The sequence below is a fragment of the Mytilus galloprovincialis genome, chromosome 5 (genome assembly GCF_965363235.1).
Source record: "Mytilus galloprovincialis chromosome 5, xbMytGall1.hap1.1, whole genome shotgun sequence".
NCBI classification, from domain to species: Eukaryota; Metazoa; Mollusca; class Bivalvia; order Mytilida; family Mytilidae; genus Mytilus; species Mytilus galloprovincialis.
The window spans coordinates 81,234,129-81,295,076 of NC_134842.1; the positions used below are offsets into that span (position 1 = coordinate 81,234,129).

General features: G+C 32.9%; 1 protein-coding gene and 1 long non-coding RNA gene across 2 annotated transcripts; both read left to right on the forward strand.

The window, feature by feature from the left end:
- Window positions 1-21,989: 21,989 nt before the first annotated feature.
- On the forward strand, window positions 21,990-26,962 carry LOC143076492 (uncharacterized). Its single transcript, XR_012978670.1, has 2 exons — window positions 21,990-22,075; window positions 25,271-26,962. It is a non-coding gene; the product is annotated as an uncharacterized LOC143076492 (long non-coding RNA).
- Window positions 26,963-35,781: 8,819 nt separating this feature from the next.
- On the forward strand, window positions 35,782-47,612 carry LOC143076493 (uncharacterized). The gene is made up of 2 exons (XM_076252300.1): window positions 35,782-35,881; window positions 45,827-47,612. Exon 2 carries the CDS (start codon window positions 45,830-45,832, stop codon window positions 47,492-47,494), a length of 1,665 nt encoding a protein of 554 aa, XP_076108415.1. The 5' UTR covers window positions 35,782-35,881; window positions 45,827-45,829; the 3' UTR covers window positions 47,495-47,612.
- The last annotated feature ends 13,336 nt before the right edge of the window (window positions 47,613-60,948 follow it).

Genomic DNA, 60,948 nt, shown 5'->3' on the forward strand with positions numbered 1-60,948 from the left:
ATATATTTACAAGTATTAATAATAGAATATGAAAGCCCATGTTAAAAACTCCTCAAACAAACAGATTTAAAAAAAAATAGCATAAAAATATTGATAAACAATAAAATTTATATAAAATGGGCATGATAAAATTAAGCAGATATTGAATCCGTACAAATAAACGTCAGTTAAAACTTCAAAAATATTTGCTAAAAAAATCAAAATAACCAATAAAAGTAAGTTAAAAATTCAAAAAAAGTAATTGATTAAAAATTCCAAAAAATACAATGATTATAGAAATATTTTAAAGTCAAATTCATGTTCACCGATTTGACTCAAATTTTCATATTTTATTATTAACAATGTAAAACATTTTTTCCAAACCATCAAAAGTATCAAATAAACAATTTACAGGCCATGGTCTCAATAAGATGTAGCTTCGTTTCGTGTGAATTTTAGCCAAGACGCCATCTAATTAACTACCGAGTTGACCTTCTATGACCATATAAGCGATGTAAACATAAACATAGATATGAATATATTTAGCAACTCGTGCAATTGTATTTTTATATGTAAGTTAAATTTTGTATTGTAGATTAAAAATTTATGCTTATCGTCGTTTTTATCTTTATAAGAACGATTTTGTGTGGATCTAATCAGTTAATCAAATTATTCACCTAGTTTCAATTTCAATGTTTCAATCTATCCTAATATGGGATAGATTGCTTTAACTCTGTGAAGCTGCCGTTTCAGTTATTCGAGTTACCTTTCTTTATACAGTTTCTTTATAATGTAGGTTTGCAATTTTCTGAAAATCAAACTAAGTTTCTCGAAAAAGGGTCATGTGGCCTAGCGGACCAATATCGTCTGTGACGTCAATATATCGCCTGCATTGGCGTTCAGAGATTTAAGAAGAAAAGGCAGACATTTTTTGTCAGAGTTAATTCTGGGTTTTGTATTAATATATTTCTATGTAATGTAAGAAAAATGTAAGAAAAACGTATACATATTTCTACGTAATACAACATGTAATTATCTGAAAAGAAAAATGTTTTTTATGAGATTCAGTAAAGATAAATTTTTGGTAAGTTTTGCAGTGGGATTTAACGTTAGGCGTGGTTTTGTATAAAATCCTTTAAACGCATAACTTATTGATCTCTATAGCGAGGATCGATATACATAAGTTCTGAATTAAACCAACGTACACACTTGAATGAAATAAGTAAAAAAAGGATTTGTTGTTCACATTTCACATATTAGTTTTTCAGATTGTGTGAAAGTAATATGGGAAGAACGGCCCGGAAAACTAGGAGCCCGTATGCGGCGTCCAACAGGAAGTCCGCACACCATTCTTCAGATGGGGAAACAGTTATTTATCGGAGGACTGGAAGTGTGAATGCCACTACTCAGCGAGTTCCCCAGCAGCAACCGACCGCAAGCCTGAGTCCTGAGTTGGAGCAGGTGGCAGATACTGTCACCCAACGCATCGTGCCAGAATTAAAGGACCAAATTGGCTAAAGCAATTGAGGCTATCCAGAGGACACCCACACTCTGCTCAACCCCAGATACAGATTTGTCAGGTATAAATCTCACTAATAACAGCATACTTGTAAATGATAATGATAATATTGCCCCTGTTAAAAGTTTCAATGATGACCTTGGGGTGCACATTTCACAACAAGTGAGAGACAAAATTATTAATGGGTAATATGTAGAATTAGAAAACTTATTGCTTATTTCTCATTCCGAGCAAACAAGGGCAGTAGTTATGGATAATAATGGAAATCTTAATTTAAAACCAAAATCCGGAAAGAAAATATCCAACATTAATACATGGTTCGATGCTATCATAATTTATACTAGCATTTATACAGCAGCACATCCTAGTAGTACCCCGGGTTTACTGAAGTATATTTATAATGTAAAATTGGGTGCAGGCAGATGTGCTGATATGGGTTGGTTAACCTATGATCAACAATTTAGACTAAAACGTGCCAGAAACCCATCAATGAATTGGGGTTGTATAGACATGGAGTTATGGCTTCTGTATATTTCCCAGGGTGTAACTCCTACACAAGAACCTCAAATATCTCAAATGAATACAGGAAAATGTTTCTTGTAGAAAAATAAAGGTAGATGTGGCCGTTCAGCTTGTCGTTATCTTCATAGGTGCTTAAAATGCGGGGGTGCTCATGCAGCTTTGTTTTGCAATTTAAAAACTACACAAAACAGTCAGAATGAGAAAAGAAAGCCTTATGAATCATTTCGGAGTGACTTTCGGAGGGAAAAAAAACTATAAAAACAATGTCAATGGATTCAGATTTAAGTCCGCATCGTCAGTCCCAGGAAGTATATAGCCAGTATAGGCTAACGGAATAAGAAAGACACCGATTAAAGTGGAAAGATTAAGACATTTTTTAAAAAGTTTTCCAAATAAAATTGATGCACATATATTGTTAGATGGATTTACAAATGGATTTAAAGTAAATTACATGGGTCCGCGTCAAGCTGTAAATTGTTCGAATTTGATTTCGGCAAAGCAGCATGAGTCTGAATTAGAGGAAAAAATTACGAAAGAGATTCAGGCAGGGCGAATAGCGGGCCCCTTTAAAAACAAACCTTTTTCTAAACTCCGCTTATCACCAATAGGGCTTGTAGCTAAAAAGCCTCCTCCTGGCTCTAAAATTCACGGATGGCGTATGATACAACATTTGAGTTATCCACTGCGAAGTAGTATTAATAGTTTTATTGATCCCCAATGAGCAACTGTGCAATACACATCCTTTGACAAAGTTCTTGGCACTATTAGTAAACTAGGAAAGGAGGCAGAAATGGCACGAATGGATATAGTCTCGGCATTTAGATTATTAATATTGCACCCTGATGAATTTGTTTTATTTGGTTTTCGCTTTCAAGACAACTTTTATTTCCAGAAAGCGCTCCCAATGGGATGTTCGGCGGCGTGCGCGCTGTTCGAAAAGTTTTCATTTTTTTTAGAATGGTTGGTCCGTTTTCAATCGCACAAGGAATCAATAGAGCATTATTTAGACGATTTCCTGCTTGCCGGAGAAGCTCGGTCGGGGGAATGTTTACATCTCATGAACAATTTCAGGACTATTTGCAGCGATATTGGAGTTCCTCTAGCGGAGGAAAAAACTTTTGGTCCTGCGTGTATTATGACTTTTCTGGGATTAGAAATAGACACTTTGGAGATGGTTATTCGGATACCACAAGACAAACTAACAGAGGTTAAGGGAAAACTTGAATTAACTATAAAGAAAAGAAAAATCACTCTAAGGGATCTTCAATCTTTAGTGGGCTCCCTAAATTTTTGTGCCAAAGCAATTCCGTCAGTTCGGGCTTTTAACAGGAGGTTTTGTGATGCTATTTGCGGTATACAAAGGTCAAATCATTTTATCCGAGTAACACTAGGTATGAAGGAGGACATAAAAACTTGGCTTACATTTCTCGAGAATTTCAATGATAATTTGGCTTTTGGTGAGAGCAAATGGCTTTCAAATAGTAAAATTCATTTGTTTACAGATAGCGCTGGTAACCCAGATTTAGGTTGTGGGGTTTACTTTTCAGGCCGATGGGCTTATTTTTAATGGCCCCCTAGTTGGGAAAACACTGACGTTATGGCTGATATAACCTTTTTGGAGTTAGTGCCTATTGTGCTATCGATTTTGTTGTTCAAAGAGGATTTGTACAACAAGCAAATACTTTTTCATACAGATAATAAGGCACTTGTGAGTATTTTGAACAAGAAATCCTCAAAATCGAGACGGGTGATGGAGTTGGTTCGGCCTTTTGTATTACAAACAATGCTTTTTAATATGCAATTTAAAGCAGTACATATCAAAGGTCGTTCGAACTTTATCGCTGATGCTATTTCACGTAAACAGTGGCACAGATTCCGCATGGTAGCACCACAAGCAAAGACAGAGGCGACACCAATCCCAGAAACTTTTCTGCAGCTGATTTCCGGTCTGAAATTGATCGTCTAGTAGATGCCTCGCTAGCTTCGAACACGAAGGATACATATAGAACGGGATTGCGGAGTTTCGAGATATTTCGGAAAGACTTTAATATGGAGTGCGTGTGGCCGCCTCCCCCTCGCATATTGTGCTTTTTATTGCATATTTATCACTGAAAGGGAGAGCACATAAAACTGTCAGCTGTTACGTGACTGCTATCGGTTTTCGTTGCAAGGTTCTACAGTCTCAATTTATGGACTATTCACAAAATTTTATTATACGAAAAATGTTAGAGGGTTTGAAACGCAGTAAGTTCTCGAAGGATAAGAGGCTTCCAATTACATCAGAACTTTTGACTAGGATAATTAAAAAGTTGCCATCGGTTTGTTATTCAGCATACGAATCTTTGCTTTTTGCGGCAGCTTTTTCAGTCGCCTTTCATGGCTTTTTAAGAGTTGGAGAATTAGTTTACACAAAATTAGGCCAAACGCAAAATATAATATCAATACACGGTACACAAATTTTATGGGGAGCAAAAGGGGAGTTTATTAGGCTTCACTTAACGCACTCTAAGGGGGATCAAACTGGTAAGGGTATTTCTATTGATATACATGTAAGGAAGACGGATTCAACAGTTTGTCCAATACTGCTATTAAAAAGATACCTAAGAGTAAGACCAAATAAAAATGGTCCTTTACTCTGTCACCTTGGTGGACAATGTGTGTCTCGTTATCAGTTCTCTGGTATATTATCTAAAGCATTGAATGTAATAGGTATTGATTCAAGTGGCTACAAGTCACATTCATTCAGGATTGGGGCAGCTTCAGAAGCCTCAGCTAAAGGAATTTCTAATGAGGAAATTATGAAGCTAGGACGATGGAAATCTGGGGCATATAGGTCATATATCAGATTGTAAAAATTTTATTTTGATGTGGTCATTTATTGACATAAAGACAATTATTGTTTATATATAGCTGTACATAGGTGGTATATATATGTTATTAAACGTTTAATTGTGTTTTAATAGGGATACTTGAGAGATATGAGAAAAAGTCTGTTTGGATAATAGGCTCGTCCATTGTAAAACATGCATTTACCCATGCCCGCACCACTTATGACGGCATCCATTTGGGTTTGAAGCGGAAAAAATGTACCATTTGGTGGCAAGGTAAAGGGGGCATGAATTGGCAAGAATTAATACCAAGGATAAAATATTTATTAAGATTTGAACAGGAGCCAGATTTTTTAATTATACATTGTGGGGGCAACAACATAGGCTCCTGCAAGTTACATAATTTTAGACTGCAAATTAAGTCGTCTCTTTGTAAGGTTTCAGAATTGCTCCCTAAAGCTAAATTAATTTGGTCCCAGATACTACCAAGGCTAGTTTGGCGGAATGGCCAAAACATAAAGTCTCTGAACCGAGCTGCGGTCAGAATAAACAATTTTACTGGTTGGTTATGTCTTAAGTCCGGTGGAGGATACATAAAATATCCTGAAATAACATGGAATGAGAAGGGACTTTTCAACATGGACGGTGTTCATCTTTCAAACATGGGAAATTAACTATTTTTGTATAGAATTCAAAGTTTTCTTCAGGAAGTTGTGTAAGAGTTCCTAATGAAAGAAATTGTACAGATAATGATTTAGTGTACAAACTGTGTGGTTACTTCTAATAATATTTTGTTGATTTAAGTCGTGCACTTGCAATAGTGTGCTATGACGTTCGTTTATTTAAAGGCTTCGCCCTGCAAGAGAAAGGATAAATATAAATATGTAGCAACCAAGTCAATAAGGCCACGGCTTGTTGCGTCGTTTTCTTTTATTTCATGGCGGTGGTCGCATGTTTAACATGTTACAAGCGACCATTTGGCGGGAAAGCGACACAACGCCAATCATCTTGCTTCATGTTCACATAATGGACTCTAATATCCGTTACTGAGCTTCTGTTCCCAGGGCCAGTATTTTTAAAGTCAATGTCAGTATTGGACAGTAATGATAAAGTGCTCTTTTTGTACAGATGGTTCTAATTGATCATTCTTGATCCATGCTAATGTTATAATTGATCAATCGTGATCCATGCTAAAGTTTTTAATTGATCAATCGTGATCCATTCTTATGTTATAACTGATCAACAGTGATCCACGCTAATGTGTTAATTTTGATCATTTGTGACTCATGATCATGCTAATGTTTTATCTTTATTGATGATAAATTAATGTTTGATTATTTGTGAGCCGTGGCCTTTATGTTGCCAATAAAAATAATAATTCATTTATATCTTTTTGGTATTTATTCAAGCATGAATCTTAAGTTAATTCAATCTATCTAATATGGGATAGATTGCTTTAACTTTGTGAAGCTGCCGTTTCAGTTATTCGAGTTACCTTTCTTTATACAGTTTCTTTATAATGTAGGTTTGCAATTTTCTGAAAATCAAACTAAGTTTCTCGAAAAAGGGTCATGTGGCCTAGCGGACCAATATCGTCTGTGACGTCAATATATCGCCTGCATTGGCGTTCAGAGATTTAAGAAGAAAAGGCAGACATTTTTCGTCAGAGTAAATTCTGGGTTTTGTATTAATATATTTCTATGTAATGTAAGAAAAATCCACCCTCCCACCTCTTCATTTCAAAACGTGTATTTTGGCGATATACTGCTGCTGTTTTGATTTATTTTTCAGGTTTTATGGACATATTTTATTTCCTTGTACCCGATGTTGTATGATGATTCGTCATGGCTCTGCTCTTTTTGTACAGATGGTTCTAATTGATCATTCTTGATCCATGCTAATGTTATAATTGATCAATCGTGATCCATTCTTATGTTATAACTGATCAACAGTGATCCACGCTAATGTGTTAATTTTAATCATTTGTGACTCATGATCATGCTAATGTTTCATCTTTATTGATGATAAATTAATGTTTGATTAATTTGTGAGCCGTGGCCTTTATTTTGCCAATAAAAATAATAATTCATTTATATCTCTTTGGTATTTATTCAAGCATGAATCTTAAGTTAATGACATTTTTTTCCTTTAAATACCCGTACACGGACAATGCATGCGTTATTCTATCTCTTTCTACGGGGTTAAATTCGAGTCCACATGGATACGGATTTAATGAGGTCCAGTTATTCACTTGCAAGTGAATAAGTCATTATCAATATTTATTAGCTTAATTTGACAAATTGAACCATTTTAGCAAATTATTATTTCACTATTTCACTTTAATTAATGATTGAACAAAAGAAATCATACTTTTGATTTTTTATTTATCTCGTAGCTAGTGCCACTTTAAGAACAATGAAAAGCATGTCTGAACTAATGATTTTTCAGGTTTTTTTTAAAAAAACGTTCACACAATGGATGTTCCGAAGATGACTTGGTAAATCATTCCACAGAATGGCTGCTGCTTTGTCGAATCTTCTTTCCCCATATGTTTTAGTTCTTACACGTGTCGTTGTTAAATCATGGAATTTTCAGATCTAAGTGCTCGCATTGGTTTGTATATTTGAACGAGTTCTTGTAAGTAGACTGGTGCCTCCTCGTGCAATGCCTTGAACACACATACAAGGAGTTTATACTGACATCGATATGTTACGGGCAGTCATGGGGAGACTTGAGGATTTCTGTTTTGTGGTCGTACTTCCTCTTCCTTGTAATGACCCTGGCTGTTGTGTTTTTGACTTGTTGTAATCTTTGAATAGATGTTGCTGAGAGTCCATACAGTAATGCGTTCCCATAATCTAAACGAGAAGTTACAAGAGAGCATACTAACGTTTTGCATGCTTCTTCGGTAATAAATGGTCGAATTCTTCTAATGTTTTATCTGATTGAAACAGCACTAATTTGTTTGTCTATTAACTAAGTTTTCTCAAAATAAATGTCTAGGCTTTTTTAACGCACTCAGCATCACTTACAATGTTTCCACCAAAATTGAGATTCAAGTTTGAAAGGTCCTTCACTCGTTTTTTTGGAGCAAATACTTTCAGTTCCGTTTTATCCTCGGTTAATCTTAACATGTTCGAGAACATCCACTTGCTGATGTCAGCTACGCAAGCCTCAAGTCGCTTTGATATGTTCGTTCAGTTATCAAGTGGCTTGAACACTAGTAAACTTGTGTGTCGTCTGCATAAAAGTGATAAATCATGTTATTGTGTTTACATATCTCGCCAGTTTTATGTAGTGTATAGTTGTGTTGTGCTCTTACATCACTGTCCCAGTTTAGGGTCAATGTTTGCCGCTATATGAAATGCTTACCCAGCCACAGTCTCCAAATGCCTGTCCCATGTTTAGAGTGTTCAGTAGTAGTCGTTTGTTAAAGTCTGTTGTATTTATTTCCATTTGCTGTTGTTTGCATACACTACATTTGAACTTTGGTGGATAGTTGTCTCTCTGGCAATCAAACCATATGTACTTATTTGTATCGTCCTTATTAATAGTCTACTTGCAAGCGTTTATTGTAGGGGAAACCTCACAAGTTTTCTATTGAGTTATAGTTCGATTTGTTATTTGTTATTGATGTGAGGTAATTATGTTGACATTTAAATCTATTAATAGCTAAAAAGTCGATGCATCAAATTTCCTGTGAATGTATTTTCAATAAATCGTATTTTACGAAAATATATATTTTCTTTTTCATGTCAGTATAAAAGATGCGTGCATGTTTCCAAGCAATTATAACTCTATGTTTCGACATAGAAGCGAGATTAAAGGTAAGTTTTTAATATTAGACTAGTTACGATTACAAATGCGAGTCTCGTGCGAATACTAAAATTAAGTTATATTTGTACTATTTGTGTTACAGTTATTTCCCTTTAGCTGTACATTTTCATTTGTCACTAATAAAGATATATAGATATGTTCAATTGATACAAACTTTCAAATATTGACGAAAATCAAGCACAAAACAATGATATAATAACTATTGGGATATGAGAGGATTTTTCAATGGGGGTGAGTGTGTTATTCCATAAAAGTTGACATATCCTATGTAAATACATTTAGGACGATTTTATGATTTGGTCAAACTTACAAATGTTGTCTGGGGAAATTCTGTAGAGTATACATAATAGACATGGAGCATGTCGGAAGCAATTGTCACTTTTTATATGAAAAGAATAACCTAGAGCCAATAAATATATACTTTGATACCAACTTAACATTTTTGACAAGCTATTACAAAGAATCGTTGACCATGCAAAAAAATACCAAGCGATTAACAGTCTACTTGGAGGTATATAAGGGAACGTACCACATCAAAATATTTTATAAGAATGATGGCTAAGAACAGACAAAGTTAATAAAGCAAACGCCAAAAGTACAACACTTGGGAGTAGTAATGAACAACTTCTCCAAGAGGATACTAAACAATTTATCCTTCTTTTTGTTTGAGACACGGTGTTGATTGTAGTATCTCTATTTTCACAATTTTACCAATTATATCTGTTTTGTTAAAGCATCGTTGCAAATATAATGGAATTTGATGTGACTGTCATACAAGTAAGAGGTTTAGCTCTACAAAACCAGGTTCAATCCACCAATTCCAACATTTGAAAATTTCTGTACAAAGTCAGGAATATGATAGTTGTTGTCCATTTGTTATATGTGTTTTATCATTTGATTTAGCCATTTGATTAGAGACTTACCGTTTTCAATTATTCTCGGAGTTAAGTATTATTGTGATTTTACTTTTTTTTCCTATGGTAATAATTTAACAAAAACGTTAATAACTATATGACTCTAAATTGTTTACTATATTTAATCTGAAATGCAAAACAGTATCTTAATAAACTTTGACACCGGAGAAAAAAATACTGTTGTTTTATTTTTCTGCCCTTTGTATGTTTTTTTTTACCTCATTTTATATGCATTTGATGTGTTAATAACGCTTGCTTGATTAACCTATTAAGTATACTTATGTGTTAATATTACCACAATGGCTTTCGTGTAATTTATTTATTTCTTATGCTGACGCTCGGCTTTTGAAAAATCTAGTTGTGTAATTTTAGATAATTCTATTTGATATGAATATCGGTAATCAATTAAAATAATTATAGGACATACACGAACTCTTAGGACGTTGCATGGGTAGATAAAAAAAAAAGTATGACATTAATCGTTGTTGATTTTTTATTTAAACTAGTATAAATAACACACAAAACATAGGTTAAATTGACAATAGATATTTTCTGAAAATTGTATATGTATTTTTAAAAGGACACATCATTCTTACTTCGATAATAAATTAAGTTTACAGAAAGTGAGTTTTACATAATGCCTTAATTTTTAGTAAATACTATTATTCAACAACATCAGGTACACCGTTATGGAACAGTAAATAATTTGTAAACATTACTTTCATCAATAGAAAATCAATATACAACTTGTATAATGCAGTATTGAATTAAATAGGACGTAAAAATCATATTGTACAGAAACTGATTTTTTATTGATATTAATGCAAACATAAGCAACAAGCAAATAGATAACTGAAGTATTATTGACTTTTTGTTTTACTGTGGATTCATTGTTCACGTAGGTACCAATTTTCGTGGATTGATGAAAACTTGAATTTTTGGGGATATTTGATTTCATTCTTTTACCAAAGTTTTCATATGAACTTATAGAAACATTTTAATGTGTTAAACACTTAATTTCGTAGTTCATCTGTACCCACGAATTCCATAGGACTTGTGATCTAACAAATATTAAAGAATTCGCAGTAATTAATATGAATTAACCGATATAGGAAAAATATATGTTGATCATGCTCACATGACTCAAGACCTTACCACTGGGTGTATTATAAACAGATGTAGATGGCAACTAGATACGAATATTCAAATCTAAACTCGAAGGCAGTATTTAACATCAACAAGTAGTGTATGGTCACCTTTGTGTTTTGCTAATTTTCAAGCAAAAGAATTTGTATGCTTCATACGAGATATATATAATATTGTTACAGGCGGGCGAGTAGGGGTCGAGTGTACTTTTAATTCCGTATGATTGATTATTGATAGTGTTCCTTTACTTAGTCTTGTTTTGAGTATAGTTTGTTGACTCCAGCATAATCATATATAAAATGATGAATCCAGCGTAAAAGAATGACTTTTATTCTTTTCCAGTATGCATATAAATATATATATATATATATCAATAAATAACGCATGCAAATATCAGCAATAACATAGTATAATCATAAATTGGAACAGTAAGATGCTGGCCTTCCGAACCCCAGATGTAACTTATATATACAGATTTACAAGTCTTTATCCTATTAATCATACAATAATGAGAGAATGAAATATACTTATTTCATTAAATTACGATATTAGAAAGTCAACGTGGTGGAACATCGTATCTTTACATCTTTAATAATTGTATAATTTGCCAAAAACTGCTATTAGAAATTGTAAATATTGAACTGTTCCTCATCTTTTCAAATATGAAGCCACTTCCTGTTGAAGACCTGCTTAAGCGGGAATATTTATAAAAACGGTATTTGGTTCCTAGACGTCCTTATGTAAGCTTTTAGTTTAATATTCCAAAAGATGTAAAAAGATAAATATAGACTTGAAATGCTATCGCATAGCTTAAGGTAAAATAGCTTTATATCGAAATGCATCCTGTACCTAAATAGCTTGGTTGACTTTAAGGGTTGTTTTGGTTTATTGTACTGCTCTGCTTGATAGCCAGATACGATATGCCAAAGTGCTAGTGCGACGCCGTATTTATACTCGACGGTGAAATACATCCGCGACTCACAGAACTGAAAATCTACAATAACTTTGAAATACCAAGGAAAACTCTGGCTCATGTCCCAAAATGTCGTTATAAATCCATAAAATCGCGAAAGTTTGCCTTTAATTCCAATAAATAAGTGACATAATAAATATAAACCTTAAAATTCCATACTCTTAGCCTTATCACCTACGTTACTATATGACGTCATTGAAATCACAAAATAGTTCCTTAACGGCGCTTCACAAAAACGTACTTAACGTAATTATATCTTATTATTAAATATCCTACACAATAAAAGGAAGGCCAGCAAGTAATTTAATCATATCTTAATAATACTTTTATGTATTATTATAACTTTATAGAGAAATACCGTTACCCGGAAGTGACCATTCGTTGGAATGGCAACTTCCAATATATGTAAACAAGCACTCGCCACGATGGAATTTATGGGAAAACTACCCAAAAGATGTGTCAAATAACACTGAGACTGAATGAATAGGTAACGACAAACATGTTTTACAAACCCATTATCCCCTGAAAGTGTGAATTTAATGTAGACCCGTGAAAATCGTGATCGAAGTGCCTGTTCACTGACAGTTGAATTTTACCGCTATGTCAACCTGATAAGTTGATAGCCGTTATGTTAAATGTTATGTTATCTGATAAAATTGGTACTAATTATAAAAATATGCAATTTGATCTCCCCAAATTGAGTTTGCCAAAGTTGTCTAAGTGTATGAAAATCATCTAAGACCGTTATTTTTCAGGTTTTCAGATATTGATCCTAATAAAATTTAGAAATATAAAATGTGTTGTTTCTTTGAGATTATTATCAATACCCATTTATAACAATATTATATTGTATCACTGTACCGAGTGTGATACGATATCAATCCACTCGAGACAGTTAAATTTGCAAATTAAAAACGCGGGGCTCGCTGAGCATTTAAAATATTTAAATTTTCGGCAGTGGATAAATATCGTATTGCAGAAGATTTGGCGGTACGGAATGGGCGGGTGTACTGTCTCTTCTCCGATTTTGGATATTTCTACATCTGTTAACTACTGTCGCCCTCATCTAGATCAAAACGCTTGAGTCTTATAAACGACACTAATATATTGAATTTAGTTAAGGAAATGTAACGGATTTTCAATATAAACCAAGTATTAAACAGTTTTTAAGTTAACGTGTATTACTGTTTCAGGTTATTGACAATGGGCATTATATCGTCTTCAACAAGGAGTATTGACCAGGATCATGCTGATATCCAAAGAATGTTTGCGGCAGCAAAAGTGGGAAATTGGGGAGATGTTTGGCGAATTCTAGGGACCCCAGGCCGACCACTAAAACCATATCTTATAAATCTGGTCCCTGAGGACAGAAGATGGGGTTTACTACAACAGGCTGTTTGGTGGAACAATCTCTCTGCAATCAGAACTCTCCTTCAGTTTCAAGCATGTGACAAAGAACTAAAAGCAAAGGAAGGCATTTCCGAGAAAGGACCAACCAGTGCAAATACAGCACAGGAAATAGCTGATTTGTTTGGATATCTAGAGGCATCGAAGATCATTCAGAACCACATCACTCCTGAAAGTGAGGAAGCCATTGAAACATACTATGATGGGAACAGCGCTATCGACAATGAGGAATATGGTCTATTCAGACTTACATTGGCTGCTTACAAATGCGTTTTTCATCCTAATGTTGTCGACAAAACGAAATCTCTTTCATCATTATTGAATGATGTTTTCAAGCATGTGAATACAGGTAAAAACTGGGTTGCCGTTAGAGATAAAGTTGCACAGTCACTCTACCCAGCATGTAAGGAAGCAAGCGATGTTGTTAGTCAGTGTTCCAATAGATTTGACTTTTACAAAACGATCGTGAGAGTATATACCGACGAAGATACCCAATTATATACTTATCTAAACACAGCTTTGAGGCGACAGCGAGAAACGGGCTTTAAACCTACAGGAAATGATCTAGCACTCGGACCATATATGCTTATGTTCCATCTTCTTTTGTTTTGTTGGAGGGATTTGGTAAGAGAAAAAACGAAAACATATCGTAAAATGAAAATATCTGCCCGAGATCTCTCGAAATACCAACCAGGAAAGAAATTTACGTGGTTATCGTTTGTATCGTCCTCTGTCAAACAACAATGTGCTCAGATTTTTCCATCCTGTGCACCAAGTGGCAATATTGAAGTTCATTTTGTTATTGATAACTCCTCTGATTCGCAGTGGCAACCCCTCAACATCGAAAACTTTGCATGTTACACGGAGAAAGAACGGGTTTACCCAGCAGGAGCACAATACCTAATTAAAAGATATTCAGTTAAAAATGGTATACCGACAATTCTTCTGAAGCTTTTAGGCAGCGAATAGAGGCGATTATTGTCATAGAAACAGTGGATGTTAAGATATTTTATTCACCCTGATATTCTTGTCTGTCAGAGTTTAGTTCATAACTGTTGTATTATAATATTAGTATATATCTGTAGCGTTATTTGATACTAATACATTTTCAAATAAAATGGAGATTTTTATAGTCTTTTATTTATCTGTTTCAGCAATGAAAATGGTATGTTCATTTAAATCCCAGAATTTGTTGCATACCAAATAACTGCAAAATATGCACTACCCGAGATCAAGCGCTTTGCCTCAACATTTAATTCCAGAATTAAACTGACCTTTCTTCTTAAGTCAGTGGACGGCTATAGTCTTCTTTGATTTTGTCCAGTTTGTGTCGCACTGATAATTTTGTTTTTAATCACGAACCGGTGTAATTTGTTCTATTCGTTGAAGGCTATTTAGTTCTTCTCCATTAAATTTGGATTATGCTAACTTGAAAGTGAAACTTCTGCGTTTGGAAATAAATCTGTTATTCGGACTTTCTTGACCAATATGAACAGGAGAAACTTTCCAAAAAGACAATCGTTCTCATAAGTGATATCGATGGAACCTGTCTGTGCCGTTACTACACGCTATTTTGAAGTTCCTAAATTGGCACTGATATTTTCTCTTAATCTGTAGGATGACGATTTGTTGTTATTGAATACAGTTGACTCAAAACATTTAACTTTCTTATTCTTTAGAATTTTTTCAAATGGATGACACAGTACAAAAAAATATTGTATGTACAATGTGGAATTACCTCATTTATTCAAAATCACATACAGGTAGATGAAATCAGACAATCAGCAAATATATGTTTTTTAGATATTGTTTGATATTATGAACAGAACTAAACTTGTGAATAAGGCACCGACTTTTCTCTCTGTGAGTATGTGTTTGTGATTGTGTCGAAACAAAACAAACACTATATTTAGACCTAATAATTGAGCTTAACAAACCCAACCAAAACTAAGGGGAAATCAGGTGTTCAGGAAGGGTAAGCAAAATATTTTACAATCACTCATTACTCATTGTTTTAAAAACAATTCAGTTGACGAGGCTCTCTCATTGATGTCACAATCAAGGAAAAATTGACAAGATTATGGCTACTACAATTAAAACATAACCGTATTCATCTCAGACTATGGTAACAGTAACGATAGTCACATTCGTAATGACGTCCAACTATTTTCTAAGTGATTATTTCAACTTTACCACTCGGAATATTTGGTTCGTTAGCTTTCTTGTTATAATAAAGTTACAAATAACATGAATAAGGAAAAGGTCGCTTATTTATGATTAAATCAAATTTATTGACTTCCTTCATGGATGATACTTCTCATCAATATAAGGTAAACATAAGACTACGATTTAACCCTAAAGTACACCATTCAAATGGTGCATTTTTTATAATATAGCAATAAAGTGAGTATTTTCTTATTTTGCAATTGCAAATCACAAAATTGTAAGTGTGTTTCCACGTAGTTTAGACTCAAATATGATAATCTTCCAGTAGCTCGATAATCATTTGAAAGCAAATTAGAGTTTTAAGGAAAAGAAACAATTTGTGTTGATGATTCTAAACCCCAAAAGATGAGAACCTACTTTTTAAAATGTTAAGAAGCTTAAAAGTTACATGATAACTGTCAATCACGAGCTGCAGTTGCATGCATTACATTCTTTTCTAACATCTGGTATGCATTGTCGTTATATGTATGTGTAGACTGTTTACATATGGACTATGATTACAATGAACTGTCAAGGTTTGAAATAAATTGATTTAGGTGATGTGTTTGTTCGTTGTGATATGAGGGAATATAAAAGGTCAAAAAGGAGGATACAAAGCTCTACTTGATGGATGAAAGATATATTACAGTTTACCTAAGGCAAATCATTTTGAACAAAATGTCTCTACTACCCATTGAAAGATTAAATTTGTAGTTTAATATGCACTCGAGCTTCACTATGTATTAACGATAGTTAGATAATAAATTTTAAAGTCCGAGCCTTATAATTCACTGGTATCGATGAAAGAATATATATGTATCCTAAGGATCAAGGTATTCAAATTCACCTTTTGTGATATCATAGCAATAAAATTCACTTTTGAAATTGTCAGTACAGTCGTGTTGCTAGAAACAAATATACAATGAGCATGAATGCCACGACGGGACCAGCTCTATTTATACAATAGAGTTTCCGCTTGCGAAAAAAATTATAACGGGGATTTAATTTCATGATTGGTGAAAAATATAACGGTTTAACTACGTTCATCTTGTTAATTCTATTTCAGGTTTCTTGGACTTTTTCTCTGATCAGACATTTCTCTGATGTCACGTTAAACTCGCTATGCGTATCGTTTTTGATCGTACATCAGCATTCAGCTTATTAATATGATTTAATACTCAACAAACGACATAAATCAAACAATCTTTAAAATGTTCCAAAAATTCAGCGAAATATTCTGTTAGATTTTTCAAAACTCATAACCTTCCTGACTCTACTGGATTTATGGGTTTTCAATCTTTTAAAATCGACGTTCATTACCAAAACAATACTTTTAGCTAGGTGTTACGTATACATTGTAATAAAAGATTATGCTAATTGATTGACTTTACAACAGAAAGTAGCAACGACAAAACAATCACTGACAAACTTTTTTTTTGTTCATATGAAACGGAATTTACACTACCAAAGCCAGAACTTGTACCAAATGCCTTAGTTCCACGTTTAAATATGTATTACAGGTGTGCTATCATCCATTATCCACATTTTAGCAAATCCAAGTGATATTAGGAATGCTACCGTAACTGGGAGATAAAATGCCCTTTATAGTCTCCTTTTCTAATTGTTCAAAGAAACGTCACCCCCTTTTTATACTACTCCTACATATCAGTATCTGATATTCGATTAACATGTTTGACCCTCTGTCATATCAGTTTACTTATATTTAATGTATGTTATAAGTTTGATATTAGGCACACATTAACATGTTTTATATAAAAGTGGCGTTTTAAATACCATTCGTCAAATTTACAATGTATATATGTTATAGTTACTGTTTATGATTTTTATTTCTAATGAATTTAATGCAAGCTAAATGTCCTTAAAGTCAATTGTGTAAATAAGCACAATTCACGGTCTAATAAATGGCTTTGTATTCATTCATTTGAATACAATCCAATTTGCTGTGTAAATTCCTTTAAATCTATATATAGCAATGTGGGTACATGTAATTGTATTTTCTGAAAATATGATTTCATTTCATATGTCCATATCAGTATAATGCTTCATAAGTACGTTTGCACTTATGAAATGGGAGTTTATATTTTCTTTATCGTTGATTGTTAAATTTTGAACTAATTAATTGATTCAAATATAAAGAACATAGACCAACGTGTATATACTGAGGACAACGTCATTCCAATTCAGCTGTTAGAATATTTTAGCATAACATTGATTTGGGGAATTCTCAGTTCTATTATCAAAATCCAAATGACATGACGGCGAAAATTGTCTAAATACAAAACTAGTCTTTAGTCAAATATATGTCGAGAGACATATTTCAATTGAGCAGTAAATTGAAAATGCAAATAAATCAAAAGTTATTGAAACCCGTCTTCCGCAGGATTATATCGACGAATGACTGCAGAAGAGGGTGAAAGATACCAGAGCGACATTCAAACTCATTTATCTAAGATAAACTGACAACATCATGGCTACAAAAGAGAAAAAAAAACAGACAAACAGACAAAAGTTCACAAAATACAACATAGCAAAATTAAGACTAAGCAACACAAACCCCATGAAAAACTGAGGTTGATCTCATGAACTTCGAAACGGTAAGCAGATCCTGTTCTACATGAGGCAACCGTATTTTTGCTAAAGTTAGTTTAAACGTGGTTATTTATCCGATACGGTGAAAAGGAAATTGGATTGTAGTTACTAAATTATGAACATATCCGCTATCTGTAAAACGAATATTCCATAACGGTCAACCATCTTGTGATAACGTCCGTAAAAAATTCACGAAGGGATGATTTCAACTTCAACATTTTGAACTATTGGTTAAATAGCTTCCTTGTGAGCAGCAACCATCTATCAACGAAATTATGATAGGACTTGTTAAAAATACTTATCAATTGGGAGATATGACTCCGTATGTAGGTGCTGGAATGTTGCTACATAGAAATTGAAAGTTCAAAATCGGGAAGACGAAATCATCTCTTTTGTCGTAAAGTTTTGTTTTCTACCGATCCTCATTGTCAATTCATCGGAAATGACACAGATGGTAGGTTGTACAAATATTTGAAGCTTATGAATTTGATTATGAAATCCCCTGCTTGGTTACTATATATGAAAGGTCATTTATATTTGATATGATTATGTAGTATATTACCATTTTGTCTTAATTTAAGTTTGGTAAATTAATTGAATGTCAGATAAAACGCCAATTGTAGAAATCATGTCATTACAACAAATAGGTATGAAATCATAAAAAGTCAACGATTTAGTAATTAGAAATAAAATGTGGTTTAAGTACCAACGAGAACAGGGTTTTTTTATGATGACGATGTACTAATCTAATAAGTTACAAAACAAGAAGAAACGTCATTTTTTGTGCCCTTTATATTTGCTTGTCCGGTGTGAGCCAAGGGTCCGTCTTAAAAACCGTACTTTGACCTGTAATGGTTTATTTCCTACAAATTGTGACTTGGATGGACAGTTGTCTCATATCACATCTTCAAATATAACCATACTTTACTATAATCATCATTGAGGTATCTAAAGTCTAGTTTAAAAAATTGTGCGGTGACCCTGCCAACCAACCAAGATGGCCGCCATGGCTAAAAAAGAACATAGGGGTAAAATGTAGATTTTGGCTTATAACTCTGAAACCAAAGCATTAAGAGCAATTCACACATGGGGATTAAATTGTTTTGCAAGTCAAGATCTATCTGCCCTGAAATTTTCAGATGAATCCAACAATCGGTTGTTGGGTTGCTGCCCCTGAATTGGTAATTTTTAAGGCAATTTTGCTGTTTTTGGTTATTATCTTGAATATTATTATAGATAGAGATAAACTGTAAACATCAAAAAATGTTCAACAAAGTAAGATCGGCAAATAAGTCAACATGATCAAAAAGGTCAGTTGACCACTTAAGGAGTAATGGCCCTTTATAGTAAATTTATAATAATTTTATAAAATTTTGTAAATTTTAACAACATATTTTCCTCTGTAACTAATCGTCTAAGTTCATTATAAATTGAGATAATTGTAAGAAGCAAGCATGTTCAGTAAAGTAAGATCTACAAACACATCACCATCACCAAAACACAATTTTGTCATGAATCCATCTGTGTCCTTTGTTTAATATGCACATAGACCAAGGTGAGCGACACAGGCTCTTTAGAGCTTCTACTACTCCTAAATATCAGTTTCCAATATTCGATTAACATATTTGACCCTTTGTCATATCAGTTTACTTATTTTTAATGTATATTACAAGTTTAACACTAAACACACATTAACATGATTTGTATAAAAATGGCGTTTCAAATACCATTCGTTAAATTTATAATGTATATATGTTACAGTTACTGTTTATGCTTTTTATGTCTAATGAATTTATTGCAAGCTAAATATCCCTAAAGTAAATTGTGTAAATAAGCACAGTTCACGGTCTAATTAATGGCTTTGTATTCATACATTTGAATACAATCCAATTTGCTGTGTAAATTCCTTTAAATCTATATATAGCAATTTGGGTACATGTAATTGTATTTTCTGAAAATATGATTTCATTTCATATGTACATATCAGTATAATGCTTCAAAAGTACGTTTGTACTTATGAAATGGGAGTATACATAATTTTTTTTATCGTTGATTGTTTAAATCTTGAACTATATGATTCAAATATAAAGAACATAGACCAACGTGTATATACTGAGGACAACGTCATTCAAATTCAGCTGTTAGAATATTTTAGCATAACATTGATTTTGGGAATTCTCAGTTCTATTATCAAAATGCAAATGACATGACGGCAGAAGTGTCTAAATACAAAACTAGTCTTTAGTCAAATACATGTCGAGAGACATATTTCAATTGCGCAGTAAATTGGAAAAATGCAAATAAATCAAAAGTTAACGAAACCCGTCTTCCGCAGGATTATATCGACGAATGACTGCAGAAGAGGGTGAAAGATACCAGAACGACATTCAAACTAATTTATCTAAGATAAACTGACAACATCATGGCTACAAAAGAAAAAAAACAGACAGACAGACAGACAGACAAACAAACAGACAGACAATAGTTCACAAAACACAACATAGCAAAATTAAGACTAAGCAACACAAACCCTATCAAAAACTGGAGGTGATCTCATGAGCTTCGAAACGGTAAGCAGATCCTGCTCCACATGAGGCAACCGTCTTGTTGCTGAAGTTAGTACAAACGTGGTAATTATTCTGATAGGGTGAATCTCATTTGTGAAAAGGGAATGGGATTATAGTAACGACATAAGGAACATATCCGCTATCATCTGTGAAACGGATATTCCATAACGTTCAACCATCTTGTGATGACGTTCGTAAAATTCACGAAGGGATGATTTCAACTTCATCCTTTGAAACTATTGGTTTAATAGCTTCCATCTATCAACGAAATTATGATAGGACTTGTAAAAAATACATATCAATTGGGAGATATGACTCCGTATGTAGGTGCTGAAATGTTGCTCCATAGAAACGGAAATTTAAAAATCGGAAAGCTGAAACCATCTCTTTTGTCAGAAATTTTTGTTTTTACCGATCCTCATTGTCAATTCATCGTTAATGACACATATGGTAGGTTGTACAAATATTTAAAGCTTATGAGTTTGAAAATGAAACCGCTTGCTTAATTACTATATATGAATTAATGCTATTGATATTTGATATGATTATGTAGTATATTACCATTTTGTCTTAATTTAAGTTTGGTTAATTAATTGAATGTCAGATAAAACGCCAATTGTGGAAATCATGTCATTACAACAAATGGGTATGAAGTCATAAAAAGTCAACGATTTAGTAAATAGAAATAAAATGTGGTTTAAGCACCAACAAGAACAGGTTTTTTATTATCATGTTTATAATGAAGATGTATTAATCTAATAAGTTACAAAACAAGTATACACTTGTCATTTTTTGTGCCCTTTATATGTGCTTGTCCGGTGTGACTTGGATGGAGAGTTGTCTCATACCACATCTTCTTATATCTAATTATATGGCGAATTACTTGTTATACAATACATTAGGAGTAGGATATCAGTCACTAAGGCAGCAACCATTTAATTTTCGGGGGGGGGGGGGGGCTATGGATTTTTTTCTGGACAAACTTTTCTTTTCGCCTTCGGCAAAAACAATCTATTTTTTTCGCGACAAGGACAAGTTGAAAACAATTTTTTTCTTTTAATTTTAGCATTACATATAGTGGCAGCTGAGGGGGAAAAAACATTTTTTTTTTCTCAGAATTAAAAACAAATAATTTTTTTCTCCGAAAACTGGAAACAAACTTTTTTTTTCCAAAAAAATCCATAGCCCATCCCCTCTCCCCCCCCCCCCCCCCCCACAGAAAATCAAATAGTTACTGCCTAATGTATTATTTTTATTTTTCTATTTCATTGACCACTGTCAGTTTTATATTTTATTATTTTTCTATTTACAAGAAAATGAAAAAGAAAGGATATGTTATTTTTTATTGCAGTAGATTTTTGATAGTTAAGTTTAAACTGATTTATTTCTGTTCATAGACTAATCTATTAATAGTTTGGGAAAATTTACTTTTATGCTATTTATAGCATTTCTTGTAATGGTTTTTTCTACAATTTTACGAAAATACAACTTTCTTTTTCATAACCGTATAAAAGCTGCAAACTTTATTCCAATATAATCATTGCATGACTATATAGCTTAATACTACAGTAAGTATTTTTCTGCATTATCGAAAATATTTTTAATAACAAAATTTGGGCAAATGATTTATGTGTTTTACATATTCATTATATTGTAACAAAACGATTACATTTTTTCACATTGAAAAATTTCGACTGTCAAAAACAAATGAACAAGATAAATGAAAAGCAAATATCCCGAAGATTTTCTTTTATGTTGATCTTATCAAACCTTGTTACTAGATTCTGGTACTTGATACTCATTAAATATGACAATGCAAATACAAAACCTTTTGTATTTTTGGAGGGGACGGTTCTGGTGTAAATTGCTGTTGTTTTGAAGTCTTATTTTATTATTGTTCTTGATTTTTAAAGGTTTATTTTATTTTATTTTCCCCATGAATTCACGATTAAAAATTAGCGTTAGAGTTTTGGCAGCTGAACAATTTTGTGGGAGCTTTTATATATAAAAGAGAAAAACGAAGATAGTCAGAACTGTCTTACACTGTCTTTTGTAATTATCATAACACATCCTGACAGATGCAGACACATTCGCTTCGTGTCAGTTACTTGGAATTGAAAACAAAGGATATGGGGTATCATTTCATGCACTGCAAAATAAAGGGCAAAGGAAAAGCGCTTTAAATGCTATTCTTCATCTCAAAGTCACAGCGACCAAAACAAATGTGTTGCAATTGGATACGTACCCTTAAGTTGTGATCTAATTCAAACAACATCAGACGAGGTAACGACCCCCGAATCACCGACCTTAAGCAGCTAAACTATAGGAGACGACAAGGTTCTTTTATGATATTAATTATCGTATTCTTTCAATAATGAAGAAAAATAATCATTGCACTTTTTACCTTTCTTTAATAGCATTATTAATTACTTATGATAAAGTTGATATTGGTTAAGAAAACAAAATCAACCCTACAGCTAAAAATATAAAATGAATAATAAAAATAAAGATCAATCGTGATCTCACTTTATTTTATTAGATGTCTCATTTGCAGAAAAGTGCATTTTACGAAAAGGATTTAATCATGTTCATCGATTTAGGTATATATACTCGCACATGTGTTACATGACTTTAATATTTAGCTGTACATATTCTGAAAGTATTTTAAACGTAAAAAAACCAATAGTATAAAAATAGTTATTATTCCCATGTACCAGGAATAAATAACAGATCCATAATGATTGTTTACCTAACAGTTTGACCTTGATAACCACGCAAAATCAGTAGAAAAAAGCAAACCAGATACCTACAACTTTCTTCTTTGATTTCACATGCATCACTAACACGAAAATAATTTACTTTTCTGGTTTATTAAACAATCAAACAAATATGTATACCAATAAAAACGGCATGTGCTAAAACATTGAGATGAGTGGAGTGGAGTGCTGGAGTGCTGGAGTGTTGGAGTGTTAAAGTGGAGACATGGAGTGAAAACATTGTGTTAGGAAATAGAGTGTATGTGTAAATTAACCAATTTATAAGATTTTTTTTATACATGTGTAGCTTTTATGACTCAGCACAAGTATAATACAAAACATATGTTTTATTCTGGGGTTATAGTAATGACAGTTTCTTGGGTTCTATTGTCAGGTGACGGTGGTTAGATACATCATTTTTCGTTATCTATATTCAATTGTCTAATGAATGAAACAAGCTATTTCATAGTCAATTGTTAACAAAAATATTAATAATATTATTAAGACAAGATGATTCTAATTATTTCTTCAGGAATAAGACATACATTTTTAACAATGGGACTAAAGCTGCCACAATGTGAAAATTAACATAAGCGCTATGTGAATTTTAATAAAAGTTTTATGAGCTTGTCCAAAATCTATTTTAGTAGCATAGGCTATTGGGCCTTTACTTTTCCGTTTCCCTGCTTATTAGAAATATACAACAATTCAGAACAGTAACAACAAGAGGCTGTCACAACGACAGCAAACCGAATTCATTAACATTTATTTGTGTCCTTGTATTTTTCAATATCACAAGAACTGATGAACGGTGAAAGTGAAAATCGTAAATATCAAATTAGACCTCCATTTTGTAATCAGTTACAACATATTAAAATTTGAAAAGCTTAGGTTGAATGGTTCATGAGAAAATGAAATAACATGACTTGAAACGCCATTTTTCAATCTTTCAAGAACCATAACTCCTGAACGGTAGAATCACAATCGTCATTATTGAACTTGACCTTCATTTTGTTGTCAGTAACAATATATTAAAATTTTAAAGAGCTTTGGTTGAACGGTTCATGAGTAAATGCACGGACAACATTTGGCTGCTGCCCGCCAGATCAGCCGCCCGCCGTACATCCCCAAATCAATAACCGACATTTTGTCACAAAAATCCGGGTAAAAATTAATAGATAGATAACTGAGCTGTCATAAAATGCTTCTCAACAAATTGTTTTTGTAACCCATTTTGATGAATAATCAAATATGAATAATAAATTAATACAAAATCATGTGTGTGCTGCAACTTAAGCAAAAGAGGGAAAAAACACTTTCATTTGAATTCCTTAACAATTTCATTTGATATGAGGTGTGATTGATTTGTGCATTCGTTAAGTATTTAACCAAAATCATTTACTCCTCTTCACTGCAGTTCCTAACTTCAATGTTTTCACTCCATGACTCCACTCTTCCACCATTTCACTCAACTCCAATCAACCTTTTAGTACATGCCAATAGAAACAGTAACTCATATAAGAAGATGAGGAATATCTATTCAACAAAAAAGGGCCCAAGAAGGACATATAATAGGACATATAAGGACAGTATTGTAGGTATATAACGTGAGGATGTCCAAATAGCACATATTTTGACAGTTTTTTTACTTATTTATTTATGATCCAGACAAATGTTTCCATTATGTGTCTTTTATAAAAGTGTATCCACCAATTTCATTTTGAATCCATTCTTAATCATAGAAAACTAGGTTTTAACTAAGCTCCAAATGATTAATGATGCTGTAATAAGGAGAACCGAAATTGCATCTATGCTTCAAAATCAATTAACAGATTTTTGTTTTATCATTTCAAATATTTGAAACAATTTGACATCAGTCCATGCTTACTATATTATATATTCTATTTGCTCATGTTTAAAAGACAATTTTTTGTTGCCGTTGCATTGTTTTCGAAGATTTTACTTTTTCTAATGAATACTTCATCTGTTGATACATACTTCTTTCAGACTTGTCAAAATGGGCGTAATAACATCATCAACACGGAGTATTGAACAGGACTGTGCAGATATCCAGAAAATGTTTGCGGCAGCAAAATTGGGAAATTGGGGAGATGTTTGGCGAATTCTAGGGACCCCAGGCCGACCACTAAAACCATATCTAATAAATCTGGTCCCTGAGGACAGAAGATGGGGTTTACTACAACAAGCTGTTTGGTGGAACAATCACGCCGCAATTAGAACTCTACTTAAGTTTCAAGCATGCGACAAAACAATAAAGGCAAAAGATGGCATTTCCGAGAAAGGACCAACAGGTGGCAATACAGCACAGGAGATAGCTGATTTGTTTGGATATCTAGAGGCATCGAAGATCATTCAGAACCATATATCAACTGAAAGCGAGGATGACATCGAAACATTCTACGATGGGAGTAGCACTATCGAAAATGAAGAATATGGTCTATTCAGACTTACATTGGCCGCGTACAAAGGAGCTTTTCATCCGTCTTATGTCGACAAAACGAAACAACTTCCAGTTTTATTAAATGATGTTTTTAAGCATGTTAATACAGGAAACAACTGGAAGGCTGTTAGAGATAAAGTTTCACAGTCACTGTATCCAGCATGTAAGGAAGCAAGCAATGTAGTAAGTCAATGTACCACCAAGTTAGACTTTTATAAAATGATTGTTAATGTATATACCGACGAAACAACCCAATTATATACGTACCTCAACACAGCGTTAAGGCGACAACGGGATACGGGCTTCAAACCTACTGGTAACGATCTCGCACTCGGGCCATATATTCTAATGTTCCATCTACTTCTGTTTTGTTGGAGAAATTTGGTCCGAGAAAAAACTAAAACTTATCGCAAAATGAAGGTTTCTGCGAAAGATCTAGCAAAGTACCAACCAGGAACAAAGTTCACGTGGTTATCATTTATTTCATCCTCTGTTCAACAACAATGTGCTCAGATTTTTCCTTCGTGTGCACCAAGTGGTGATCTAGAAGTGCATTTTATTATTGATAACTCTGGTGATTCTCAGTGGCAACCACTGAACATTGAGGATTATGCCTGCTACACAGAAAAGGAAAGAGTTTACCCAGCAGGAGCACAATTCTTAGTTAAGGGACGTTCAACTAGAACTGGAATGCCGACAATTCAGCTGAAACTCTTAGGAAGCGAATAGAATAAATTACTAATATTGATGCTTGTTAGACGTTAAGAATAAATGACTATTATTTGTCTGGTCAAGGCTTTATTATAACGTCAATCTTGGGTACAAACCTATCATGATTTGTTTAAATATGTATATACACTTCAAAAGGGATAAGTGAAAACAAATAAATCATGAAATCATAGAAACTATACAAATAAAACCCTTATCTCCCATTAGTGCGTGAATCGCTTTTTTTTATATTTTGAGACAATAGAGTTTTTGGTAAATTTTAAATCTAAATTTGCCTAAAATTATTTAGCGAAAAAATTAACGCTCTTTTAGGTGGTTATAAGGCTGCCATTTTTAGAATGGTCACAAATTCCCCACTAAATTCCATGCAAAGAAAATTTGAAATTATGTAAGATTTCAAAGGCATCAGCAGAATTTGATAAATTATGTTGTGAATTCCTCTTTTGTGTTGTGAATTTATCATTATACGTGTACATTATCTGAAGATATAAAATTGAGATAACAAATAACTGTTTATGTATGTATGCCTCCTTATTACACACTTACAGTTGGGTCTTACAATACTTTGTAGTGAATATTTACTAACCATTAAAGAGGAGCGAAAGGTACTAAAAGGACATTCAGATTCAAGTAAAACACAATTTTATAACGCCATGGATAAAAAAGAAAAAATAACGACAAGTAGAAGTACAATAAACACATCATAGAAATCTGAGACTGAGCCACACGAACCCCTCAAACATGATTGCAGGTGTTCCAGTAAGAAACAAGCAAGAGGAGGAGCCAATTGGTTCCCATGGGAATGCATCTTGGTAATGTTAGTTTCAGAGATTTAATTTTGCACTGATTTTTTACGAAAAACAGAACGATTTATCTCTCCCTACGACAAGATGCTTGTATCTACGTTGATCATTCATTTTTCTAACGATTTTCTTATCCCAGGCATAGATTACCTTAACCGTATTTGGCACAAGTTTTTGGAATTTGGATCTCAATGCTCTTCAACTTTGTACTTGTTTGGCTTTATAGATATTCTGACATGAGCGTCACTGGTGATTCTTATGTAGACGAAACGCGCGTCTGGCGTACTAATTTATAATCCTGGTACCTTGGATAACTATTAATGAAACGAATCGGAACTAAATCTTTCAATTGGTCTTTTAGTTTGGAATGAAGGTAATTCACATCTGGCATAACAAAGACAAGTGAGGTGAATGATTTTAAAATTGGAATTTTCAGGGAATAGTGTGGAGAGCGATTAACTGTTGGCCGCGTTTAAATAGAGCAGCTATTCAGGACTTCAGATGATGGTTGAAAATCACAAAATCTGACGTACTGAAGGTTTATTCATTCCGTGGTTGATCATTACTGAATATGCTGAAGGTTTATGAAATCAAGGTCGAATTACAACGTCTACGGGGGCAATAAATATCACATGTGGTAAAATAAATTGTTTAAAATTGTAGACAACAGCAGTTTACCGATGTTCAAATATAGTATATTCTTATATCTATAATATACAAATCATGTTAAAATAAATCTTGAAGACAGCACATCACATCCAAAAGGAGCGAGACCAGATGTGTTGACAACTTGAAAAGGCCATGCATTCATCACAAACCATGCAAATTTTACTCATTGAAAATGTTATAAGAGAAAAAGAACTCAATCGGTAAATTTTAGTGTTGTCAAATCGTACACTTTTGCCTAACCGGTTACTCGGATAATCGTTCGACCAACTAACCAGTCAACCGGTAGTTTGAGTTGGTGCTTGCAAGCCTTATCAATTGTACCCTACGCGTAGATATAAGATGTGGTATACGTGTCAATTTGACAACCTTTTATCCAAGTCATAAATTTACGCTTTTAGAATTGAAGTTTGTCCTCTGGCATTATCAGGCTTGTCTGTGAGGATTCCGGGTGAAGTTTTACTTTTAATAATCAATTTCACCGTATCAACTATAGCGTTTAAACTTTGTACCAACTTCAGATTGAATAAAATTAAAAAACTTCTTGATCTCGTAGAATTGAATATGTCTGAAACTGATTATTCTTTCCTTTTCACTAGTTGTCTCCGAAAATGATGTGGAGTGTTTCATTTTGAGTGATTAATTCATGATAAAAAAAAAGATGCGGTATGATTGCCAATAAGACAATTCTCCACAAAAAATCAAAATCACACAGAAATTAACAACTATAGGTCACCGTACGGACTGTTACTTTGTTTGCATGTTACTCGTACTATCACGTATACATTGAGTACATTAACATTGGTTTGCATTTCACAATTTGAGTTAGCATTTCGTTTAAAGTAAGACTAAGCCTTGCACGAAGGAGGTTGCACATTTAGATGTAGGTTTACACAATATTAGATCAGAAACGAAATAATGAAGTAAATCGTAAAATTTAATCGCAATACTGATTTAGAGTTACTGCTAAAAAAGCATGTATATATACTAATTATGTTTCTTTAAGATCCTGCCCGGAGCTGATAGACAAGTTCTAATTAAGTTTATGTTTATAGGATTAACAATAGCAATCAATTCACTGGACAACTGATCTGTCAAATTAATTACCACGACGAACTTTTTAATGATTTCAATACAAATTTATATAAAATCTATAAAAATTGAAAAAAAGTCCGGTTAACCGGTTAGCGTTTTTGGTATTCGGTATTCGGTCGTTCGATCGGTTAACCGGTTAACCGGTTAACCGTTGACAACACTAGTAAATTTACAGTTCTACAACTATTAGGATAACCAAAAACCTAATAGAATCAAAACACGTCATTTGTGATTTAGGACAGACCTAACCGTATTGGTCAACCAATTCGTGGTGGTGAGATTTTAACTTTTTTTAATGTCGTTGTTAGTCGTTCATCCTCTTAAACCTGCTGGAGTAAGTTTTGTGTCAATTAACCCAAGACAATGAAGTCCATATATGTTACGAAAATACATGAGTGTATCGAATAAATTGTATATCCGAACGCCATATAGTTGGACTGCGAGTTTGTTGCTGCTGAGATACGAGGAGTAGGCAATGGAAAACCTGAAATCGTCCCGTTTGACAGTGATCCTAGTTTCTAGAAGTCCATCTGTGTCGATAATTCGACATAAAGATGAAGCAAAATGTCAACTTTGGTAGTATTCTTAATAAGTTTACTAAGATATATAAGATGAGAGCGTTCACTGAAACATGGTATTGTGAGTGACAGGTCATCACAGATATAATACATCTTTTTGTCTTTGTGAATGTATGGCATCAATTCTGCTCGTATGATTACAATAACAAGTCGGTTAGTATGGGTTAGTATGGGTGGAGGGGTATAAGATATATCCATGTGAATAACCAGTGTGTGGTGAAATAACAATCCACTACTCAGCAAATTATCTTTTGATGACTTAAAAGTCCAGCATATTGCCCACAACGTCCTCCGTGTATTTAATGTTGGTCTCAGTTCCGTCTGATTAAAATAACCAAAGTTCCTCATGTTTGTTAACGAATCACGAGTTCTAGAACAGAAAGACACTAGCTATATTTAATATGACAACTTGTTATACACATGTATTATGATGTCAAGGACAGTTAATCCGACAGTCAGACATGCACACGTTTTTAATAATTGCATTAAAAAAGAGGATACCAGAGGGACAGTCAAACTCATAAATCGAAAATAAACTGACAACGCCGTGGCTAAAAATGAAAAAAGACAAACAGACAATAATAGTACACATGACACAACATAGAATAACTAAGAATAAGCAACATGAACCCCACAAAAACTAGGGGTGATCTCAGGTGCTCCGGAAGTGTAAGCAGATCCTGCTCCACATGTGGCACCCGTCGTGTTGCTTATGCGATAACGAATCCGGTAAATAGTCTAATTCGGTAGGTCACATTCATTAAGAGTATATCTAGTTTGACGTTTACTTACATCAATTGAGACAAAGTATGAAAACTTAACGTTGATGAATAAACCATTAAAAAAGAACAAAACACAAAGTTCCACAATGTAAGATAAACAGTTACTTTCTTATTGTAACTGATTTAAAACCCTCAACACATAAACATCAGATTAACCATTCAACCATGAAAATATATTCAAGAACAGTATATTGCTTTCAGATGGTCATTGTATTGCATCCATTAAATACAGCTGCTCATTACATAAGGCAGTAGAAAATAAAAATAGACATGAAGATCAAATAATAACTTTAGTAATGAACCATGAAAATGAGGTCAAATCTGACAAAATAAAGGAATAATCAACGACAGCATACGAAGATAACCAACAAGACCTGAATTATTTCAAAACAATTACTACCGGAATCATGTTGACTACACCATCACAATTGCATATAAAATATGCTTTGTCGACCATTTAAAAACTTTACACTTGGATACAAAACACTGTGCTCTTGATCGCCGATACTAGGTTTTGTTCGCCGATGCTATAGACTTTAGTCACCGACATTATGCTGCGGTCACTTTTGTTGGACTTTCGTCGCCAATGTAAGACTTTGGTCGCCGATGCTAACCTTTGGTCAGGCGAGGGAAAATTAAAGTTAGCATTATGTTATGTATTTGAACAGCGGTATATCACTGTTGCCTTTATTCAAAGATGTTTGAAAAACATTGAAGGGAAAGCATGAACTTCACCTGGCGAGGCTACGGGATAAACATTTGATTAGCTAAAATAAAACTAGTTTAAGTTTCATGTCCTCAATATTTCCATTTTCACTTGGTTTTGTCTAAATATATTAATAATTCGTCGTTTGTTATGTACTTCCAAATTTCTATAGTGTTTAAAATTCCAAAGATGTCATACTCTCAACTATTACTACTGATTATAACTACCACTAGATTTAGCAAATGATACATAAAATGTGTTTATAAGCCTGGTTCCTTTGATAACTATTTACAGCACTGGGTCGATGCCTCTGGCGGTGGACGTTTGGTCTCCGAGGTTATCACCAGCCCAGTAGTCAGCACTTTGGTGTTGACATGAATATCAATTATATGGTCATTTTTATAAATCAACTTTTTGAAAGTATGAATTATTCGAAATACAAAGGATTTGCTTAACCCAGGCGTAGATTTCAGTATCCTTATTTGGCATAATATGTTGGAATTATGGGTCCTTCATGCTTTTTAACGTTATACCCGTTTGGCTTTCTAACTATTTTGATTTGATCATCACAGATGAACCTTATGTAGACGAAACACAAGTCTGGCGTATCAAATTATAAGCCTGATACCTCTGATAATTATTTACACCACTGGGTCGATGCCGCTGCTGGTGAACGTTTAGTCCTAACGGGCATCACCTGTCCAATAGTCAGCACTTCGGTGTTAACATACATTTCAATTATATGGTCATTTTTATAAATTAGTTGTTTGCAAAAGTATGAATTATTCGAAATACTAAGGATTTTCTTAGCCCATCTATAGATTACCTTACCCTTATTTGGGACAACTTTTTGAATTTTCGGTCTTCAATGCTCTTCAACTTTATACTTGTTTGGCTTTTTAAATCAGAGCGTCACTGATGAGTCTTATGTAGACGAAACGTGTCTGACGTATCAAATTATAAGCCTGGTACCTTTGATAACTTTTTACATTATGTACTCTAAGCCGCCGATAAAACTTTAGAAATTTTATCTTATTAGTAACTGAATTGCCTGCCAATGACGTATAACATATCTCTTACGAGTGTAACTTCAATGAATTTTGCCGAGTGGCAACAACATCCTTAGAAGTGTATCATATATCCTTCAAATTGCAGTTGTATCTACAAGCCGGTCGGAATCTCTTCTATTCAAATATTTTATATTTAACTTGATGATGCAAATGCAAATTTACATAGCAAATGCCATACATGATTTTATATTAATTTGATAGTTTTTGTTAGGGGGGTATTAGCTATGATATAAAAATACATAAATATTATTTGTTTTTGTTAAATTATTAATTAGTGAAACAGTGAAATTATTATAATAATTAGCTTAAAGCAATCAGTTTGATTCAATTTTGTCAAAATAAGCTAAACATGTATATGACCTTCAATAAAACTCCTTAGCTAGAAGGATAACACATTAACCAGTCCTGTTCGATTATTAAAAGGAAAAGAATGTCAACATTGAAAGTGAAACTAGGCCAAACCATTTGGTTCACTAATTCGATTGTTGGCAGTATTTGGAGGTCACTAAAATACACACAAAATGCCGATTTATATATTATAGAATACACACTCCGATATTGTTAACGATATGGATGTATGTTTTAGTATAATAAAAATCAAATACGGGGATTTGAGTGTTATCAGTGAGCATATATTTATTGATTTCCTTTGACATAGTCTATAGGTAACTTTTTTTGTTCTTGAACTATATATGTTGAACTCTATACTATAAGTGATTATGTTATTAGGTTGTCTCATTGACCTATACCCTTATTGAAATGGATCATAGAAACTGATCAATTGGTTTGGTTTGGTTTTTGGTGTTTTAAAGTCACCTTTAAGCACCACATTTTAGCTATTTTGTGGCGGCCAGTTTTTAGAGGTGGATGGAGCCGGAGAGTCTGGAAAAAACCATCCAATCTTCGATAGGAAAGCTAACAATCCTAGTCCATTAAGATTTGAGTCGAGTGCACCCGCAATGGCAGGGTTCGAACTCACTACCTCAGTGTTGACTGGCTAGTGATTATAGTAGTAACTACTTAGACCACTCGCCCAACGTGTATTCAAACCAATTATGTAAACTTCCAAAGCATAAACATGAGCATCAATCCTAATTTTCTTTTTGTGTGTGGGAATCAATGATGCCACATCAATTGATACAAACACTTGAATATGAAATATCAACAAAAACATGATCTAAAGCTATCCCCATCAATATTCCACAAAGAAGAATTAAGAAGTATCCAGATATTAAATGAGACTGTCACAAATAGCAGATAATTTCTTTTTAATATCAGATTCAATAAAATGTAACAATGAAAAATAAAGTGACAGTAGAACTTATGATGTTCTATTTCTTCTACCATAATCTATAAAGAAGTTCCCTTTTTGAGGACTAGACCTTTGTGTTTTTCTATGATTTATTTGCGAGGCATGGTTTTGTAGAGATGAAAGTATGGTAAGGTTTTTTTTATCAGTACGTTTTTTAAGGATCTTAAATAAAATATGTAATACATGATTGGAAAATGACAAGACTTTTATATATGTTTTAAGGGTTTTAGCCACAAAATCTTTGAAAGCTAGGAAGAGCATTTGTCATGTTTTGTTTAATAAAGGCAACAGTAGTATACCGCTGTTCAAAACTCATAAATCCATGTACAAACTTCTAAAAGTCTGCATGTAGATTATCTACAAAACATCTGGTCAGTGACATTGAAAATGTATTCTTGGATAAAATTTATTTGTCACACTTGTAAGTGTTCTTGCATTTATTTGTACTGTATTCCTGTCATGTAATGTTGCCATTTTAGCGGTATATTAAGCATTGCCATAAAACACGAGGTTTGGCTAGTCACAAGACCAGGTTCAGCCTACCCTTTTACTTATAATGTCCTGTACCAAGTCAGGAAAGTGTTAGTTATTTTATAATAGTTCGTATCTATGTATGTTGCATTGTCATTTGATTTCGTTGCAGCTCAGCGTTTCTGTTGTTCCATTGTTTTCCATTCATAGTTGATGTGTTTTCCTCGGTTTTAGTTTGTAACCCGGATTTGTTTTCTCTAAATTGGTTTATGATTTTTGAACAGAGGTATACTACTGTTGCCTTTATTTGTGACGAAAGTTTAAATGACAAATAAAAATAACATCAAAAACCACCTAAGGTCAGCCTCATCTGTCTGATTAGCAACCTCTTAAATTTTAGTACAATTACAGTAAATGTTCACTATGCTGTCAGAGGGTTTTTGGTATAAACAAAGCCAATATGGTTGTTAAGAAAAATAACTCATGCTGTCAAGAGGGTTTTTGGTATAAACAAAGACAAATATTGTTGTTGAGAAAAATAACAATCATCTATTTCAAGGTTCTTAGTAATAAAGAGACAAACAAATGTTGTTACAATTAATGTGTATTATTAAATTTTTCATTCTTATTCATTTGAAAATACAGTCATTTAAAAAGTCAAAATCGAAAAATACCCACAGCAGACAGCTTGATTATCTGGACTACCTCCAATTTAAACCTACTTTTGGGTATTTCATCTTGTCAATTATGTGGATTCGGTCTGACAACCTTTGTAGTGTCTTAGCCATACTGTGTCCACCCAATCCACTTGTCTGACCTACAAAGAAATAATAAACAACTTTAGTTGATCCATGCATCAAGCAGTTTGGTGTCATCTCACAAGCACTTGTCTCAGAATTTTTTCACCCTATATACCTAAATATAAGTTATATAGGAATATTTTTTTCTGAGACAAGTGCCTGTGTGTCATCAAGCAGTATGGTGTCATCTAACCAGATCAGTGGTAAATCTAGTGGGGGGTCCTGGAGTTGGAACCCCCATTTTTTGGACGATCAATGCATTTGAATGAGGGCATATAGTTGGAACCCCAATCCCTTTTTTAAATGGCTGGATGTACCTCTGAAGGAGCAAGACCCTTTACAATGACCATAAACTATCACACTTTTTTTAATATAAAATCAATCCATACACTTCATATAGTTTACCTAGTCATGTAACTTTAATCTTAATCTAAGAGTCTTAATCATTTCAAGCAGTCACTGAATCTTGAAAATGAGGTCAATGACAATGGACAAATGAAGGACATAATCTTTGTAAAATACGGAATCTGCATACAATGTATAAAGCATCAAGGTCTTCTACATTCTAATTTATCTAGCTTTATACAAATAATGTATGGCACCTCCCGATATTAATCCCTTGGCTTGCATGCATACAATGACTTTTGTCTCAGGCAGGGCAAATCCGATGACTTCAATTTTTTTATACTGATTTTTTCTTTTTTTTTCTTTTTTTTTTTTAATTCATTGACACATTGATTTATTTCTTTTTATCAGAAATAGTAAATAATGCCCCTGAGGTCATATATTATAGGACTAACAAAAAACTTTAATAGAAAAATAGCTAATATTTTGTCATCATATAAAAAGAAAACAAAATACATCCAGATTCTTCAAAAGAATGTTTCCCTTTTTAGAAACAATTAGGATAACAAAACAAATGTCCTCTAATAGAAAATTTAAATCCCACTGATGTCATGGATGTCATTCAAATGATAAAAAATTATTTTGAACTTTTAATATTTGGGTCAGATATTTTCTCTGTGATTTAAATATTTACTGATAAGTTGAATCAGGTGAGGACATGTCCTAGATAACTTCCTGGTTGGTTGACATTGAACAAACGGTGAAAGAGAACTAAACTTTTGTCATAACAACAGCAACAGGTATTTGGTTAAAATATTAGTTATTCTATTTAATGACTATGTATAAAATGCAGAGTAATGTGTATTTACAATGTACATTGTAACCTATATTCATATATTGTAAAAAAAATATGTCTTATTGTTCAAAGGAGTAGGTTCCGTAAGGTCTAGTCTAAATAAATATGACGTCTTGAAAGGCTATGATAATTTTTTTCTTTGACGCCTTACGTCGAAATAATTATGACGTCTTGAAAGGCTATAATTTTTTTTAATTTACGTCGAAGTAAGGCGTCAAAGAAAAAAAATTTCATAGCCTTTCAAGACGTCATAATTATTTGGACTACGTAAGGTCCTAAAATGGCCCCTAGTATATGTATATAACTCGTATACTCCCAGTCCGGGGTTATTTCAGGTCACGGTCCGGACTCGCCTAGACTCCCCTGACCAGTGCTCGATAACAGCTTACAAAAATGATTTTTTTTTAATAAAAATAAAACACTTGAATTAAAATATTTTTTTGTTTTTCGGTATACCTTAAAAGGGGCTTTACAGGAAATGTACATTTCTCATTATCGTAACTTAACTTAGTAGTTTGAAACAAGATGGATCGATTATAAATTCATTCACTATTAAAATGATGTGGTTTTCCTACAGTAATATTCAATCCTGGGCGTTTGTATCATCATGTTTTGACCCCCTAGAGCCCCTTCATATGTTCACTTGACCACCGCCATTTTTATGTAAACAATATATTTTGGGTAAACTTGCTTGTTCCTTATGTATATTCCGATTTGGGTGTTTCATATGTCACTGATGAGCCATGGTACTGCAATGTTTGTTTGCAGTGTGAGGAATAATGAACTGTGAACATTTTATACGGAAAAAGATAGTTTTCCAAACAGTACACATTTAGATCAAATTTAGAATCTCTGAATTTCTGTGCATAAGAATAAGAATAAGAATAAGAATATTTTATTTCCAATTAAAGGGCCCTATAAAGAGCTTTCATGACATTACATACAAGTACGTAAGATAAGACATAAATTAGAGACATATAATAGAGGAAAACAGCATTGTTTTATACTATTAAAAATGCTATAAAAGGCCAGGACAGAACCAGAGAATACAATTTACATCTTTAAATTATACCATTTAAAATTATATACCACTCAAAATATGTATATTTGGGGCTAATTTGCATTTATTATTTTTGAACTTCTCCTTATCTCTAGATTTTGAGATAAATACTTTCCTAAACATTTATACACATTTAAATTTTCTTGTGTAAATAGCCATAAAAACTTTGAAAAATTGTCTAAAGATTGAAAATTATTACAATTTAGAGAAATTTCAGTAAAAAACTCATTTCTGTTATCAATATATAGTGGACATTCAGTTACAAAGTGTATCTCATCTTCAACTTTACTTAAAGTACAGTATAAACATTTTCTCAGTGTCCTATTCACATAAAGTTTAGCATATCTATCAGTCTCAATCCTTAATGGATGAGCGCTTATTCTTATTTTACAGATTGATTGTCTTAATCTAAAATCTTTTAGATCCAAATATTTTTCAAAACAAAATAGAGTTTTAAAGGAAAAATAGGTAGTAAGTTTACCTTGATCTGATTGTAAAACTTTATTTCTATTTTCCTTCCAGAAATGGAGATAGTTTTTATATAGCTTATCTTTGATAAATTTTGTGAAGGAGTAGATACTGGTTTTTAAATTACATGTTTGTATGCCCAGCTTTTTTAAAATACAGTCTATACTTGAAAACCATGTATTCACTTTATTATTGTGAAGTTCTTTACTACATAAATATGCATCATATAATAACATGTTCTTAGAATTATCGAGTCGATGATAATATTTCAACATTGCTAATATAAAATAAAAATACATTGGGTATCTCCCTAGTTCCGAAGTCACAGCAAGATTACTGGATTTCTTATTTACACCTAGAACATATTTCATAAATTTGATATGTGATTTTTCAGATGTATCATTTGAAAACACCTTTTCTAAAATATATTGATCATTTTTCGTACATGCAGCTGAGTTTACAGAAAACATACCCCAGACTTCACATGCATAGGTTAAAATTGATTTTACAGTATGGTCATATAAATGAAGTAAAGTTGAAACACTAGGGTTTGATGATGACATACAGTGTTGTAATTTAAAACATGCTTTCATAGACTTTTTGTACAGTTCATCTTTACATTGAAAAAAATTTCCACTGGGTATAAAAGTAATGCCCAAATATTTATAATTATATGTACAACTAATAGCTTTTTCACCTAGGTAAAAAGGGAGATTAAAATGTCTCCCTGTTGTATTAAAAATCATAAATGTTGTCTTGTTCTCATTTACATTTAAACACCATTTAGAACAGTAATTGTTAAGCAGGGTTAACCTCTCTTGCAATCCCTCTGGTGAATCTGAGAGAATAACAATGTCATCAGCATACATTAAACAATCAACCCTTTGGTTATTAACATTGACATGGTGAATATATTACCATTCCAGTAAAATATAAATGCCAATTATCAGTAAAATGTTCATTTTATCAAATAGACGTCATAGTTCTTATTTTTATTTTTATTTTGAAGTTTTATAACATTATCGAGAACTGGTCAAGTTGTAATCAAATTTGGAATATTTTTAGCATGTGAATCAAGCATGCCCCAAGATGACCTCATAATAGGAATTAAACAACCAATCAGGTCCTTTTATTTCAAATGAGGTCAACTTTGATTAAACAAAAGGTCATGAATTAGTTTGCACGATTATGTCGGTAAACAGTAAAAAAAATTATCGAGCACTGGTCAGGAGAGTCTGGTATCATTTCGTTGATTCTCGGACAAAAGTCTTTTGTTAATTTTTCCGATGACAATTTGATAAGCAAAAAGTTAAATGAATAAAAATAAAAAACATATTTCCATCAAATAATGTGTGAAGACGTTTTATATCTCTATCGATGTCTACCAACATAGAATACACCGAGTCCGGGGTTATTTTTTAAATTGAGGTCCAATGTTGGGGTATGGTGACCCTATAACCTCCCTTCTTTAATTATTAAAAAAATCCCTACGTGAAAGCTTTTGCCCACTCTAGGTACAAATGATAGGCAATTGCCAAAGGTTGCTTAGTCCCAAATGCCCAGGTGGTTAAGTTACAGAACTTTTTTAATCGAGATCCAAAGTTGGGATAGGGTGACCCTACAACCTCCTTTTTTAATTTATATAAATATCCGCACGGCAAAGTTTTTAACCACACTAGGTACAAATGATAGACAATTGTCTAAGGTTGCCTGGACCTAAAGGCCCAGCTGGGTCAAGTTACGGAATTTTTTAATTGAGGTCCAAAGATGGGGTAGGGTGACCTTACCAACTCTCTTCTTTAATTCAGAAAAAAAAATTGCTCTGGCAAAACTTTTGTCTACACTATGAACAAATAATATGCAACTTTCTAAGGTTGCCTGGCCCCAAAGGCCAATGTGGGTAAAATAACGGAACTTTTTGAATTGATGTCTAAAGTTGGGGTAGAGTGACTCTTCTAACTCCCTTCTCTAATTCATAAAAAAAAATCCCTACGGCAAAGCTTTTGTCCACACTATGTACAAATGATATGCAATTGCCTAAGGTTGCCTGGTCCCAAAGTTCCCTACGGCAAAAGAGTCAGGCGTAGAACTATCATGCTTTTCAAATTGTTTTATATCAGTTTTAGAGAGCCTCTCACTTTCGAAGTGTAACCAGTGTATGTTCATGCAGTAAACATCTCTAGTTCTGTAACCAGGTTGATTTGGTCGCATAATAAAATAAACACCATAGATCAATGGATTCGTTTTATTGTGTGATATATGAAATGACCCTGCAATACAAATACAAATAATCAGTACAAAGAAAGATAACTCTATTCATTCTAAATAGATATAAATGCCTAAAATACAATACTCAAATATTTCATACTGGACAACAATGGTTTTCCGTGTTATTTACATACAAATCTATTTACATAGAATGTTAACCATGGGAAATATTGTACTCATCACAAATTACACATTTTAACCTTAAACATGTTGTATTCTACCACATATATTTCTGATAGTCATTTACTGATCATTCCATTCAAATTAATAACAACATTGAATTAGTACACATAAAGCAAAGCGTACAGTAACATAACACAATAAGCTTATTAAAACAAATATTATAGCCATGCTCAAGACAAATGTTAAGCAACAAAACACACATATAAACAGATTACAAAACCATGTATGAGGGGCATAGGTCCTGTATTTACAATATGGAATCTACTATTTATACATGACATACGAACAGTATGGTTCAAATATCTGTAATAAAAATACTATCATAACTACATTTGTATTTATAGTTTACGCATTAAATTATCCAATCATTAAATAGTTAAAAATACGTCTTAACGTACAAATAAACAAATGACCAATATATCAAAACTCACTGAGCCATGTAAGGATCATACTATGAACATAACCAGTGGAGCATGACTAGAAACTACTCACTAAATAAATAATAGGATAGTAGATTGATATCAAAGAAAATAGTAAAGAGTTTTGTAAATACATAACAGCTATTGAAAAAAACAAAAAGCCTATAGAAGCACGTGTCAATAATCTATAGGTCTATGTGCATCTTAAACAATGGGAACTCTATGGCAAGCCGTTTTACTATTTATTCTAACTTCAAGATATCTCATATAATATATAAGATATCTCATATAATATATAAGATATCTTATATAATCCAGTTTTTATAAGATATCTTATAAACTTTAGAAGATATCTTATATACTTTTAAGATATCTTCTAAAGTTTATAAGATATCTTATAAAGTATATAAGATATCTTATATAAAAATTATTTATAAGATATCTCCTAAAGTTTATAAGATATCTTATATAAATTATTGCATTGAAAATCAAAGTCTCCCTTTAAATCATAATTAAATGCAGTTCCTTTAACCAACATACGTAATAAATCTCAAGATTTTACACCGTTTTATTTAATTTCATTCATATGAAAGACAGGATAAACAAATTCGTCCTTTAATTGCAATCTTTACTTTAAAATGTCTACTTACTATGACAGAAATTTGACTTGTTTGTAGATCTTGTCTTACTGTTCATTTTTGTTTTAAAAGTTTCTAGTTATCGCTTATAGTTTTCAAGATAATTGGTAAAAACACCAAGGATTGGTAAAATCATTAAGAGCGAAAACTCAACTAACGAGTCGACTAAAGATTTCGCCGGACATGTTGTAATGACCTTGTCGTTCTGGTAATTTTTGCTTTTTTAAATTTCTATCGATTCATTATATATTTAAATACAATAGGCAAGTATAGAAAATGGTAAAATTCTTCTTATTAGTGCGAACACTCCTACAAGAAATCATTTGACCGTTTTGACGTAAATTGAAATTAGGTAGAGCTGAACATTCTAAACATGTTTTATACATCATGTTTTCGCTATTCATAGCGGTTTGCAAAAGAAGTTACTTGCCTTTTATCCCTATGCTTTAATTTAAGCCATGTTATCCAACACACTCGCTAAACTAGAAACACCATTGATATATTGTTGCCAAGTTTAACAAAAACTGTCAGACGACTTTCTAAAAGACATGTGTTCGATAACATTAGGCCCAGTAGTTACAGAGAAGATTTTTGGAAAGGTTAACAAAGACAAAAACGGACGACGGATGCCAAGTGACGAGAAATGCTCAAATAATAGGGCCAGGTCAGATATAGAAGAACTCTCAAAGTATATCACCACTAAAGACTATAGCTGGTATACTAGCAGAAAACGACCACGACAGAGCAGAAACATTGAATGAACAATTCACTTTAATTTCTATCAAATAAGAATTCTTTAGACACCAACTAAATATGTACTGTTCTGTCACAGGAATCGGAAGTTCTATCAATAAAATTCTGTAAATAATAAAGTCGACTATCAATAGAGCTTCTCGTAGACTTCTGAACGAGAAGCTCTATTTATAGTCGACTTTATTATTTACAGAATTTTATTGATAGAACTTCCGATTCCTGTGGTTCTATCCAAAATGGAAAGACCTTAACTATGGCAGAGAAAAAAATAGAATATGGACTCAATACATCAAAAAAATGGAGAATATCTAATGAATTAGCGGCAATCTTGTCATTATTCACCAATTTTTCAACAATCATCAATACCAGCTTCATACCTTGTGAAAGTAAAACAACTGACATTTGTGCATTTTCGCTAAGTATCTCAAACATACATTTTTTCGTTCATTTTTTTTATATAAATAAGGCCGTTAGTTTGAAATGTTTTATATTTTATGTTAATTTATATTAATTAATATATTAATATGTTTTAAATTATCCCCCAATGAAAGAAAATGACCATTCCCCTAGATATACCGGCGTTAGATTGTAGAAAGTTGTTCCGAAAATTTCAACCTGAATTCAGCATGTATTAAAGGAAGATTTTGATTGGACAATGAAATCATTTTCGCCATAACATGTAGTTATGCGATTGCATAAAGCTTTAAAAATTGTGATTGCATTAATAAAAGTGCGATCGCATAAATAATTACGCCATTGCATAAATATATTTGTACAATGGCAAAATTAATTAGGCGATGGCATAAAACACCATTTATGTAATCGCATAATTATTTATGCCATCGCATAATTATTTAGGCAATCGCATAAATGAATTATGCAATCGCACAAATGAATTATGCGATTGCATTAAAACGCCATTGTGACTATTTACCGACCGTGCGAGGGCTGTATAGCCAGTCAAGGTCGTTAAACAATTCCATATATATATATTTCTGCGCCATACGGGCGTAGATTTTTTGCATTTTTTTGTATATCGAAGACCCCTGTAAATATAGTCCCTGTAAATATGTATTGTGAACTTTTAAAACCGATTCTGAAAAGAAGTGCTCCTTTGAAGGAGGGAATTTCTCATACAGATACATGGTTGATCGATCGCTGCTTCAATGTCTTATTTTATTGGAGCAATTCCAACTGTGTATCATTCAATCAGGAGTCAGAGAAGATTTTATTCAGAGTACCGGGGTAAAAAAGTTCCCGGTTGTAAAGTTTTGCCACACAATATAAAAGGGGTAAAAAAGTTCCGGGTTGTAAAGTTTTGCCACACAATATAAAAGGGGTAAAAAATTAAGTTCCCGGTTGTAAAGTTTTGCCACACAATATAAAAAAACGATAAAATATTTACAAGAGCGGAGATTACAAGCGAATAATTCATGAACAATGTATCTTAGTTTATTTTGACAATGACTGCTTAAAAGGAAGAGGGTGGTAAATGGTTATTTTCGTGCAACGTTTTTTGGCCTTTTTATTTCACTTGTTTTCATGTTTTGACGTTTTGTCTTTCGTTTTCTCGTGTTTTGTTCGACGTGCGTGCCTCGTGTTCTCCTTTATTTATTTTCTGTGTTTTGTGTCGGTACTTTTAATTTCACGATCTTGTCCCGCATTTTGTAAAAAAAATAATCCGGGAGTGAATTCAAATTCAAAGTCAGTCCGGAGATTGTTTTAATAAAATTAACGGTACCAATTTTCTTGCACCAGATGCGCATTTCGACAATACATGTCTCTTCGGTGATGCTTGTGGCCAAAATATTTGAAATCCAAAGCTTATATAAAAGATGAAGAGCTATAATCCAAAAGGTCCAAAAAGTATAGCCAAATCCGTGAAAAGAATCAGAGTTTTGCATGAGGGAGATTTTTTAAATTATGCGTCTGCAGAATATTAAAATTGCTATCAAATGAATTATTATGAATAGAATGTTTCTTTTAAATAAGTTGCAATAAGTGGAAGCTTTAAGGTCAATGCATGGTCATCATGTCAATTATATAATGACTACATGATCTCCAAGAACGGCTGATTAATAACTTTTTTCAATTTCCCCTTTAATATTAATGATTTATTTCTCGTGCTTTGTTTTTTCCGAAATTTACACTTAGTACTTCACTATTGATTTTTGTAAGGCCCATTTATGGGCATTATGTTTTCTGGTATGTGCGCCGGTTTGTATGTTCGCACGTTCGTTTGTCCTTCAGTTCGTTCGTTCATCCGTGTACTACGGTGAAGAATGCATTCTTGTGTTTTTCTCTCCATATGTATATATATACTATATATTTCGTAGCTAATGCCCCTTTAAATCTAACTTGATTATGATTTTTAGTGTAGTCGCGGACTTAACTATCTATTTCGGTAAACATTAAATTATTTTATTGTTTTGATAGACTTTGTGATGACAATCAAATGAGCAAGTGAATGCTTATATTGTACTTTATTTTCTTTCATTTTACGGCAGAAAAAGTCGAATAATTAAACTACTAGTACTTTGTACTTGAACAAGTGAAGCGTTATTTTTGATATTGATATACTAGTAAGAAGAATTAAGTGTTGTGATAGCAAACTCATATAGATTAAAAATAAACTGACAAAGCCATGGCTTACAAAGAAAAAAAACGAACAGACAAATAATAGTACACAAGACACAACATAGAAAACTAGTTAAAAACAAAGCAACACGAATTCTTCCCAAAACTTCTATATAAACATGTATTGACACAAATTCAAGGAACGTACAAAATAATAAAGTGTCTCTCACAATTCAGTCATATAAAACCACTTATTAGTATATATACAAAAGCAAGGACCAAAAAATATTAAACTCTTGGAGAAATTTCGAATAATTTCGAACAAATATTCATTTATTGTATTATCCATTTTTGTTTAATTTTCCGTTCTGAATGTGTGTGGTTTTTTTTTGTTTTTTTTTTTTTTGTTTTTAATTTGTTCTGTTTATCATGACAGTTATCTTAATACCGACAAAGTAGTAAAAAATCCCACAGTCCGGGTCCGGCATCCAGTCCGGGTCCGGCGTCCAGTTCTGGTCCGGGTTTCAAACCAAAGTCCAGGTCCGGAGTCCGGTCCGGTCCGGGTTTTAGTGCGTACCCCCTTCTTTAACGTAAATTTCAAGTTAGGATTTATGAGCAATATCGCAATAAATTATAGCTAATACAGTGATTAGAAAGGAATTAAGCCATTTTGTTGAAAATTTACGTTCCTGCGATTCATTATGACGTCACAAGTTGTACTCATATTGATTTTCTACGCCGAAAAAAATCAATGAAAATAGGCAAATTTCTAAAGATTATTGGACAGGAAACATAGAGCACATACCTCGACAACAAAGATCTTTTAAAATAATGTGTGTAAAGACATTTGAAGTCTTATTTGAATATCAAGTTTGTCGACGCCCGATCTCTATGTTTCCTGGTCTTTAAATTGGTTGAAATCCAGCTGATTTTGTCAAATTTCCCCAAAATCTTTTATCTAAACCTTTAATGGATGTAAAAATCAACGTCTTAGAATAAAATTTTGACAAAAATAGTTCTATTTAACTTTCTCACATGTCTGAGTCTCCAAGTCGACTTAAAACATTGTTTGTCTTGTAACATTGAACTTTATAATCAGGGCCTAATATGGCCCTTACCGAACTAACTCCTTTATAATCAAAAATGTAATCCTTGAGATTGAGAATTATATGACAAATTATTTTTGTCGTATGTAATAAACAAGAAGCACAGCTTAAGTGATCAATACAACAGGGTAATGCATGATAATCAAACACAAAAGGCAGCAACAAAAGACAATCATTGAAGAATCCAACACGTGCCTGTCCTAAGTCAGGAGCCCGTCATTCAGTGACTGTAGTTTGTTGTACATTATATTTGCTTTCATTCATTGTCTTGTTCAACACATGATTAATCAGGGTATTAACTTTCTTCTTTGAATTTTGTACTTTTTTCATTTCGGGCCAAGTATCACCATCCATTCACCATTAACTATTTGGACCTCGACAATAAAGCAATATAACTTTTATCTTGGATTTTTCTAGATCATGGCATCCAGTAAACCTATTCCATGTGGACCTTGTATAGAAGGAAAAGTTAACACTAAAGCTGACATCTGGTGTTACAACTGTGATGAAGGTTTGTGTTCAACATGTTCTGGTCATCACAAAAGATCTAAGTTATCACGTGATCATAAGATTATTGATATCAAAAATTATAAACCATCTGTCCAAGCTATTAGAACAGAATGTGACAAACATGGTCAACAGCTTAACTTGTATTGTCCCAGTCATTTAATGCCTTGCTGTGATCAATGTATTTCCAAAAGTCATTCAAAGTGTACCGGAATAAAAAGTTTAGCTAGCGTTGTTGAGAAAACCAAGATTGAAAAATCTAAAGAATCTGTAGAGAAAGAAATTAACTCCATCTTACAACTCTTAGGTAAAATTGAAAATAACAAATCACAAAACATTAAAAGAGGAGAACAAGAATATGAAAGCATTAAAGAATTCATTGTGAAAATACGCAATGAAATAGATAAACATTTAACCCACCTAGAGAAGAAGATATGCGGTGAGGCAGATACCATCATGAATGAAGAAAAATCAAAGGCAACAGATTTAATCACTGAAATTGAAGAAAAACAGAAAAACTTAAAGAAAATGCAAGACCAGTTACATTCAGTCATACCACATGCCTCAAAACTCCAATCATTTTTAGGTGTACATCAGATTGAACAAAAAGTACATCAATGTCAACGATACATAGATGATCTGGACAAAGACGACAGGGCAAAAGAATTTACCATCAAAATGAAGGAAAATAATGAAGTAGAAAAGATAATAAAAAAGTTAGGATCCTTAGGAGAATTAACTGTTGTTAAAACGGATATGGATTTGAAGAAAGAGACAAGTGTTAGAAGGGAAGCACAAGTAGAATCACAAGAACAATCAAACATAAACAACATGACCATTAACATTGAGAAAAAGATAAAGATCAACATGGAGCGTATAAGTGACATGATTTGTCTGATGGATGGAAGACTTATAATAGTGGAATGGTATGCAAAAGTTAACCTACTTACTCCTGATGGGAAACTACTGAAAAAGTTACCTATACCTGATAAAGCCTTCAGTGTTACACAAATCAATCAGAACACTATAGCCATAACTTATCCTTATGAGAATGCCATTAAGATCTTCAATATGGAGAATGAAACAGTAACCAAAGTTATCACATTAGACAAATATTGCTATGGATTATCATCATCAGATGATTCTCTTGTTGTAGGTTTGATTGATGATGTAATCCGTATTATAGACTTAGAAGGAAATACACTGAAGTCAATACAAGTCAAGTATGAATCATACCTAAATTACCTTGTTTACTGTAATGACAGAGTAATCTATAGTGACTGTAATGGTAATGCAGTATACTGTGTGGATCAATCAGGTAAACAGATCTGGGAATATAAACAGGATTTATCAGGACCAAGTGGACTTTGTACAGATACTTATGGTAACATTATTGTAGCAGACATGGAGTCTCATAGAATAATAGTTATATCAAAAGATGGAAAGGAGAGTAAAGTACTACTTAGTGATGGACTGATGTATCATAGATGTATTTGTTTGAAACAAAATGAGTCTTCAGGTTTTATATGTGATTCCTTTGGCGGAGACTTGGCAAAATTCAATTTATCTTCTGGATAAAATATACACTAAGGAGTCAAATGATTTTACCCGACTTTGATACATGTACTACAACTAACAACTTGCTATGTCTATTTATTTAGTATCATACAGAATCATTAAACTTATTTGTTTTTTGTTCAATTTTTACATAAATTAGGCCCTAGTTTACTCGTTTGAATTGTTTTAAATTGTCATTTCAGGGCCTTTTATAGCTGACTATGCGGTATGGGCTTTTCTCATTGTTGAAGGCAGTACGGTGACCTCTAGTTGTTGATTTCTGTGTTATTTTGGTCTCTTGTGGAGAGTTGTCTCATTGGCAATCATCTAATTTTTTGTATATAAGTTGAGTCTGGTATCAGTTATTTTAGAAAATATCGTGTGTTAGATCACTCAATCATGTTCATAATTTTAAACATCTATACTTCTAAAATATTGAGGTACAATTTGATAGCTTGTTTGATGTTAAAACAGAGAATCAAAGGATTCAATGTTAAATATGAATAATGTAGGACAATGGCGTTGATTAAAAATAACACCATTCCCGTCCTATTATTTTCCACATTTGACCCCTAGTTGGAAAATTGACCCAGGTGCAAAGGAGAAGGGGCTATAAGGGGCAAAATTGGCCCCACTTCAGAATCTATTGATGTGTCTTTCAATTGATCTCTATGATATGGAGCTTATAACACACCAAAAATTTTATAGTTATCTCTTGCGGTTTTCTTGTTATGACGTCGTAAAAATGGTAGGCCGACTAAGCTTAAATATCAGATTTTTACGTATTTTATCCTTTTTTTATGTATTGTGTACATTTTACAATAGATTACACCTTAAATAATCAACGTGAATACATTATTACTAGTGAACCATTGTATCAATACAATGAAGAACAAAATTGATATAAAGTTTAACTATTCAATATCAGTAAAATTGTTGCTATGGTAACAACAAGTTAACATTCATTCTATGTATGACCAAATTATAGAAATTTTTCACCAGAGAAAATCTACCGTTATTGTTGGTATAAAAAAGAAGATGTGGTAAGATTGCCATTGAGACAACTGTCCACAAGACTGTCAAGAGACCAAAATAGCACAGACATTAACAACTAAAGGCCCCGATATGACAATGTAAAACAATTCAAACGAGAAAACTAACGGCATTATTTATTTTTCTTTTAACTTGAATAACCAAAAATGAGTTTTATGTACTCGGCTGATAAAAACACAAGTAATCGGGACATATTACGTACTAGTATACATATAATATATGAATAAAGATCGCAATTTCATAAACTATACATTTCAACAATTACCGGCTCAACCTTAATAAAACTATCATGATAATGTGATTTTAAACGTTAAATGTAAAAAATTACGAAACGATGAAAAAACAATTGGATTTGATGAGATTCGAACGTACACCATCATGTCGATAGCGCAGCATATAGGCGATTTTAACCACATTGACACAGCAACTATTTGATGTTAATAACTCATATTGATCATTTTGATTCATAAACGATAGGAACAATTTTTTTTTTCATTTCGTTACTTCTTATTAAACTAAATTGTTTATATCAATGATATGGCCATTTCATCATTGTTGATTATGCCATGGTCTAAATTATTTTTGTTTTACCAAACAGACGTTAATTGTGCAAAATGGAAACTGAAGTTTTCGTCTGGGGCGTGTTTTATTGGTCTCATCTGCACATCTCCAGAATGTCTTCTGGTGAAGAGTAAAATAAAAATTAATTTTGACGTCGAATATAGCAGATTTTTTGTTATGTTGGATGACATAAATTAAGTTTTCGATGACTTTTTTTTTTGAAAATTAAGATACGTCCCGTAGACATGCATGACTGTAAAATTGTGCTCTGCTCGTTACATTTTCTTTGTGCTTTCCTTTATCTCAATTTTTCTAAACAAACCAGGCTTAATCTCCCGCTATTTGATTTTTAACCGGATTTTTGTGACAAAAATGTCGGTTATTGATTTGGGGATGTACGGCGGGCGGCCGGGCAGTCGGGCAGTCGGGCAGTCGGGAGGTCGGGCGGCCGGGCGGGCGGCAATCAAATGTTGTCCGTGCATTAACTCATGAACCGTTCAACCAAAGCTTTTAAAATTTTAATATGTTGTTACTAACAACTAAATGAAGGTCAAGTTCAATAATGGCGATTTTGACTTTTACTGTTCAGGAGTTATGGTTCTTGAAAGATTGAAAAATGGAGTTTCCAGTCGTGTCCGTGCATTTACGCATGAACTGTTCTACCAAAGCTTCCCAAATTTTAATATGTTGTTACTGATGACAAAATGGAGGTCAAGTTCAATAATGACGATTTTGACTTTTACCGTTCAGGAGTTATGGTTCTTGAAAGATTGAAAAATGGAGTTTCCAGTTGTGTCCGTGCATTTACGCATGAACTGTTCTACCAAAGCTTCCCAAATTTTAATATGTTGTTACTGATGACAAAATAGAGGTCAAGTTAAATAATGACGATTTTGACTTTTACCGTTCAGGAGTTATGGTTCTTGAAAGATTGAAAAATGGTGTTTCCAGTCGTGTCCGTGCATTTTCTCATGAACCATTCAACCAAAGCTTTTGAAATTTTTATATGTTGTTACTGATGACAAAATAGAGGTCAAGTTCAATAATGACGATTTTGACTTTTACCGTTCAGGCATTATGGTTTCTTGAAAGATTTAAAATGGCGTTTCCATTCACGTTGTTGCATTTACTCACGAACCATTCAATCTAAGCTTTTCAAATTTTAATATGTTGATACTGATGACAAAATGGAGGTCAAATTTGATATTGACGATTTTCACTTTCACCATTCATCAGTAATGGTTCTTGTGATATTGCCAGGATACAAATAAATATTAATAAATCCGGTTTGTTGTCGTTGTGACAGCCTCTTGTTAAGAATAATCTTAAACTGCGCGAAAAATCGTCAATGTTTGTCTGGAATATGACTGATCAAAAAGTACATCTCAGTCTATACATTTTTTTTTAAAAGTAACCGAACTGGATTTTTTTTTGTATAAAGCTAAGATATCTAGAAGTTCTAAAAATCGTTTTTCTATGGTGCTCCTTGAAGAACATCTTCTGGTCCTAACTATTATTTCTATATACATGGATCTATATGTAAGTATACAAGGTATACCAGACGTTTCTAAATAAATAAATCAGTTGGTTGTGTACTATTGATACTTCATTCTGGGAGAACAAGATTTATCTCAGTACTAGTTGCAACTAGTTTTGAACACACTTCCAGTAATTGCAAATACTCTTAGTTCAATACTCTATTGTCTTACGGTAATTCTAGTTTGCTGTTTTTTTTTTTTTTTGTGTTTTTGGCCCGTACCGATATTTTGAGTTAATCTAATTGCAACTGATTTGTGCAGGTTGTTTTTATATTGTACTGCTACGCTACTGTTTCAGCTTCGGGGAGGGTTGAGCGCTCACAAACATGCTGTTGTGCTGTTAAACCACTGTACTAGGTTAGCGGATGGTTGGGATCTGCGGCTTACATGCTTATCCCCACCAAATTATGTATGTAAAAAACTATATGCTTGTCCCAAGTCAGGAACCTGTAAGTCAGTGGTTGTTGTGTGTTGCTGTGTTACTTACTTGTTTTTCGTTCATTATTTTGTACATTAATTAGGCTGTTAGTGTTCTTCTAGTGATTTCAGGGCCTTTTATAGCTGAGTATGTGAAATGTTGTCTCTTTGACACATTCCCCATTTCCTTTCTCAATTTTATTATGCTTATTGTTGAAGAGCATATGGTGATCTATGGATGTTAATTTCTGCGTCATTTAATCTCTTGTGAGAAATTGTCTCATTGGCAATCATACCACATCTTTGTTTTAATATTACCCCCTGCCATATTATTTATGAACCTGTCCCAAGTCAGGAGCCTGCAGTTCAGTGGTTGTCGTTGGTTTATGTCTCAACTCATTTTTGATATTTTTAAAATTGATTTGTTTTGTATAACTAAACCGTTAGTTTATTCGTTTAAATTGTTTCACACTTTTCATGGACTTTATAAACGGCTTAACAGTATCGGATTTTGTCATTATTGAAGGCCTTACGGTTGCCTGTAATTGCTTACATCCACTTCATATTTGATCTCCGGTGGATAGCTGCCATATAATCAATAATCACACATCTCTTCGTTTTTATATTATATATATCTGACGTTTAATTTCGTGTTTCCTGAATATGCCTGAAATATGTGTCACTGTGCGTTAAAAATCAGCATCAATTTAAAGTTGTGTTAAATAAGAGAAAACCATCTGATATTTAATAAATTCGGCTGGGGTGGGGACAGGAGTATTTCGTATATGAATATGGTTGCCTGCTAAGAGTTGAAAAATAGGCATGTTTAGCGACATATTAAAATGATCAATAATGCCCTCTTTCCTTCTTCATTCCTCATCTAATGATTTAAACTGACCACTAGCAAAATCATGAGTGTTGAAAGTAGAGTTTGTTTTGTGCCTCTGCTGTCTAAACCACCTAAAAGGAGGCGGTAGAAGAGAGCTAGAAGATCTTCCCAATGCAAAAAAAAAATTAAAAAAAAACAAACAGAAATGGACCTCTTCTTGCTCACTACCAAAGAACAAAAAAACAAGCCCCTGCTGTGCTGGGGAATTTTTCACGTGTTAAGTTATATATTAAAAGTTCTTTTAATTCTGTCTGTTAGTGTCAAGTATTTAACGAATGATACACTGATTTCTATTCCGCTGTAAAAAGCTTCTTAACAACAGAAACTAGTAAAAATCTGTGTGTCAGTTCCGTAATCACTTACAATAAATATAGACGACCAAGGCTAGGCTGTACTTGAGAGGCTATTTTATGAAGAAAAACACTTTATAATTTACTTTCTATAATGAAACTTTATTATTATCAACCATTGACAAAAAAATATGTTAAAAAAATACAACTGTTCCCGGTCAACCTTAGTCCGATAACGGTATATATGAAAAACAGACGAAAAATTTTGGAACTTTGATGCCGGTTTTGAGCAAGTTTTTAATTAAAATTCAGTATGAGCGCAGCTTTGCCCCACTGAAATATTTCAACATAAGATGCTTTTTGTTGGTATTATTGCTCTGACAAAATATTTCGTTGGGGCACGAATGCGCTGGTACTTTTTTCGTAAAAAAAGTTAGTGAAAATGAGTAAAAAATTGTGAAAAGCCAACAAATATGCACGTGAAGTGTTGTCAAAGCACAGCATTATGACGTCATAACTACAAAAAAACATTTTTTTCATAAAATGAATATGTCCAACGGAAAAAGAAAGCCATACACATACAAATAAGCAGAATTTGATAAATTCTCGAAATTGAGGCCAATTTTGCCCCTTATAGCCCCTTCTCCTTTTAGGGAGTTCAATTTTCTATATGTCACCAATAGTTTACATGGTATATGTCACATGAAGTTTTCGGTTGTAGTTAGAAAACCAGGATTGATTCAAATATAAATAGTTTGAAAGCATAGAAAACTGTGCACCTTACAATTGCATTCATGACTGAATCAGATGATAATAAGAATACATAAAAATCTAGGCTAAAACACCCTAGTACTTCATGTCCTCAAGGTTTAAACACGTTTGCACACCCTGAAATGTCTTATAAATTAAGGAGATGTGGTATGATATAATGAGACAATTATCAATCAAAGTTGCCAGCTTCTTCTCACAATCAAGTAATAATGAGGGGGTGAAGGTCAAGTGACCCCTGTCATACAGACACCGTACAAACATTCCATTTAACAAATATAGTTGACCTATTGCTTAAATTACCTGGAAAAATAACAAAACTATGAAAAATTGCATTGAGCATTGAAAATGAGGTCCAGGTCATAAGCACTCTGCCAGACAGACATGTAGATCTAATAATTCCATACACCAGATATAGTTGACCAATTGCTTAAACTACCTGAAAAAAATAATGACAAACAAACCATAAAAAGGAGGTCAAGATCATATAAACCCTGCTAGACAGAGATTTACACTTATCAATTGTTGTATACACAAGATATTGTTTACCTATGCTTATAGTATCTGATAAACTGAAAAAATAATGAAAACTGAAAATTGACCAATGATCCATGAAAATGAGGTCAAGGTCACATGAACCCTGCCTGGCAGAAAAGCAGAAATTTAAAAAAAATCGTACACCAAATATATTTGACCAATTGCTTAATATCTCTGATAAACTAGAGAAAAAAAACATGAAAAAAGGAACATTTACCACTGAACAATAAAAATGAGGTCAAGGTCATATGAAAGCTGCCAGACATACATGTACACCTTACAATAACTTCATTGCTTGAAGTACACTAGAAAAAGACCAAACCACAAAAACTAAACATTGTTCAAAGAACCATGAAATAAAGGTTAAGGTCAGATAAAACCAGTGTGTTAGACATGTTGCACATTACATTCTGTCTATATGCAAACTATGTTTAACCCATGGTCTATAGTATCTGAAAGTCGCATCACAAAACTAGAGGCTCCCAAGACCCTGTGTCGCTCACCTGTTACTGTATTTACTGATGTCGGCCATCTTGGTTGGTAGGCGGGGTCCTTAGACACTTTTTGTTTAAATAGATACCCTAGTAATGATTGTTGCCAAGTTTTGTTAAATTTTGCCCATAGTTTTAGAAAAGAAGATTTCAGTACAAGTAAAAAAAAATGACGAAAAAGTTGTTAAAATTGATTATAAAGGGCAATAACTCCTTAAGGGGTTGACTGGCAATTTTGGTCATGTTTGACTTATTTGTAGGTCTTATTTTACTGAACATTATTGCTGTTTACAGTTTATCTCTATCTATAATAGTATTCAAGATAATAACCAAAAACTGCAAAATTTCCTTAAAATTACCATTTCAGGGGCAGCAACCCAACCACAGGTTATCCGATTCGTCTGAAAATTTCAGGACAGATAGATCTTGATCTGATCAACAATTTTACACCTGTCAGATTTGCTCTAAATGCTTTGGTTTTAAAGATATAAGTCAAAATATACATTTTACCCCTGTGTTTTATTTTTAGCCATGGCGGCCATCTTGGTTTGATGGCCAGGTCATCGGACACATTTTTTAAACTAGATACCACAAGGATGATTGTGGCGAAGTTTGGTTAACTTTGGTTCAGTAGTTTCAGAGGAGAAGATTTTTGTAAAAGTTTACGGACGACGGACGCCGGACGACAGACGCCAAGTGATGAGAAAAGCTCACTTGACCTTTCAGGTCAGGTGCGCTAAAAATATGATATTTTTTCAAGCCATTACTGAACCATGAAAATGAGGTGAAGTGCAATTGACAAATGACAGACACTTTATAGGTTATGGTATCTGAATACACGGTATGAACCATCTATGTCTTCTACCATATGAAATATAAAGCTTTATTCAACCAGATGCTCCACAGGGCGCAGCTTTATACGACCTCAGAGGTCAAACCCTGAACAGTTGTGGCAAGTATAAACACAACAATTAAGCTTGATACAGCTCTGAATTTGGATTGTGATTAAAAAGTTGACACGTCATAGGTTTCTGACACAGAATGAATGTGGTCTTAGAACTTAAACTTAAAAACTTAAAATTTTTTAAATTGGACATTTACCTATTATGTTATGGTCCAATATCCAAAATCTAAATACATGGTTAGATTCAGCATATCATAGAACCCCAAGAATTCAATTTTTGATGAAATCAAATAAGTTCTATTTTAGACCCGTTAGATCTCAATGTGGACCAATTTGATAACCGGGCCCAAATATAAAAATCTAAATACATGGTTAGATTCAGCATATTGAAGAACCCCATATATTCAATTTTTGTTGAAATCAAACAAAGTTTAATTTTTGACCCTTTGGACTTTAATGCAGACCAATTTAAAAACGGGACAATGCTGTGCAATTGAAAATTTCTTGCTATTGCGCAATATTGTGCAATTAGATTTTTCTTGCTATTGCGCAATACTGTGCAATTGATAATTTCTTTCTATTGCACAATACTGTGCAATTTAAGATTTCTTGCTATTGCGGAATACTGTGCAATTGAAAATTTCTTGCTATTGCACAATACTTAATATAATAATTTTGGACCCCGATTTAAACCAACTTGAAACTGGGCCCATAATCAACCAGATGCTCTACAGGGCGCAGCTTTATAAACCGCAGAGGTCGAACCCTGAACGGTTTGGGCTAGTATGGATACAACATTCAAGCTGGATACAGCTCTAAATTTGGATTGTGATTAAATAGTTGACACAGCATAGGTTTCTGACACAGAATGAATGTGGTCTAATGAACTTAAAATATTTTTTTTTGCCTTTGAGCAATTCACTATGCTGTTGAATATTAATCCTCTCAAAAAAATGTTTGAAGAAATTTTCTTTTTATTTATGAAATCTGAAATGAGAAAAATTTAACCCCCCCCCCCCTCCCCCCCCCCCATTTTTTTCACATCCCCCTTTCCCTTTTTCCAAAACTGATCTCAATTCAAATATCTAATGGAGTTTGCAACAATAACTACTCATTTAAATACATCATAAAATATTAAAATGTAACAAAAGGTGCTTGTTTTCACTGAATGGTAAAGATTGTTTTAATTCATCAGTTGGTAGTAAAAGTGAATATACATTGTATATTGTATAAAACAATGATTTAAGTTGACTCAACTACTATTCTGGACAAAGAAAGATAACTCCAATCAATTGAAAATTTCTTGCTATTGCACAATATTGTGCAATTAGATATTTCTGGCTATTGCACAATACTGTGCAATTGAAAATATTTGCTATTGCACAATACTATGCAATTGAAGATTTCTTGCTATTGAGCAATACTGAGCAATTGAAAATTTCTTGTTATTGCACAATACTGTGCAATTGAAGATTTCTTGCTATTGCTGAATACTGTGCAATTGAAAATTTCTTGCTATTGCACAATACTTAATATAATAATTTTGGATCCTGATTTGAACCAACTTGAAAACTGGGCCCATAAACAAAAATCTAAGTACATGTTTAGATTCAGCATATCAAAAAAGCCCAAGAATTCAATTTTTGTTAAAATCAAACTAAGTCTAATTTTGGACCCTTTAGACCTTAATGTAGACCAATTTGAAAACGGGACCAAAAGTTAAGAATCTACATACACAGTTAGATTTAGCATATCAAAGAACCCCAATTATTCAATTTTTGATGAAATCAAACAAAGTTCAATTTTGGACCCTTTGGGCCCCTTATTCCTAAACTGTTGGGACCAAAACTCCCAAAATCAAACCCAACCTTCCTTTCATGGTCATAAACCTTGTGTTTAAATTTCATAGATTTCTATTTACTTATACTTAAGTTATGGTGCGAAAACCAAGAATAATGCTTATTTGGGCCCCTTTTTGGCCCCTAATTCCTAAACTGTTGGGACCTCAACTCCCAAAATCAATCCCAACCTTTCTTTTGTGGTCATGAACCTTGTGTTTAAATTTCACTGATTTCTATTCACTTATACTAAAGTTATTGTGCGAAAACCAAGAAGAATGCTTATTTGGGCCCTTTTTTGGCCCTTAATTCCTAAACTGTTGGAACCAAAACTCCCAAAATCAATCCACACTGTTCTTTTGTGGTCATAAACCTTGTGTCAAAATTTTATAGATTTCTATTCGCTTAAACTAAAGTTATAGTGTGAAAACCAAGAAAATGCCTATTTGGGCCCTTTTTGGCCCCTCATTCCTAAAATGTTGGGACCAAAACTCCCAAAATCAATCCCAACCTTCCTTTTGTGGTCATAAACCTTGTGTCAAAATTTCATCGATTTCTATTCACTTTTACTAAAGTTAGAGTGCGAAAACTAAAAGTATTCGGACGACGACGACGCCAACGTGAATTAAAATTTTTGCGGTCGTATAAAAACGAAGAACATGTTTAGATTCAGCATATCAAAGAACCCCAAGAATTCAATTTTTGTTAAAATCAAACTTTGGACCTTAATGTAGACCAATTTGAAACCAGGACCAGAAATTAAGAATCTAAATACACGGTTAGATTCGGTATATCAAAGAACCTCATTAGTTCAATTTTTGATGAAGTCAAACACAGTTTAATTTTGGACCCTTTTGGCCCCTAATTCGTTGGGACCAAAACTCCCAAAAACAATCCAAACCTTCCTTTTGTGGTCATGAACCTTAGGTTAAAATTACATAGATTTCTATTAACTTATACTAAAGTTATTGTGCAAAAAACAAGAAAAATGCTTATTTTGGAACCTGTTTTTGGCCCCTAATTCTTAAAATGTTGGGACTTAAACTCCCAAAATCAATCCCAACCTTCATTTTGTGGTCATAGACCTTATGTTAAAATCTAATAGATTTCTGTTTACTTATTTTAAAGTTATTGTGCGAACAACCAAGATAAATGCTTATTTGGGCCCTTTTTGGCCCCTAATTCCTAAACTGTTGGGACGAAAAACCCCAAAATCAATCCCAACCTTCTTTTTATGGTCATAAACCTTGTGTTTAAATTTCATAGATTTCTATGTACTTTTACTAAAGTTAGAGTGAAAAAACCAAATGTCTTCGCACAACGACGACTAAGCACGACGACAACGACGTCAACGTGATACCAATATATCACCAAAAAAATTTCAATTTTTGCGGTCGTATAAAAATGACCACATTATTGATATTCATGTCATCAAAAACTTGATCTAAATATATCCCCATCTATATTCTACAATGAAGAATCAAGGAGTATTTAAATATTAAATGGGAATGTTACAAATAGCAGCTAATTTCTTTTTAACATCAGGTTCGTGAAGTGTACCAATGAGATATAAAGTGATAGTAGAACTTATGATGTTCTATTTTTTTCTATGGAGAAGTTCCCTTTTTGAGGACTAAACCTTCATGTTTTGTATGATTTATCGATGAGGAATGCCCTTGTAGAGATGAAAGTTTTTTTTACCAGTATGTTTTTAATGATCTTAAATAAAATAGGTTGCATCATATATAATAAATGATTGGAAAATGACAAGAAATTTTCTCTATGTTTTAAGGGTTTTAGCCACAATATCTTTGCAAGCTAGGAAGGGCATTTGTCATGTTTTGTTGAACTGTGACAAACTTCTAAAGGTCTGCTTGTAAGATTATCAACAAAACATCTGGTCAGTGACATTAAACATGTACTCTTTGATAAAAAATTATTTGCCACACTTGTTATTTGTACTGTATTCCTGTCATGAAATGTTGTCATTTTAGCAATGCCATACAACACGAGGTTTGGTTAGTCACAAGACTAGGTTCAGCCTACCATTTTACTTATAACGTCCTGTACCAAGTCAGGAACGTGTCAGTTATTAATCTAATGAACTGTGACAAAATTCTAAAGGTCTACTTGTAAGATTATCAACAAAACATCTGGTCAGTGACATTGAACATGTACTCTTTGATAAAAAATTATTTGTCACACTTGTAAGTGTTCTTGCATTTATTTATACTGTATTCCTGTCATGTAATGTTGCCATTTTAGCATTGCCATTAAACACGAGGTTTGGCTAGTCACAAGACTAGGTTCAGCCTACCATTTTACTTATAATGTCCTGTACCAAGTCATGAATGTGTCAGTTATTAATCTAATAGTTCGTTTCTATGTATGTTGCATTGTCATTTGTTTTTGTTGCAGTTCAGCGCTTCTGTTGTTCTATTGTTTTCCTCTTGTAGTTGATGTGTTTTCCTCAGTTTTATTTTGTAACCCTGATTTGTTTTTTCTCAATTGATTTATGATTTTTGAACAGAGGTATACTACTGTGGCCTTTATTTGTGATGAAAGTTTTAAATGACAAATAATAATAACATCAAAAACCACATAAGGTCAGCCTCATCCGTCTGATTAGCAACCTCTTAAATTTTAGCAAAATTACAGTTAATGTTCAGGATGCTGTCAGAGGATTTGGTATAAACAAAGACAAATATTGTTGTTGAGAAAAGTAACAATTATCTTTTTCAAGAGTTCTTAGTAATAAAGAGACAAACAAAGGTTGTTACAATTAATGTGTATTATTAAATTTTTCGTTCTTATTCATTTGAAAATACAGTCATTTAAAAAGTTAAATATCTTGTCTAACTGACTAATCACATTGGTATTCATCAATACCATATTTAACAAACTACCCACACTATAATCAATGACGTATTTGTATATATATATTGTTATTTCTGCATAAAGAATCCTCAAATGTTTACTAGAAGTCAACACATTTCTGACTCATCACTTTATAAAAGCATCTGCAACAAATCTGTTTTAGCACCAAAATACTATTCAAAATAAGAAATTAGTACAAAGCCACTCATAATTTATTTTTTCTGTGTTAATTTCATAAATATAACAGTTTTCCAGATGATTTGTAAGTATCAGCATACAAAGTCCTGGTCACGGCACCATATCTTAAGTCTATTACACCACAAGAATTCATTAAACTTTCAGGTTAAAAATTACAAAAGGTATTTCAAGCTGTGCTAGAATAAAGTTTACAAACAGGGTATAAAGACAGAATTGAATTATGCAAATCATAGAACCTTTATCAAAGGGGAATTTTAGGATTTTATTAAATAACATTGCAATGTTATGTATCCCTCGTTTTTAAATACAAACATACATTTATTTTAGTAAGCTATGTGTATTGATTGATCAGACACTTAATATAGTTACTTATACTTTGTTAGTGTTGTTATCAATATATTGACAAGATTTTTAACTTTTTTTCTAAAGCACTCTATTAATCAGTTAAAATTATAATTTGTAGAAGTTATTACTGTTGGTAAGTAGTACCATTGAAATACAAATTGAACCAACAGAAAATGATCAAGTACTTTAATACACATTTTCAACTTACAAATGAGTTTAATTACTTTGGATTCTATTATTATTCTTTAGATGCCTATTCTCATGGATCTCATTGGTACAGGTGAACATTGGCCAAGTGCAAATTGTCTTATGCCTTTATGTAAAATTTTGTAAAAATCACAAAATCAATATCCATGAAAAATACAATTTTCCTTTTCCCACAAAAATTGGTATTCACGAAATTAAAAAAATCCACAGTATTACAAGTATGATTGGAATATCATGAGTAGTTCTTTGTTTATATAAAACATTTATTTCATGAACATCAGGGATTTGCACATCAAGCATTTTAACAGCTTATGTGATTTTCCATTTCTGTGAACAATTACAATTATCAAAGAGTCCACTCTGTAAAATTTTTGCTTTTTTTTAAATCATGTTCCTTTAAATTTTGATAAACACACAGATATTAGGCTGAATCTGAGAATGAGCTTGGGGACTTCAGATAATAAGGCCTAAGGACAGTGCACAATCAACTATTTCCTTGATGTACTTTCCAACAATGAAAACGAAATTTAAACATTCATTTTAACTAGTAATTAATGCTGAG

Coding starts and splice junctions, on each gene's coding strand:
- LOC143076493 (XM_076252300.1), top strand. CDS start 45,830: ATGGCATCCAGTAAACCTATTCCATGTGGACCTTGTATAGAAGGAAAA.